Source organism: Dama dama, chromosome 18 (assembly GCF_033118175.1).
Source record: "Dama dama isolate Ldn47 chromosome 18, ASM3311817v1, whole genome shotgun sequence".
Lineage (NCBI taxonomy): Eukaryota > Metazoa > Chordata > Mammalia > Artiodactyla > Cervidae > Dama > Dama dama.
This window is the reverse complement of record NC_083698.1, coordinates 27,021,372-27,093,460: the sequence shown is the minus strand read 5'-3', so window position 1 is coordinate 27,093,460 and position 72,089 is coordinate 27,021,372.

Below are 72,089 nucleotides of genomic sequence, written 5' to 3'. Positions count from 1 at the left end.
AATATGCTAACCCTCTTAGAACAAGACATTAAAAAAAATAAACTTTTATAAGAGTTTAGGTTTCTAGAAAAGGTAGCAGGGTAATACAGGTTCTCAAATGCTCAGCACTGTTTCCTCTGTTAAGATCTTAACATTAGTATGATAAATTTGTCACACCTAATAAACTAATAATGATATGTTATTATTAACTAAGCTCATACTTCATCCTGATTTCTTTAATTTTCACCTAACACTCTCTTTGTGTCCCAGTATCCTATCCAGGAAAACAGAATGTGACATTCAGTTGTCATGTTTCCTTAGGTGGTGGTTCTTGGCTGTGACAGTTTCTCAGACTTGCCTTGTGATGACCTTGACTGTTTTGAGGAGTATTGGAAATGTGTTTTGTAGAATGTGCCTTAACTGGGATAGTGTTTCTCATGATGAGATTAAGAGTGTGGGTTTCGGGGAGGAGAGCCTCAGAGGTAAATTCCTCCCATTCCATCATATCAAAGGTAAATGCTATCAGTCCTTATCACCTGTGTTTGTCAGTGTTCTCCGATGTGAAGTTACTCTTTTTACCTTTGTTAGCCTGCATGTGGACATCACTAATACAGCCTGCACTTATGCGTGTGAAATTATGTTCCATCTCTCAGAAGGGGCAATATACACATAAATTATTTGGAATACTTCTGTATGTGAGATTGCCTTTTTCCCCTATTTATTGATTCAGTCATTTATATCAGCATGGACTCTTGTATATTTACTTTTTAAACTGGGTTATAATTCAATACTAGTCAACTTTTTCTTTCTCGTTTATTGAGGTATAGTTGATATATGTTTCAGATATACATCATAGTTATTCCTAATTTTTAAAAGTTATATTCCATTGATAGTATTATGAAATATTGGCTACAGTCCCTGTGTATACAGTATATCCTTATAGCTTATTTAGTACTATGAGAAGTATAATAATTCATACTTCTTAACCTCATACCTCTATCTTGACCCTCCCCCTTTCCCTCTCCCCACTGGTAACCACTAGTTTCTTTTCTATATCTGTGATTCCTGTTTTTCCCCATCTTCCTTTTTTATTTTTTAAATTATAGAAATATGATAACACATTTACAGGAGACTTGGAAAATACAGAATAAAGTTACGTATAGTTCCACTATATATTACAATTACCTTTTAAGTAGATAAATTAAGATTTTTAATTGGAGTTTCAATCTCAAAGTGTCAAAAATTAATAGAATGAATACAGAAAAGTAGAAGGAAATACTAGACCTGAAAAGTACCATTAACCAGTTCTATATCTGTGATTCTGTTTCTCGTTATATTCACTAGCTTGTTTTACTTTTTAGAATCCACATACAAGTGATATCATATGGTATTTGTCTTTTTTTGTTTGTGTTTTTTCGCTTAGCGTAATACTCTCCAAATGCATACCATCTGAACCACCAGGGAAGTCCTCCATGTTCTTGCAAATGGAAAAACTCCATTCTTTTTATAATTGAGTACTATATGTGTGTATGTGTGTATATAGGTATATACATACATGATGGACACATAGGTTGCCTCCATATCTTGTCCATTGTAAATAATGCTGCTATGAACATTGGGATGCATGTATCTTTTCAAAGTAGCTTTTCTGTGGGGGGGAATAAAAACCCAGGAGTGGAGTGAAATTGGTGGGATGTACTGTAGTTAATTTTCAGTTTTTTGAGAAACTTTCCACAGAGGTTGCACTGTTTTACATTTTCATTGACAGTATATAAGGGTTCCCTTTTCTCCATGTCCTTGCCAACATTTGGTATTTGTGTTCTTTTTGATGATAGCTGCTCTGACAGATGTGAGGTGAAATCAAATTGTAGTTTTAATTTGTATTTCTCTGATAAACAATGTTAAGTATCTTTTCATGTGCCTGCTGGCCATCTATATGTTTTTTCTGGCGGAGGGAGGGGGAAATGTCTACTCAGGTCTTCTGCCCATTTTCAATCAGATTTTTTCTTGATATTGAGTTCTTTGAGCTGTTGAGATATTTTGGATATTAACTTGTTATCAGTTGTATCACTTGCAAATATTTTCTCCCATTTAGTAGATTGTCTTTTCATTTCATTGATGGTTTCCATTGCTCTGTTTTTAAGTTTAACTAGGCCCCATTTGTTTATTTTTGCTTTTGTTTTCTTTGCTTTAGTAGACAGATCCAAAAAACCATTGCTATGGTTTATGTCAAGGGGTGTTTTGCCTGTGGTTTTTTGGCCTTACATTTAGGTCTTTAGTCCATTTTGAGTTTATTTTTGTATATGATGTTAGAGAATGTTCTAATTTCCTTCTTTTAAATGTTTCTGTTCTGTTTTGTCAGCAGCACTTATTGAAAAGGCTCTCTTTCTCCATTGTATATTCTTGCTTCCTTTGAACAGATTAATTAACCACATAAGCATGGCCTCCTTTCTGGGTTCTTTATTCCATTTCACTGATCTATATATCTGTTCTGTGCCATACTATTTTGATTACTGTCACTTTGTAGTATAGTATGAAATATAGAAGCTTGATACTGCCTATTTTCTCATTCTTTCCTAAGGTGGTTTTGGGTATTCAGGGTCTTTTGTGTTTCAATACAAATCTTAGTTTTATTTGTTCTAGATCTGTGAAAAAGTAGACCTCATAGGATGACTTCAGAAAGGTTCCCTCCTTTGCAATTTTTTGGAATAGTTTGGGAAGATAGGTATTAACTATTAACTTCTGTAAATGTTTGTTGTTAGTGGAGATTCATGTGATATCTGCCATTGGTATTTTTTTGGGATTGCATTGGTTCTATAGATTATTGCCTCAGGTAGTATGGGGGTTGTTACGTTCTCTGGACATGGTATATCTTTCACTTGTTCATGTCATTTTAAATCCAGTTCGTCAAGGTCTTACAGTTTTCCCAGTTGTGTACCTGCTTCGATTGAGTCTCAGATATTTTATTCTCTTTTGATGAGATAATGAATGAGATTGTTTCCTTAATTTCTTTCTCATAGTTTGTTGTTATTGTATAGAAACAAGAGATTTCTGTATGACCATTTTGTATCTCAAAATTTTACTGAATTCACTGAGCTCCGATAGTTTTAGTGGCATTTTAAGATTTTCTTGCATCATGTCATCTGCAAACAGCAACAGATTTAGGTCTTCCAATTGGATTACAAAGTTGGATTCTTGTAACTTCTTTTCCTTGTCTGATTGCTCTGAGTAGAATTTCCAGTGTTGTTTAGAGGCTCAGTCATGTCCGACTCTTTGCCACCCCATGGACTACAGCTTGCCAAGCTTCTCTGTCCTTTACCTTCTCCCAGAGTTTGCTCAAACTCATGTCCATGGAGTCAGTGATGCCATCCAACTATATTATCCTCTGTCACCCCCTTCTCCTCCTGCCTTCAATCTTTCCTAGCATCAGGGTCTTTGCCAATGAGTCACTTCTTTGCTTCAGGTGGCCAAAGTACTGGAGCTTCAGCTGGTCCTTCTAATGAATATTCAGGATTGATATCCTTTAGAATTGACTGGTTTGACTTCCTTGCAGTCTGAGGTCTCTCAAGAGTCTTCTCCAACACAACAGTTTGAAAGCAGCAATTCTTTGGCACTCAACCTTGTTTATGGCCCAACTGTCATATCCATACATGATTACTAGAAAAACCATAGCTTTGACTATATAGTTCTTTGTCAGCAAAATCATGTCTCTACTTTTTAATACCTGTCTAGGTTTCTCAAAGCTTTTCTTCCAAGGAGAAAGCATCTTTTAATTTCATGGCTGCATTCACCATCCACAGTGATTTTGGAGCCCAAAGAAATAAAGTCTGTCATAGTTTCTGTTATTTCCCAGTTTATTTGCCGTGAAGTGATGGGACTGGATGCCATGATCTTCATTTTTTGAATGTTGAGTTTTAAGCCAGCTTTTTCACTTCCCTCTTTCACCTTCATCAAGAGGTTCATTAATTCCTCTTTGCTTTCTGCCATAAGGGTGATGTCATCAGCGTATCTGAGGTTATTGATATTTCTTCCAGCAATCTTGATTCCAGCTTGAGTTTCATCCAGCCCATCATTTCACATGATGTATTCTGTGTATAAATTAAATAAGCAGGGTGACAGTATACATCCTTGATGTACTCCTTTCCCAATTTGAAAGTTCGTTGTTCCATGTCCAGTTCTAACTGTTGATTCCTGACCTGCATACAGGTTTCTCAGGAGGCAGGTAAGGTGGTCTCTTATTCCCATCTGTTGAAGAATTTTCCACAGTTTGTTGCGATCTACACAGTCAAAGTCTTCAGTGTAGTCAAAGAAGCAGAGTAGATATTTTTCTGGAATTCTCTTGCTTTTTCTATGATCCAGTGAATGTTGGCAATTTGATCTCTGGTACCTCTGCCTTTTCTTAATCCAGCTTGAACATCTGGAAGTTCTTGGTCCATGCACTGTTGAAGCCTAGCTTGAAGTATTTTGAGCATTACCTTGCTAGCATGTAAAATGCCTACAATTGTGCAATAGTTTGAGCATTCTTTGGCACTGCCTTTCTTTGGGATTGGAATGAAAATTGACCTTTTCCAGTCCTGTGGCCACTGCTGAGTTTTCCACATTTGCTGGCATGTTGAGTGGAGCATTTAAATAGCATCATCTCTTAGGATTTGAAATAGCTCAGCAGGCATCCTATTACCTCTACCAACTTTGTTTGTAGTAATGCTTCCTTAGGCCCACTTGGCTTTCACGTTCCAGGATGTCTGACTCTAGGTCAATGAGTGCACCATTATGGTTATCTGGGTCATTAAGACTTTTTTTATATAGTTCTGTGTATTCTTGCCACCTCTTCTTAGTTTCTTCTGCTTCTGTTAGACCCATACCGTTTCTGTCCTTTATTGTGCCCATTTTTGTTTCCTTGGTATCTCTAATTTTCTCGAGATCTCTAGTCTTTCCCATTCTATTGTTTTCCTGTGTTTCTTTGTGTTATTCACTTAGGATTACTTTCTTATCTCTCCTTGCTATTCTTTGGAACTCTGCATTCAGATGGGTATATCTTTGCTTTTTGCCTTTGCTCTTCACTTCTCTTTTTTTCTCAGCTATTTGTAAGGCCTCCTCAGACAGCAATTTTGCTTTTTTGCATTTCTTTTTCTTGGGGATGGTCTTGATCACCACCTCCTATACAACATTAGGAACCTCTGTCCATAGTTCTTCTGGCACTCCGTCTATCAGATCTAATCCCTTGAATCTATTTTTCACTCTATCAGACTAAATCTGATAGAGAGTGCCTGAAGAACAAATAGATTGAAGAGATCAGAATTTCCAATAATATGTTTAATAAAAAATGGCAAAAGAGTGGACATCCTTGTCTTTCTCTTGGTATTAGAGGAAATACTTTCAGCTTTTCAGTGTTGAGTATGAAACTGTGGGGATTATATATAAGGCCTTTATTATGTTGATATATGTTACCTTTATACCCACTTCCTTGACATGTTTATCATAAGTGGATATTGAATTCTTTGAAAAGCTTTTTCTGCATCTATTGATGACCATATGATTTTATTCTTTAATTTGTTAATGTGATGTTTCACATTGATTTGTGGATATTGAAAAATCTTTGCATCCTTGGGATAAATGCCACTTGATCATGATGTGTGAGCCTTTAAATATATTGTTGAATTTGATTGGCTAATATTTTGTTGAGGATTTTTGCATCTATCTGCATCAATGATACTGACCTATACTTTCTGTTTTTGTGATATCTTTGGTTTTAGTATCAGGGTGATGCTGGCCTCGTAGGATGACTTCAGAAAGGTTCCCTCCTCTGTAACTTTTTGGAATAGTTTTGAGAAGATAGATGTTAACTCTTCTGAAAATGTTTGGTAAAATTCATGTGCTTTCTGCTCCTGGACTTCTGCTTGCTGAGAATTTTTAAATTACTGATTCTATTTTATTACTGGTAATTGATCTGTTCATATTTACTAATTCTGTCTGGTTCAGTCTTCAGTTCAGTTGAGTCACTCAGTCATGTCCAACTCTTTGTGACCCCATGAACTGCTACATGCCAGGCCAGCCTGTCCATCTCAAATTCCCAGAGTTTACTCAAACTCATGTCCATTGAGTTGGTGATGCCATCCAACCATCTCATCATCTGTCATCCCCTTTTCCTCCTGCCTTCAATATTTCTCAGCATCAGAGTCTTTTCAAATGAGTCATTTCTTCCCATCAGGTGGCCAAAGTATTGGAGTTTCAGCCTTAGCAGTAGTCCTCCCAATGAATATTCAGGACTGATTTTCTTAGGATGGACTAGTTGGATCTCCTTGCAGTCCAAGGGACTCTCAAGAGTCTTCTCCAACACCACAGTTCAAAAGCATCAATTCTGCGGCACTCAGCTTTCTTTATAGTCCAACTCTCACATCAGTACCTGACTACTGGAAAAACCAAAACTTTGATTAGACAGATCTTTGTTGGCAAAGTAATGTCTCTACTTTTTAATATGCTCTCCAGGTTGGTCATAACTTTTCTTCTAAGGAGCAAGCGTCTTTTAATTTCATGGCTGGAGTCACCATCTGCAGTGATTTGGGAGCCCAAAAAGTAGTCTGTAACTGTTTCCACTGTTTCCTCATCTATTTGCCATGAAGTGATGGGACCAGATGCCATGATCTTAAGTTTTCTGAATGTTGAGTTTTAAGCCAACTTTTTCACTCTCCTCTTTCACTTTCATCAAGAGTCCATGGCAGATTCATGTCAACGTATGGCAAAACCAATACAATATTGTAAAGTAAAAATAAATAAATAAATAATAAAATAAAGTAAAGATGAGCCACTGGGGGAAAAAAAAAGGCTCTTTAGTTCTTTTTTGCTTTCTGCCATAAGGGTGGTGTCATCTGCATATCGGAGGTTATTGATATTTCTCCCAGCAGTCTTGATTCCAGCTTGTGCTTCATCCAGCCCAACATTTCTCGTGATGTACTCTGCATGTAAATTAAATAAGCAAGGTGACAATGTATAGCCTTGATGTATTCCTTTCCTGATTTGGAACAAGTCTGTTGTTCCATGTCCAGTTCTAACTGTTGCTTCCTGACCTACATGCTGATTTCTCAAGAGGCAGGTCAGGTGGTCTGTTATTCCCATCTCTTTAAGAATTTTCCACACTTTGTTGTGTCTACACAGTCAAAGACTTTGGCATAGTCAATAAAGCAGAAGTAGATGGTTTTTTGGAACTCTTTTGGTTTTTCAATGATCCAATGGATGTTGGCAATTTGACCTCTGGTCCCTCTGCCTTTTCTAAATCCAGCTTCAACATCTGGAATTGATGGTTCACATACTGTTGAATCCTCAGGAAATTGCAAATTTCTAGGAATGTGTTCACATCTTATAGGCTGTCCTTTTATTGTTGTATAACTAGTAATTTCTTATTATCCTTTGAATTCTTATGATGTCAGTTTTAACTTCTCCTTTTTCATTTCTGATTTTACTGATTTAGGACCTGTCTTTTTTGATCATCCTGGTGAAACATGTATGAATTTTGTATCTTTTCAAAGAACCAGCCCTTAGTTTCATTGCCTTTTTTTTTTTTTCCTATTTTTTTCAGTCTGTATTTCACTTATTTCTGCTCTGATCTTTATGATTTCTTTCCAAGTGCTGTTTTTCCTTTTTCTAGTTCATTTAGGTATAAGTTTAAGTTGTTTATTTGAGGTTTTTCTTGTTTCCTGAGTTAGGCTTGTGTCACTATAAACTTTCCTCTTAAAACTGCTTGTATTGCATCCCATAGATTTTGAATTGCTATGTTTTCATATTCATTTTTCTCCAAACATTTTATTTCCTCTTTGACTTCTTCAATTATCTACTGGTTGTATGATAGCATATTGCTTAGCCTCCTGTTTGTGTTCTTTGCAGTTTTGTCTTTATTTCTAGTCTCATATCTTTGTGGTTGAAAAAGATGCTTGATGGGATGTAATTCTTAAGATAACTTAGACTTGTTTTGTAACAAAATATTATCTGTTCTGGAGAATGTTACATATACAGTTGAAAAAAATGTATATTCTGCTGTTTTTAGGTGGAATGTTTTTTATGTATTAAGTTCATTTGGTTTAATGTGTCTTTTAAGGCCAGTGTTTTCTAATTGATTTTCTGCCTGGATGTTCTCTCCGTTGATACATATAGGGTGTTAAAGTCCCCTAATATTACTATGTTTTTGTCCATTTCTCCCTTTATTTATCTTAATATTTGCTTTCTTAATTTAGGTGCTCCTAAGTTGGGTGCATATATATTTATAATTATTGTATCTTCTTGTTAATTGTTCTCTTTATCGTTATGTAATGCTCTTGTTTGTCTATTGTTACAGTCTTTGCTTTAAAGTCTGTTTTATCTAGAATAAGTATTACTACCCGAGTTTTCTTTTCCATACCATTTACATCAAATACATTTTTCCATCCCTTCACTTTCCATCTTTGTGTCTTTCTGTCTGACATGAGTCTCTTATAGGCAGCATATGTATGGGTGTTTTTGTTTTAATCCATTCAGCCACTCTGTGTCTTCTGACTGGAGCATTTGGTCTATTTACATTTAATATAATTATTAATAGATGTATACTTATTAACATTTGGTTGCTTTGGGGTTGTTTTTGTTGTTCGTTATGTTCCTTTATTCTTTTGATCCCTTTCCTTGTGATTTGATAATTATTGTTAATGTTATGGTTGAATTTCTTTCTCTTGTGTGTGTGTGTGCTTCTATTAAAGATTTTTATTTGTGGTTACCATAGGTTTATATGTAGACTTTAAGGTAATGATCATAAAGAATCTCAAAGAACTTGGAAGAAGAATGAATGAAAACAGTGAGAAGTTAATTATTATTATTTTTGGGGGGTGTTGTGTGTGGCTGCTTGAGCTATCTCTAGTTGTAGAGACCAGGGGCTCCTCTCTAGTTGTGGTGTGCAGGCTTCTCATTGCTGTGGCTTCTCTTTTTGCAGAACACAGGCTTCAGGGCACACGACCTTCAGCAGTTGTCATGCATAGGCTTAGTTGTTCCACAGCATGTGGGATCTTCCTGGACAAGGGATCGACTCCGTGTCTTCTGCATTGGCAGGCAGATTCTTTGCCACTGAGCCATCAGGAAAGCCTGAGAAGTTAGTTTTTAACAAACTGTTAAAGTCTCTATTGGTAAATTGATTCATTTGGTTCTTCTGGGTTTTAACTCGTTGCTTCATTTGGAACCTGCTTCTCTGTTGCCTCATTTTGCCTAAATCACTGTATTTCTGTGTATTTGGTAGATTGGTTATATATCCTGATCTTGCAGAAGTGACCTTATGTTGGAAATGTCCTATGGGGTCCTGAAGTGCACTCTTGTCAGGTAACCAGAGCTAAATGCTTTAGAAGAGATGCCCTCTCTGTGGGTTGTGTGAGTCCTTCTGTTGTGGCAGGCTGACTACTGTAAGTGTGCTTTTAGGCTTGGCTAGCTCCCAGCCCAGTTGGTTGCCAGGCCTTCCTCATGTGGAGGCTGCGGATGGGTGGGACTCTGCCCTGGCACAGCTGGCTTTAAGGTTACAGGAGTTCCAGTCCTGGTACTGGCCTGTAGGTGGGGGGGGGTCTGGGTCATGAAGCAACTGCCTCCAGATCAGGGTTAGGTCCAAGGGCTAGTGTTACCCAGAGGCTGATGGTACCGAGTGAGTGGGTAGCACTAGGGCCCAGGGGATCGCAAGGATGATGCTCACCTCCTGGGGGTAAAGCCGGGTCCCAGGACTAGTACCATTCCAATAGTGGGCAGGACATGTCCGATAGCTAGCTAGCTGACGGGCCCCCAGCAGACCTGGGGCTAGGCCTACTCACTGGTAGGTGGGGCTTAGCCCTAAGCCCTCTGATAGGTGGAGCTGGGTCAGGTGGCTGGGTGCTTAGGGCTTCCTATGGCAGCTGGCCTGCTGGTGGGTGGGGCCATGTCTCTGCCCAGCTAACTGCCTAGCCTGGGGCATCCCAGGACAGGTGCCAACCAGCTGGGGTCTCAGGCTGTGTCCTGACACTAGTGAACTAGAAAGAGGATTCTGAAATAGTGCTTACCAGCACCATGCCCTGCTGCCAGCATCTGTGTCCCCAAGGTGGGTTTCATTTGCCTCCTGCCTCTCTGAGATGCTCTCCAGGTTCATCAGCTGAGTCTGATTCAGTTGTTGTTGTTCAGTCACCAAGTCTGTGTACGACTTTGCGACCCTATGGTCGCACATCAGGATTCTCTATCCTCCTCTACCTCCCGAAATTGAGTTTGCTCATTTTCATGTTCATTGAGTTGGTGACGCTATCCAACAAATCTTATCCTCTGTCGCCCACTTCTCTTCTTGCCTTCAGTCTTTCTGAGCACCAGGGTCTTTTCCAGTAAGTAACTTCTTCGCATCAAGTGGCCAAAGTATTGGAGCTTCAGCAACAATCCTTCCAATGAATATTCAGGGTTGATTTATTTTACCTTATGCTTCTCATTATATTAGAAAAAATAGCCTTTGAGAAGACCAAACCTCTTTTTTAAAAACTTAAAAATAATATCTTAAATCATTCTTTGGGTAAAAACAACTTTTTCCTTAGAATCTAACACTCCTTTCATCCCGCCCATACTTACTGACACTTTGCCAAATTAGATTGCAGTTACATGAAAATAAACATCCAGATAAAAAATGAAATATTTAGGTAATTGTGACATTTTCTCCGTATCTCCAGATGTTTGGTTTTCTGTAAGGAAACTGTCACATCACTGACTTTCCCTCTTTACATCTGGATGTTCAGCTATCATAGACATAGTCTTTTGTTCATTTATGTGAAATATTCATTTCTTGTCATGTTTCTTTAAAATAGGGTTGATGTTAAAACAATAGCAATGAAACAAATTATATATCTTCTATGTATCACTCAAGCCACATATAAAATAGTCTGACAATAAACATTTAAAGAGATTTACTCTAAGTATATACTTAGTATGCTTTTGTCCTTTTACAGCTGTGTAAGATATGAACATAATTAACTTATGCATTAATTTATGCTTCATTGGCAATTAAAAGCCATGATGCAACTATTAAAATATTTTAGCATTTATTCCCTTGGTAGCTCCTATGGACAGTATTCTTTGACTTGAGAAGGAATATACAATACCATGAATTCTAGCTTAGATGTCCAAAGATAAAATGTTCCCCAAGGACCAGGGTAAAAAATAGTGAAGGGTTTAGTGGTCTGGATGAAGGGCAATAGGAGCTCTTGGAGGCAGTCTAAAAGTGAGCTAAATTCTCGAAGTCTTTACCAAAAAAAGATTCTTTTAGAAAGATAGTAAGAACCTACAAGAATATGCCTGAGAACTGAATTTTGTTCAAGTACTATTCAGTTTTAATGATTTAATTTTTGTCTAACTTCCCTCTACTGTGGATAGGAGACTGAGGTCAAGTTTGTAACACTGTGGAGCAGCCCACACGTCATGGCTCATAGTTTCGTAGATTGGTTTGTTTTCCGACTGAAAACCACAATCACAGAAAACTAAACAATCTAATCACATGGACCACAGCCTTGTCTAACTCAGTGAAACTATGAGCCATGCTGTGTAGGGCCACCCAAGACAGACAGGTCATGGTGGAGAGTTCTGACAAAATGTGGTCCGCTGGAGAAGGGAATGGCAAACCACTTCAGTATTCCTGCCTTGAGAACCCCATGAACAGTAAAAAAGATAGGACACTGAAAGATGAACTCCCCAGGTCAGTAGATTCCCAGGATGCTACTGGAGATCAGTGGAGAAATAAGTCCAGAAAGAATGAAGAGATGCAGCCAAAGCAAAAATAACACCCAGTTGTGGATGCGACTAGTGATGGAAGCAAGGTCCAATGCTGTAAAGAGCAATATTGCATAGGAACATGGAATGTTAGGTCCATGAATCAAGGCAAATTGGAAGTGATCAAATAGGAGATGGCAAGCATGAACATCAACATTTTAGGAAATCAGTGAAGTAAGATGGACTGGAATGGGTGAATTTAACTCAGATGACCACTATATCTACTACTGTGGGCAGGAATCCCTTAGAAGACATGGAGTAGCCATCATAGTCAACAAAAGAGTCTGAAATGCAGTACTTGGATGCAATCTCAAAAACAACAGAATGATCACTGTTTCCAAGGCAAGCCATTCACTATCACGGTAATCCAAGTCTATCCCTGAAAAATAATGCTGAAGAAGCTGAAGTTGAATGGTTCTATGAAGACCTACAAGATCTTCTAGAAATAACAGCCAAAAAAGATGTCCTTTTCATTATAGGGGACTGGAATGCAAAAGTAGGAAGTCAAGAAACACCTGGAGTAACAGGCAAAATTGGCCTTGGAGTTCAGAATGAAGCAGGGCAAAGGCTAACAGAGTTCTGCCAAGAGAATGCACTGGTCATAGCAAACACCTTCTTCAGCAACACAAGAGAAGGCTCTACACATGGACATCACCAGCTGGCCAACACCAAAATCAGATTGATTATATTCTTTGCAGCTAAAGATGGAGAAGCTCTATACAGACAGCAAAAACAAGACCAGGAGCTGACTGTGTCTCAGATCATGAACTCCTTATTGCCAATTTCAGACTTAAATTGAAGAAAGTAGGCAAAACCACTACACCATTCAGATATGACCTAAATCAAATCTCATATGATTATACAGTGGAAATGAGAAATAGATTTAAGGGACTAGATCTGATAGAGTGCCTGAAGAACTATGGTCTGAGGTTTGTGACACTGTACAGGAAACAGGGATCAAGACAATCCCCAAGAAAAAGAAATGAAAAAAAGCAAAATGGTTGTTTGAGGAGGCCTTACAAATCGTTGTGAAAAGAAGAGAAGCAGAAAGAAAAGGAGGGAAGGAAAGATATTCCCATTTGAATGCAGAGTTCCAAAGAATAGCAAGGAGAATAAGAAAGCCTTCCTCAGTGATCAGTGCAATGAAATAGAGGAAAACAATAGAATGGGAAAGACTAGAGATCTCTTCAATAAAATGAGAGATACCAAGGGAACATTTCATGCAAAGATGGGCTCAATAAATGACAGAAATGGTATGGATCTAACAGAAGCAGAAGATATTAAGAAGAGGTGGCAAGAATACACAGAACTATACAAAAAAGATCTTCACAACCCAGATAATCACGATGGTGTGCTCACTGACCTAGAGCCAGACATCCTGGAATGTGAAGTCAAGTGGACCTTAGGAAGCATCACTATGAACAAAGCTAGTGGAGGTGATGGAATTCCAGTTGAGCTATTTCAAATCCTGAAAGATGATGCTGTGAAAGTACTGCACTCAATATGCCAGCAAATTTGGAAAACTCAGCAGTGGCCACAGGACTGGAAAAGGTCAGTTTTCATTCCTATCCCAAAGAAAGGCAATGCCAAAGAATGCTCAACATACCACACAATTGCACTCATCTCACATGCTAATAAAATAATGCTCAAAATTCTCCAAGCCAGGCTTCAGCAATACATGAACTGTGAACTTCCAGATGTTCAAGTTGGTTTTAGAAAAGGCAGAGGACCCAGAGATCAAATTGCCAATATCCGCTAGATCATCAAAAAAGCAAGAGAGTTCCAGAAAAACATCTATTTCTGCTTTATTGACTATGCCAAATCCTTTGATTGTGTGAATCACAATAAACTGTGGAAAATTCTGAAAGAGATGGGAATACCAGACCACCTGACCTGCCTCCTGAGAAATCTGTTTGCAGCTCAAGAAGCAACAGTTAGAACTGGACATGGAACAACAGACTGGTTCCAAATGGGAAAAGGAGTACGTCACAGCTGTATATTGTCACCCTGCTTATTTAACTTATATGCAGAGTGCGTCATGCAAAATGCCAGGCTGGATGAAGCACAAGCTGGAATCAAGATTGCCAGGAGAAATACCAATACCTCAGATATGCAGATGACACCACTCTTATAGCAGAAAGTGAAGAAGAACTAAAGAGCCTCTTATGAAAGTGAAAGAGGAGAGTGAAAAACTTGGCTTAAAACTCAACATTCAGAAAATTAAGATCATGGCATCTCGTCCCATCATGTCATGGCAAATAGATGGGGAAACAGTGGAAATAGTGACAGACTATTTTGAGGGGCTTGAGAATCACTGCAGATGGTGACCTCAGCCATGAAAGATGCTTGCTCCTTGGAAGAAAAGCTATGACCAACCTAGACAGTATATTAAAAGAAAAGACATTACTTTACCAAGAAAAGTCCATCTAGTCAAAGCTTTGTTTTTTCAGTAGTCATGTATGAATGTGAGAGTTTGATTGTAAAGAATGCTGAGCATCGAAGAATTTATGCATTTTAGCTGTGGTGTTGGAGAAGTCACTTGAGAATCCCTTGGACTGCATGGAGATCCAACCAGTCCATCCTAAAGAAAAATAGTCCTGAATATTTATTGGAATGAGTGCTGCTGAAGCTGAAACTCCAATACTTCAGCCACCTGATGTGAAGAACTGACCTATTTGAAAAGATCCTTATGCTGAGAAAGATTGAAGGCGGGAGGAGACGGGGCCAACAGCAGATGAGATGGTTGGATGGCATCATCGACGCGATGGACATGAGTTTGAATAGACTCCGGGAGTTGGAGATGGACAGGGAGGCCTGGCGTGCTGCAGTCCATGGGGTCACAAAGAGGCGGACACGACTGACTGACCGAACTGACTGAAGAGCTGGAAGGGGAAATGAAGAGTTCTGCCTTGGCCATGTTTCCCTGAAGTGCTTATTAGGTACCCCAGGGAAAACATGGAGTTAGCAGAGTTCAGGGGAGGAATGAAGCTGAGATTTTTTGGGAAGCATCAGCGTTGAGGCCTGGATGAGGTCATAGAGGGAGTGAGTACTGGGACAGTGCGTGTCCCTGGCACATTGCAAAACTGTGAGGTTTAGAAGAGAAGCTTAAGGAAGGAGGTCTGTTTCATTTTGTTTTTCACTCTGGCAAAATGCACCAACATTGTGTGTTGCTTCATTTTTTTGTCCTCTACCCTCCCTTAACCAGTGATTTCATACTAATTAGAACTTCTTGTTGCATACTTTGCTTGTTTGTTGAGTGATTACTTACTTCTGGCCCTATAGTTGTGAAATAGGATTCAGAGAAGTAGATTTTAAAGCAGTATGTTCTCCAGGACACAAAGAATTGACTGGTGAAAGTGAACAGGACAATAGTCTTCCTGTGACCAGCCTGCTTTATTCCCTGAGGCTGAATGAAATCAAGGTAATTACTTTACAATTAATGGGAAATGATATAATCAAAATCTACTTAAGGAGATAATATAAGTAAAGGACCTAACGTGACATCTTTTCATGAAATGAAGATTTCCCATGAGAAGAAAGAATGAAGTAGCAGAGTGAACACAAATGTTAACAGCTGGAACCAATGAAAATATTTTCTCTTTAGGAAAATACCTGGATAAGTTACATGGAGTGGAATATGAGACCATGAGAAGGGAGTTAGGAGGAAGCCCAGGAAATAAGAGATATTCAAGCCCCACTGCACAGACCCAGGGGACAGAAGGTTATGCAAAAAGAGTGTTGTGAAGTGACCCAAGAGTTTTAGTAGCAGTCATGTTTAACGATTATGGTTACGTTACTTTTGCTGTAGCAATTTAAACACCTTTCAATTTAAACTCCAAGCCTTCATCAGAGTGTGCTGTACACACAAGGCCTTCTGTCAGCACTTTTGTATGTTGTCTTAGTGAGTATGTTCATGAATGTTTTCTAAAGTACAAGACAAGGTAAGGTGTTTGATGTTTTAACTTCTAGACAGATGATACCAAATTCAAAACTTATCATGGAGAACAAGATTCAACGAGGTTTTAAGTGGGAGCCAGAAATGGCTACGAGGTGTAAATCTCTCCCTCCACCTTCTTGTGTTTGGAAACCAGCGGCATATTGGTGAGGATTTAATTAGGTCTAAATTGTGAATTGAAGGTTTGAACCAATCCAAAATAATCCTAACAAGCAGAGTATATTATGGTAGTTATTTTGTGTTTTCTAAATTGCGCTGTGTTGACTCAGTTTTGAGGCTCCGGCCAAGAGGCAGGTCAGTTCCCCTTTCTGGGCAGCCTGTTAAGCCACTTCCTTTATCTGCCTGTTACACTCCAGGTTACTAAGCACACTTCCTAACACCAATGGCCAAGTTCCACACAGCCAGAGATGTGGAAGGCCGGCACCAAGGCCGGCAAAGTTATTCATATTAGCCCATCTACAGGGAGCCCTGGAAGCCTAGGCGTTCCGGCCTGCTTGCTGCCTCTGTCAGCGGCCTCTATAGCTCCGGTCTGCTGTTACCTTTTCCCTTTGTTTGGCCCTGTCTTTCTTCCGGAGCTATATAAACAGTTCTGCCTTTTATCTACCCATGTGTCAGTGTGTTGTGTCCCACCATCAAGAGTCTTTAAATCTTAGGAAATTCAAAGGAACATCAGCTTGATATCTGGAGTTTACTTCAACCTTTTAAAAATATATACTCTCTCCTATATGGAAGACATCAATTTGGTGAACCTAAAACTGGCTATGTAAGAATCATGTCGAGGGATTCGTTAGACATCTAGACTGGCGTTCCATCCTCAACCAACTGACCCAGAAATCTCCAGAAGGTCTAAAGTGGGAAACTATTTTTCGTTTTCTGGGTGATTGCAGTGCACATACCTACTTGTATAGGAATTATAGATGTGGAAGATACAGAAAAGATACTTACCTTCAATGAGTTCAATTCTGGATTAAAATCCCAGATCTACTTTCACTATCATGTTACCCGTAACAAGTTATTTTACCTTTTCTGAGATCCAGAGTTCTTGTCTGTAAAATGAGAATAACAACTTGATGAATTACTGTGATGATTAAATGAGAAGTTGTCTAAAATTATCCAGCAGAATGCTCAGAGCTTGAAATATGGTAGCTATTAGTAGCATTATTTAGAGAGCACAAACACTAGAAAAACAATGTGTGACCAGAGCCAAGAAAAGCAGATATTTATAAATTTTGCAAATAAAAGACATGATAAAAAAAATCCTCCAACACTTACAGATTAATAAGGTTCAGATATATTCAACAGCTTTTCCCTATGAAAAGGTAGATGTTAATTCAGTATGTCATCCTGTAAGTTTTCTTCATGAATATGGTGCCTCTCTGATGTAAATATTTATCTCTAAGTGTTCATCGTAGATCCGCCAGTATGACTTATTTCTGTTGCTTCATTGGCAGTTTTGACTGTCCTCGTCTGCTGGAATGCTTTTCTTTGCCTGTCTTAACTAGATGGTTGTGATGTATCCACAGCAACCCTTTTCTCTCACATGCTCTCACAAGTTTCCTCTTCTTTGAAGTATTTCCATCTTTTAAAAAGCACATCACATAATCAAGGTCTGCCAAATCTCAAAGATGAAGTAATTACTAAGCAAGTTTTAGATAAAACTTCTACACTTGGGGCCTATTGGAGTAATTGGTAATGAAGATGTTTCCAAATATGTACATATGGGGATGATCTAGTATCTGTCTGGGCTAGTATGGATGACACTAAGTTTTCTATACTCTCTCATTTGGCTATACATGGTCAAAGGATGGATTCTGTTTTCCTTTAGATTTTTTTTAATAGTGACACCCAACCTGTCTTGATACCCTATTAAGCACAATTCCCTCTTAGCCTTGCAAACATACCAGTGCTATAATAGGTTGCTTAAAGCTACCTACATTGCTCTTAAGCCACAGTTACTGCTGGTGCTCCCTTACTTGCCCTTCCCTATTGCAAAAAGAAATGGAAAGAGAAGGTACACATTTAAGATCTTTTTTAAGACTCTTGCTCTTGCTTCATTACTCAATGGCTAGATGTCCATGGGCAAGTTATGAGCTTCTCTGAGTCCATTTATTCATTTATGGGATGAGAGATGGTGATACTTGCTACATAGGAATGTTTTGAGAGTTACATCAAATAATAGATATACATAACTAATTTGGGAACTTCCAGGCATAATACACGTTCTTTACTTTTTTAGTTGAAGTGAGTGCAGTTAGTATGGGGCTTCCCAGGTGGCATTAAAGAACCCACCTGCCATTGCAGGAGACATAAGAAACTCCTATTTTTTTCCCTGGGTGGGGAGGATCCCCTGGAGGAGGAGGACATGGCCACCCACTCCAGTCTTCTTGCCTGGAGAAGATCCATGGACAGAAGGGCCTGGCAGGCTACAGTCCATAGGGCTGCAAAGAGTTGGACAAGCCTGAGGCAGCTTAGCACTCACACATGCATGCAGGTAGTATAAGACTCAGGGGACTTGGCTAGAATAGCCTTCCTGATAGCTTCCATCACTTCCGTTCAGACATATACTCACCCACGTTCTCATCTTCTGCCCCACCCGCACACCAGTAGCATCCTTGCAGGTCACTGTCATTTGTTCACTCTACAGAAATAGGAATTATCCTAGGATTATACTCTCATGTCCAGCGAGTCTGCAGGGAACTGTGATGAAGGGCTGGGTTCTTTGCACACCCAGCAGTCAGAGGTACTGTGAAGTTGGAAAGAACTATTTTCTGTCACTGTACTTGGATTCTTTTCAGCCCAGTGGGGGCAGTCCAACCTTAAACTGAGAGACCTCCATTCTAATTTCAGCCCCACCATGGGCAAAGCAATGTTAGTCATGTATTTAAATTCCCCTGTCCTCAGTTCCAGCAGATTGCAAGTAATCTCATCCAACTCCTAGCCTGCCTCACAGAGACTCTACGAGAAAATTTTCTCATGGATATAGACTGCTGTGAAATTGAGAGACAGGCATATTTTTGTCTAATGAGCTCAGCTACTGCAGTTTAAGGCTCAAGACTGAACCTCAGAGCATAATGACAGTATTTAAAAAACAGTTGTCTGTTTCCTCACAAGGACACTATCCTGCGATCCTTTTATTATGCTAGTGAAAATGGAAATTAAATAAATAAAACTTAAAAATAGAAATTAAGTATCCAGCATTTGTAAATGTTTTATTTTTCTACCTTTTTCTCAAGAAGGGTCTGTTAATATTTTGAAAGTCTCATCTTCTAAAGAAGCTTATCAGTTCATAGAATTTTTTCTTAAATCAGGTTTAGCGGCTCAAACCTAAGTAAAATGCTGACATGCTTACATTGCTGACACAACTACATTTCTTTTCAGGCAAGTTATCTCATGTGTTTGCCTCATTACTAAGGTATAAAAACTTGGAGGGAGTAAGTAGAACAGCGTCATTATTTCACTCTCAATTGAAATGGCAAATGCATTTCTATTCAGTGAAAGAAGCAAAGACAGTCAGTTTAAATGTCCATTCAAACACAAACCTTTATGGAACCCTCCTTTAGTGCCAGAAATGCAAAAATGATTAAGATATGGTTTCTGTCCTCTATCAGAAATATATATATATATAATATAAATATAAATCCTTAACAATCAAAATAATGTCAGCAAATTATTTTGTGTCCCTGGAATCTGAATTGATGTCCTTAATGAAGAAGTATCTTTTAAGAAATTAATTGGGTTCCTGTCTTTAGTGTTATTTGAATAAAAATCAGAAGGAGAAAAGGAAGACTGAGCAAATGGCCCATTTTTGTGACTCTCTGACACATCTCTGATTATAGAAACTAACCAAAGAGTCTTTAGTTTTTGCACTAGAAGCATAAGCAAAAACTCTTAACAATTTTGTTAATGTGGTACAGGTTCCTATTTTGTGGGCATTAATTCCCATCCAGTGTATAAATGTCACACATAGACAAAGTGAATCAATACATTTCTGAAAAACTGTTTCCCCCAAAACAATAAAGGAATAAGGTCACCAGATATGTAGGATCAAATATGCCAAAAGGAAAATGCATTTATCAAGATGATGAACAAAGGCTTGTTTTTCAAGAAGATAGTACCGTCTTCTGCTTCATTGTGAAGGATTTCTAAAGTAGATATGATTCCAATTAGGCATTTAAATGATGAATGGAGAATAGTAAACAAGTACTCTGGGTAAAGTATGGCACCTTGGTATAATCTTTATTTTGGATTCTTCTCCATCTTGTTTGAGATAGCAATAAAGAATTAAAGTATAAAGAAACTCACAAGGACAAAGAGCAAAGGAAATGATAACATTTTGTGAAATGGAAAACTCAAAAACACAGAGCTGAAAGCTGCAGACAGAGGAGTCCAGTAGAGGGAAGAAGATTAAGATTCATTCTGTAAAACTGCAGGAAGGCCTTGCAATTAGAGGCTTTATATAGCTCAGAAATTAGGGACAAAAGATAGGCCTGAGAGCAGAAAGACAGATGGATATGGTGAGATTTGTTGAGCATATTAGATGCTCTTGAGGATAAAAGTGTACATTATTAACTATTAAACCATGATAAGTGACATACGTTAGGACTGTCCTGGGCAAAAACACCTTAACTCTACATTGAGGTAACTATTCAAGTCTGGCTGTCTCTTTTAAAATAGACTTATACTTCTTTTCAGATTGATTTGTAGGTGTTTGTACATACAGTGTTTTTGATACCAACCCTTTTTAGGTAAGTATTGTGTATCTTCTCCTGTTTTTTGACTTACCATCTAATTCTTAGGGTATTTCTTAAAGATTAGATTTTTTTTTTTTTAAGGAATAGAAATTCTCAATTTCAATATTATTAATATATTAATTTTCCCTTTTATATTAGCACTTTTTGTGCCCTCTAAATCATCCTCTAAATAAGATCATGGAGATACTAATTTTTATTCTTTCTGAAGCTATAAAGATTAACTTCCATATTAAAGCCTTTAGTCTGCCTGGAATTGATCTTGGCATGATGTGAGTAAGGGGTCAAACTATATATAATTTTTTAATATTCATATCTCAACATTATTTTTCAAAACACTTGTGTTTTCCAATTATTCTCATGAGTAAATTGCCCATGTGTGAACAGTGGCTTATACACTTGTTTCTAGTCTTTTTAAACTAAGCTTTATTTTAATCATTTTATTTTTTCCTAAGTCTTTAGTCTGTATGCAGCAATAACAATTTATTTTTAAAAAGTTTTTTCAAATTATTCAATTAACTTCTTCTCACTCAATTCTTCTATTAAAATACTTAAAGTTACATAAGAATCCCTGTTGGAATTTTGATAGGGGATGAATGTATAGACCAACTTAAGAGAGCTACCATTTTTGCAATGTGTTTTTCAACCCATCAATCTATGAGTTTTCTGTTTATCTAGATTAACTTTAGCTTCTTTTAATGTTTTATAAATTTTGCCATATAGATCTTCCCTATTTTCTTAAAACATTTTTTGATACTATTGTAAGTGTTCTATTTTCAGATTTTCACTTTATAAGTGTTTGTTGCTGGTGGATAGTTGTATATTTGTTTGTGCTTATTTTTGAATCCAACAATTTTGTAAAATTTTTCATTTTAATCGCCTAACTATAGGTTCGTTTGGATTTTCTTGTTAATAATAATGTAACCCACATATATTGGAAGTTTTATTTCATTTCCAGTTCTTACATTTTTCATTGCTTTTTTCATTTACTGCTTCCTCTGTGCGGCAACTCCAGCACAGTACTGCATAGGAGACAGTGGGCATTCTTATCTTGGTCCCTGTCTTGATGGGCAGGCCTTCATTGTTTTAACATCAAGTGTTGAGTGTTGCTCTAAATTGTATTGTAAATATCCTTTATCAGATAAAGGAAATCTTTCTTTCCCTCTAGTTTCTCAGTGTAGTGAACATGAAAACAAATGTCATCAGAACCTTTTCAACACTGAGAAAGACAACAGTATGATTTTTTTCCCCTGCAACTTGTTTTTGTGGCAAAACACATTCAATTATTTTCTAATGCCAATCTAAAGGATTTAGTAGGAGGATTTAGAAGGATTTAGTAGGACTGTGAATGTTTACTAGAACTTCTCCATGAAGCCATATCTGTTCCTGGAGATTTCTTTGTGGGAAGATGCTAAACCACTAATACTTTATCTTTTATGGTAGCGGCTATATTCAGATTTGCTATTTCTCATTTTTTCTAGAAATTTGAAAAATATAAATATTTTTACTAATAACCTCTTTATCTAATATTTACCCCATCCTGATATTGACTGTTTGTAGTTTTCTTTTTTCCGTGACTTATTCTTACTTCAGATTTGCCAGTTTCATTTGCCTTCTCACAGGACCAAATTCTGACTTTGTTGCTTCTCAATATTCCTTATGTTCTTTTTTCCCCTACATGTTTCATTAATTTCTGCTGTTACTGTGTTTTCCTGCCTTGTAGTTTCTGCTGCCATTCGGGCTTATTCGACTAACATCTTTCGATGAATGCTTAGTTCTTCAGTGTCAATCTTGCTTATTTTTTAAAAAACATGCATTTAAGACTATGCCTTTTTCTCTTAAGTATTTTTTTTTAATCTGCTTTAACAATTTTCTTATGTTGTATGATATTTGCATTGGTATTCAGGTCATGATACTCTGTCTTCTACTTTCCTTTACAGTATTTTTCTGTGTCCAAAGGATTACTCAGAAGTGTAATTTTAAATATCCAGTTTAATTTTCATATCTTTCAAATATACTTAGCTTAATTCTATTATGGTGAGAGAATGTGTTCTGTATAACTGAAATACTTAAAAAAATTGAGACTTAGCTATACATTATTTTTGTTCAGTACAACAATGTTTACTTTCTTGTGCCCACAATGTAGACCACTTTTCTGCTCTTAATTGCTTCTTGCAGTTGAGGACTTTTATCTGGGATCATTCCTTTCTAACCTATAGCATATCATTTAGAATTTTTATTAGTAAAGATGGCTGGTGAGTGCTCTGATGTTTTTAATCTGAAATGTCTGAATTTTGCCATATTCTTGAAAGAAACTTTATTTGGGTATAGAATTCAAGGCTGAATGTTATTTTCTTTCAACCTATTGAAGAGTGGTGGTGTTCAGTCCCTAAGTTGTGACCAACTCTTTGTGACCCCATGGACTATAGCATACCAGGCTTCCCTGTCCTCCACTATCTCCCAGAGTTTGCTCAAGTTCATGTCCATTGAGTCAGAGATGCTATATAACCATTGATGATATAATAATTTAATTAACTATGGCTTTCACTATGCTTATAAGAGAGCAGATACAGTGTTACTTTGAGGATAATGTGTTCTGTTCTAATCATCTTTAATATTTTCTCTTTCCCTTGGTGTTCTCAGTTTCATGTGTATGTTTATATCTGTAGTTCTCCTCTGTGTCTGTTACCCATTCTTATCCCTTTCCTCCTGTTCTTTTGATTCATCATGTGTCATTCTTCTTTTGTACCTATCAGTTCATAAGTCTCCTTTCTTTTGTGTTTAAGCTACTGCTAAATATCTCCATTACTCTTTTTACTTTGGATATTGTATGTTTATTCTGGAAAATCTGTGATTGTTCTTGAATTCTCCAAAGTCACTTTTTATAATTTTTTCTTCCCTGCAGATATTTTCAAGTCAACTATGTTCACATTTAGTGATATAAACACTTTCCTTTAAATGTGGTAAATGTAGTTGTAAAATATGTGCTTGTAACTGTAATATATGACATCATGTGGATCTGATTTTTTTGCTTTTTTTTGACTGATGGACGTGTAAGAAGGCTAGGGTATATTAACAAGTGGTAGAATAACTGGTCTTATATCAAAGTTCTACATAAGTAGATGATTTAGGAGAACTTGACTATGCTCTGGTAAACAACCTTGAAACCTCAGTCAGTTAACACAACAAAGTGTATTTCTCATTTATGTAGCCTTGTATTGTTTAAGTGACTTTTCTGGGTAGTTGCCTTCCACCTCATCTGGGAACCAATGAGTTTTGTTTTTTTTTTTTTAACATACCAAAGAGAAGTTTTCAGATATAATTAGTCAAGGATCTTGATACATGAAGATTTTTCTAGATTATTTGGATGTCTCAATATGATCACAGATTCTTACAAGTGAAAGAGTGAAGCAGGAGAATCAGGTCAGAAGGAGACTTGGAGATTCTGTGCCTCTAGTTTTAAAATGAAAGGGGCCACCAGCCAAATAATCAAGGAAGCTTCTAGAAGCTGAAATAGGCAAGTAAAAGAATTGTCCTCTAGAGCCCTCAGAAGGAATATAGCCCTGCTGAAACTTGATTTTAGCCTTGGAAAATCATTTTGGACTTGTGAGCTAGAAAAATTATAAATTTGTGTTGTTTTGTGCCACTAATTTGTAGTAATTGTTAAAATAGCATGAGAAAACAGCATTAGTGTATTGACATACTATTAAAGTGTGTCTCTGGTAAATAGAGTTAGATTTTGTTAAGCTATGGTTTTAATCCAGTCTAATAATTTTTGTCTTTTAATTGGATTATTTAGTCAGTTTTTATTTATTATTACCCTTGATATCAGTTCAGTTCAGTTCAGTCGCTCAGTCGTGTCTGACTCTTTGCGACCCCATGAATCGCAGCAAGCCAGGTCTCCCTGTCCACCACCAACTCCTGGAGTTTATCCAAACTCATGTCCATCGAGTCGGTGATGCCATCCAGCCATCTCATCCTCTGTCATCCCCTTCTCCTCCTGCCCCCAATTCCTCCCAGCATCAGGGCTTTTTCCAATGAGTCAGCTCTTTGCATGAGGTGGCCAAAGTATTGGAGTTTCAGCTTCAACATCAGTACTTCCAATGAACACCCAGGACTGATCTCCTTTAGGATGGACTGGTTGGATCTCCTTGCAGTCCAAGGGACTCTCAAGAGTCTTCTCCAACACCACAGTTCAGAAGCATCAATTCTTCGGTGCTCAGCTTTCTTTATAGTCCAACTCTCACATCCATACATGACCACTGGAAAAACCATAGCCTTGACCAGATGGACCTTTGTTGGCAAAGTAATGTCTCTGCTTTTTAATATGCTATCTATATTGGTCATCACTTTCCTTCCAAGGAGTAAGCGTCTTTTAATTTCATGGCTGCAGCCTTGATATAATTGGTTTTAAATAAACCACTTTTATATTTGTGCTTTATCATTCAATCTATTATTTGTCCCTGTTATTTCTCCTTACCTGCCTTCTTCTTATTAATTAAGCATGATTTGTTATTTAATTATATTTCCTTGAGTACCTTTTTAGTCATAAATATTGTCTTATCCTTTTACTGGTTATCCTAGATGTTATAATATACATCTACAATTTACTGCATTGAACCTTTTTTTTTTAACTTAAGTTTGTTTGTTTTTAGTTGAAGGAATTGGCCATAGTATGCATATGTACCCTCCTTCACAAAACGTCCTCCCGCCTCCCACCCTTCTGGGCTATTACAGAGCACTGGATTTGAGCTTCCTGTGTCATATAGCAAATTAGTTAGTGCTTTTAGGGCACATTCGCAGATCCTAGAAGTTACCTAGAAGTAGGGATACTCCGTGTATCCTTACGTCACCTTTTTTTTTTTCTTTTGCAATTTTTGTCCACATATTTTCTTTCTAAAAATCTTATAAATTCCACAAGGTACTATTATTATTACTACTATTATCATTGGTGTTTTAAATAGTCAGTTATTCCTATTTACCTATATTTTACCCTTTCTGGTTCTCTTCATTCTTTCTTATGATTCTCTACTTCTATGTAGGAGCATTTTCCTTCAGTGAAAAGACTTTCTTTCAGTGTTTCTCCTTGGTATATATGTGCTGGCAAAGAATTCTCTAGCCTTTCGTTAGTCTGAAAATTCCTCTATTTTTCCTCTGAAAGACAAAACAAAAGCAGTAGCTTATTTACTTCAGAAAAATAAAAAGTTAAGTGGAATCATTGTCCAGCACGTGACTCACCTGTGAACATCATCTGTAAAGTTACAATAATATCAAAACTGAATATTGAGTTTTTACTAGTTTGTTGCCTATTTGGTGAATACTGATAACGGAAGTGTATTTATTTTTTGTGTTAGAAAGATATTCCATTGTAGACAATCAATAAGTAGTACTTAAAACTGGAAAATTAAAGCATGGTATATGGGCATAAATTTCAAAATCATAAGATATCTCAAAAAAGCAGGTAACACATTTGAATGTTGCTGTCTGTGCAGAGAAGGATTTCCTTAGAAGTTGGGAGGCAGAACTGCTATTTTTCAATATAAACCCATTGGACTATTTAAATTTCTAAATTACATTCATGTGCTATTCGATTAAAATAAAAGGTAGATGTTCTTAAGACTCACTTTTAGGTAAGATATAAAACTTCTGAAAAAAGTATATTGAACAGATTTGGAGCAGTACAAAAACTTTCAGAGTAAAATGAGACAGTGTTATCAAAAAAGGGAGCTGTGGAAGTATCATTGCAGGCATTTTGGTAACAAGCTTTGAAGAAAGTAAAATCTTGTTCACAGTACGTGTTTTAATGGGAGATTATCCTCTGTGCTTATTGTCAGGGCTAACATGGTAAAGTGTACGTGTATAATCTCTGTTTCAAAAGCGCCACTAAAGAAGGAATGTCATAAAAGTGAATAATTTGGAGACAAGAAGACTCGAAGGGACACTCACTGTAATATATGAACCAAATGATGGAAAATGAGTGGATGTAGGATAAAGCATCAGGAGCTGCTCTAATGAACAAAAGGAGTCAGCTTGGATTTTTTAAGAAAAAGTAGTAGTGGATTGATAAGGGGCACATAAGCTGAGAAGGTACACTTCTATGTAGTATACACTTCTACGTGTGAAGAAGTAGTAGGTTCCATGGATGAGGAGGGAAAAAGGTTTGTCTTTTTCAGGTTTTTGGTATCAGTGCTATATCTGATTAAATATCCAAATGTCATATTTGATGTCAAATGACATTTTTAATTTAAAAAATGTCAAAATAAAACTAAGCCTCTTCATGTGGGCACCCTTCTGGGCACAAATTGTGTCATAGTCCCAACTGATCAAACTTTTGGATCCGTTGTTAATTTATATTTATCCATAAGCCCTGCTGAAAATGAAAGGACATCACACATGAAAATTCTTAAGGGATAGTTAAGAGCAATACATAAGATATTAAAATAAGTTTGCACGTGCACAAGACAGAGACAGTTTGTTAGCCAGGTTATTAACTATATATGCCCTGTAGACGTTGTTGGAACATTAAAAGATCTGTTCCTGTATGAAATTGGGGATAAAATACTTGGTCACATATTTTGGGAAACAGTTTCTCTAAGCCTTGGTTTCTCATCTGTAGAAACAATGACAAATGATTTTAGGGTTTTAAGAAGTTTTCAAAGCACTTTTATCTGTAACAAATGTATCATACTAGTGTAAGAGGTTAATAATAGGAATAGGCTATGGAATTTATGGAAAGCCTCTATACTGCTCAATTTTTCTGAAAACTGTAAACTATTTTACAAGATGCAGTCTTTTTTAGGAAGCACATATATGGCATTGAAAAGAAATGCTTATCAAAAGAATGATTAAATAAGAACAAATGTAAAATACCTAATAGAATGCCAGGCACATAGAATAAGCTCAACAAATGTTATTTCCTTTTCTTTTGTCCTTAAGGTTCCAGGAAATTGATCTGCCATCTGCACATTAATCTCTGTGCTTATTCATCCTTCCTTCCTTATTCTTGTCTATTTTTCACCATTTGATTCACATTAATTCAGCCCAACACACATCTTTTTTGGGTTTCCTCATTTTGGACAACCTTCAAATAGTGATTTCTCTAACATGGCAGCTAGATCCACTTTCAAGTCTCTATTTGTCAGAGTCTTTTAATAAAACACCCTGAGAAACACAGTTTTTCATCAAGTCCCTTTAATATTTACCCTTATGTTTCACTAAGGTACTGAAAAACAATGGGTTATTAAAAAACACTCCTAATATCCTAGTCAACCCAGATTCTTACTCATTTACCTGAATGTTCGCCATAATGCTAAAAGTTACACAAATAAAAAAAATTTCTGTTCAAAATAGAAAGGCAACATTTTACAGTGTCATGAATGATGATAATATGTATGTCCTAAGTGATGTCCTAAGTAGTGATACGCATGTCCTAAGCAATCGTTTGTGCAGGAACAATTGTTGTACCAGGCCTTGACCAGAGGGCCCTAAGTAGTTCACAGAGTGGGACTTGCTTTATCCCGGGGCCCCGTATCAGTCTTATAATCCTCTGCTTGTCAGATGCCTTACAGCAGCTCTGCCCTCTCCAGTTTGAGGAAGTTTTCTTGAATACTTAAGAAGGTTCCTAATACTTTCTTCATCCAGGTCTGTTTGCAACATTCCTTCCCTTACATAGGATTTACCAGACTGCTTTCTCTTGAACCACTGCATTCACCTCCCTTCCATGTATTGGTTTGATGCTTTAGAATCCTCCACTGGGGCTGGAGTTTACTTATCAGCGATTCCACTCTTGGGAGTGGCTAGGACCTCTCACCAGCTCTTTCTCCTCCAACTCCTGTGGAAGTCGAAGCTCTTCAGGATTTTTCTTTGTTACCTAAGTTGTTTATTTTTTTTTTTAAATTCTCATAGTTAATGTAAGATTGATATTAGCCTTTTAGAAATTTGGGGCCACAAAAAGAATGTGTTGAACAGACATTAACTCACTTTCCACCCAACTCTAATAATTACCTCTCTCTTATAGTTGTTTTCCCCCTACATTGCTTTAAGATTCAAACTGCATGAGCTTAGTTAGAGGTTAAGAGGCTTTTTAATCTTAGACAAATGGATATATGTAGTCTTGAATTATAAAGAGTAAAATAAATCATTCTTCCCTAAATTTTCTCACTTTATGAGCTATGGGGAAAATGTTTTGAAAAAGCTTTAAAGAAAAATGTTAAAACTGGAATGCATCTTATGCTCATTAGGGAAGCAGAGTTAAGTCAAATCTAAGTAGAAGCTGTTGACTGCTTTTAAAAGTAATTAGATTTAGGATGATATAGCACAAGCTCTTAACCTGCCTCAGGGAAAAAAAAAGATCTCCGTGAGGAAATTACATGAGAACTGTCATATACGACTACCATGGTGTCCTTTCCTCATGAACACTCCCCATACAGCACTCAAGACACTCCTCTACAATTTTAACATTAGGCAGCTATTCAATTATTTACTTAAAATTTTCAAAGACTTGATATATTTTAACATATAGTAAGAGTACCTGACATTGTATTCTAAAAACTTTATGTGTTTAAACAGTATGTGTGTAATATAAGTGTTTATGCATGGATGATATTTTAATATATACACGAATTAACATATGTACATACATGTACATTAATATCATGACTCATAAAACATGACTGTCAACCTTAATATTTCCCATGTAAGAAAACAGTAATTAAGGAAAGATAAGTGAAATTTCCAGTGTAGCCCTCCTAATAAAATATGGAGCATAAGATTAAACACAGCTCTTTGAGGTAACTACTATCTGAGGATGTTTGCAGGTATACTTTCCACTCATCACCCTCACTCCCTTCACCCCAAGTCTCAAAAATTGAGAAATTCCAAAATTTTCTCTTGATACCTTCTTCATTCCCATCTCTTTGCAACATTCCTTTTCTTACATAGCATTTACCAAACTACTTTGTCTTGAACCATTGCATTTATACCTCCCTTCCATGTATTTGATGGTTTAGAATCCTCCACTGGGGTTGGAGCTTACTTATCAGTGATTCCACTCTTGGGATTTTTGCATAATTTATTTTTGCATAAATTATTGGCCACTGGTATTTTCTCCTCTCACATCTGGATGTATATCTCCTGTTGGTTCTGTTTCTCTGGAGAATCCTGATTCACATGCTTGTTAAGCTACAATAGATGACTGATACAGATTCACAGTTTAGGGATATGAAGTATGAGTGTTTCTCTAGGGTATCTGTTTCCTTCATGCTCATGAGTGTAATTCATAGGGAGAGTGAATTGCACCATTGCCCTCCATTATTTTGAATCTTGCTTTAAAACATAGCTGATCTGTTCTTCGTCATATGTATGTATGTGTGTGTATATATATCATGTAATATATATATATGTAAAATATATATCAGCTTCCAGAGTATTGGGAAGAGGTCATAGGGAGTTATATTGACAGTCCCTTCTGAATAATGATAATTTTATGTTTTTCAAAATATTTTGTATGCATTATCTTCACTTATTCTCTTTATATTATAGTGAAACGGGTATAACTATTCCCCTTGAGATACAGAAAGATTGTGTGACCTGCTCAAGGTAATCCAGGCAGGTCGAAAGGCTGATTGTGTGTTACAAGAGAACACCCAAAACATTTTTATTTCAATTTAGGAGACTTGAGTTTCTAATGTTGTCATTATAATTTAGTGTTAGTTCTTAAACAAGTGACTTTCACATGGATCCTCAGTTTACTTACTTTAGGAAGCAAAAAAAGTCTGTGCACAACCTGTGTTATTATGAGAATCAAATGAGAAAACAACTCTCTATAGAAAGACTTACAGATTTTAAAACCTTGCACACAATGAATTAGATGGGCTGCTCAATTTTTAGTCTAGCAATTTAATGGTTAATTTAGAAATGAAAGCTTCTTGAAATCAAACGCACATTATTTCTCATGAACTTCCCTTTACTTCAAACATTTGGTCAGAACTGTATCAAAATGTCAAAATGAGAATAATGGTCTAAGCATCCTGTTATTTCGACCCACCAGAGCCACACAATAGGAAAACCGAGAAGAAAACACTAGAGACAAACTATGCAGCACCATTAAAAATGATCAGTGACTTCAGAAATCCTCTGTCCAGGAAGGAGCTGTTTTGAATATGAACCACAATTTCTCAACAAAGGAGGAAGAGATGAGTCCTAGTGTTTTTTCATGCTTTGTCTTTGTCAGATACCCCGCAAATGCATCACATGCATTGCTTCAAATTTCATCTTTGCAGAAACCTCTTGAAGTGATATGTAATCCTCATTTTATCATAAAGACACTGAAGCCCAAAAATGTTAAGCAAAGGATTCCTTAGAGTGCATATCAGGCAAGCAGAATTTAAACTCTGGTTAGTGCCCTAACTGTAACTCAAAAAACAAAACAAATTACCAGGCTCCCTGATATTTTTCAACATATTCCTTTGTTTGCAAAAGAGTTATTTTTGATAACCATGGTTTTGTTCTCCTTTGCCTAACAAACACCCCTGCTATATTTTAAGGCAATCAACTCCTGGATGATAGAAGGAATGGAAATTTTAGTACAGTTGGTAAGACAACCTCATGATGATTTGTAGCTTCGGCTCTACGATTCCAAAAATAGAGCTCAGTGAAGCAACATAGTCTTTGGCTGACACAGCAGAGAGTAAAAGTCATTCCAGCCCATGGCATCTAGCTGGATCTCCCATTTGTTTAGAGTGGCTTGTGAATCTCCACGTTCCCTTAACAAGAGAGAGACACTCTTGCCCCTTTAGCATAGACATTGCTTTGAGTTAAAATGCCTGTAGACTTCTAAAGCCAAGTAAGGTATTTGGGAAAGCATTTTCCTCTCTGGAAAAATAAAATCTCTCCCAAGGCAAATATCTAGTAGAAGTGACATTTTCAACATCTGCACCTCAGTAGGATGATCTCTGTTGACTGCATTTTCTGTCTGAAAGAGTTTGATATAATGCAGGCAATGGAATTGTTTAGCTGTTTTCTTGAAAAGTGCTTATCTTTTGAGTTTGGATTCTAAAGAAATAATTGAATAGGCAAGTGAATGCACCAGACTTCAACAGCGTCAGATTGATTTGCAGAGGAAATAAACTGAAGTCATTAGCTGTTGAGACAGCACAGCTGAAGAGGGCAGGAAGGGTAGCATCTTGTGTCTCTATTTACCTCCCTTTCATGCCTTCTCCTTAAACATGGGCTCAAGTGTTGAATAGAGATAGCAAAAGATATTAATGTTTCATATTCAGTTACTTTTTTTTTGGTGTTTTATAGCTGAAAATAGCAATGAATCATGGTGGTTTCAAGGAAGTAAGTATCTGTCCAGTGGGAGGAAGATTTGGTTTGAGTTCTACTCATTGAGTGGGTAGTGTTTTCCTTAACATCTGCAAAGGAACTTCCAGTCTCAATTTATTACACACAAATCTGATTAAAAGACTTCCACAAAATTTCTAGCCTCAGGAACTTTCAGTCTTTGGTAAAGGACAAGAGGTAGGGTAATGCAACTTCTATATAAAGATCTATTTTTAGGTTTTCAAATGCTTCAAAAGATGATCTGTCTCTGGGGAATAGGGATGTGCTACGTTGATGCCAATGTCATTACACAGTCTAACCAAATGGGATTTCAAGAGCAGCTTTCCAAAGTATCATTATAAGGACATTTAGATCTAACCAGATGCATCAAGATGTCAGATTCTCATGGCCTTTGCATGAATTCAAATAAAGTAAGCCCTTCTCTGAGGTTTTGAAATGTTCAGTTTCTTTTTTTACTAAAATACTGACTCCTGGAGTGGAAAGTGATTGAAGTAACGTTATATCTTATTTACACTATTGTGCAAAAGGAATAAGTAAAATGGAAAATCTCATTTGAAAGTATTTTGTGGTTTGCTAAATAAAAGCAACATATTGGTAAAAAGAGCAAGGAAAAGAATACTGTGTCTTAGGAATTAAGAAATTTATCTATCAAAACTATTCAGCTACAAATACCTTTTGTATGTTTTGTTATGTGTCAGACTCTGTGCTAGGCTCCAGGCAAGCCCAAGAAGTAAATGCCCTTTCTGTTGTTAAGGAACTTCTAGTCTAATGGTGTTTCCCCTGAGAACTAGAAGAAATACTATACAATAGGATCTCAGCCATTTCTCCTTACCCACAGTCAAAATCTATACTTCAGTGATGTCATAAGTCTGGTAATATCAGGTACACACATTAAGATGACTTTTTTAGTGATCTCCTGTGAAAATGGCCTTATCTAAATTATGATTTAGTAGAAGCGATCAAATACATAATTATACATTAAAATTTTAGCCAATGCATATAATAAATGTCAAGTGATGAGACAGATTGAGTTGGGAATTTCAGTCAGAGAATAAAATAGGGAAAGGGCCACACTTGCTAGAGGGCCAGGCTGGATAGGGCAGACCTGTGTTTATCTGATTAAGTAAGGGTGAGATCCTGAAATCTCTGGAATTTGCAGAATGGCTTTGAGTTTTGAAGGAGAAGAAACTTCGTAAATTTGGAGTAGGAGTCAAAGCCTATATATATACCCCCCCCCCATTATAATCTGAGTGAAAACCAGTAAATAGATCTTAGTATAGGCAGAAAACTGTTACTATTAAAGGTGTATTAGGAGTAGCTATCTCTTTGCCACTAACAACCTGTTTGTTAGGGCATATAAACAGTAATTTTAGTTATGTTTGCAGAAAACACTGATAATCAGTCACGATACTCTTTCTTCTGAATCTTAGGGTCCTGGGCAGTGTGTACCTGACATCATCTAGGAAGTCAGGGAAGGTCTCACTGTTGTGACATTCAAATTTCAGTCTGAAAACAACTTGCTAGCTGAGAAATGGGAGTGGCGAGAGTATATCCCAGGTATTTCAAATAACTCTGTTTTGTTTCTGAGGTTCTCAGGTGCAAGGATGTTCCCAATATGAAAGGGTCAGGAACTCTGCCTTGAATTTCAGTTTTCATTAATTGGAGTGTAGAGTTTCTTAGCACATATTTATCTACTGACATTTTGCTAATATGATTTGTAAAAGGAAAGAGCTAAATTTCCTAGATATGTAGTAGCAATTAAATGTTAGTTGTGACACCTTCCCAAATTAATTGCTTCATAAAAATTCATTTTAAGAAATATATGTTCTAATGAGGATTCTCGGGGCTCTTTCCACAATTGAAGTTGGTAGTAGTGTCTATTTTTACTGGAGTTTTAAAAATTCACAATTTAAATAGTGTGTGACCACTATTGTATCCTCAATTAAACTTGCTGAGAACTTTTAAAGACGTATTTTCACTTGAAAATCTTAAGTTTAAAGCTAGGATGTTAGAGACAGAAAACATGTCAAGAAACCATTTAATGTATTTTGTACTTAATCACTCATGTTTCCTTCATTAAAATTACCACTAAAGCCCACATTTGTTTTAAGCCATTGGATTGAAAGTCACCAGTTTAATGAACACTAAAAAATAATTTCACAGTGTATAAATGTTATGGTATTAAACACTGCAACTACATTTCCTTAAATGTAAATATGTAAGTATAATGTTTACTGTAAATTAGTAGGCTTGATTTTTTAAAAAGGTCAACAGATAACAAGTAAGATGACAAGTTTGATTAAACATTTAACTGACTTTTTAGGTGTATTTGCCAAGATTTTAATTTTAACTTAACCTCTTGTCTACCTATTTAACATGTGGCAGTTCATTTTCTTTCTCCAAAAATGAGATGGTAGCACTCATCTCAGGGTGTTGTTGTAGAGGTTCTATTATTAGCAAAATACCTAGTCCAAAGGTCACAATAAAAGTCACGTGATTAAATAGTGTTTTTTTCATTATTGCTTCCAACTTTGGGAAGCAAATTATCACCTTAATAAGAACCTCACATAGACTCCTCTCGTACCCCACTCTGCAATCTTTTTTTTTTTTTGCATTGATTTTTTTACTGGAGGGTAGCTGCTTTTCGGTATTGTGTTTCTGCTGTATAGCAAAGCGAGTCTGGTGTGTGTGTGTGTGTGTGTGTGTGTGTGTGTGTGTGTGTGTGTGTACTGGAGGGTAGCTGCTTTTCGGTGTTGTGTTTCTGCTGTATAGCAAAGTGAGTCTGGTGTGTGTGTGCGCGTGCGTGTACGTATGTTTACTGTTTTTTAGTTTCTTTCCCATTTAGGTCACCACAGAGCACAGAGTGGAGTTCTGTGCCCTGCGCTGTACGGAAGGCTCTCATTAATTATCTGTTTTATACATAGTAGTGTATATATGTCAATCCCGATCTCCCAACTTATCTCAACACATCCTCCCCCTATGGTATCAAAAAGCTTGTTCTCTACATCTGTGTCTCTATTTCTGCTTTTCAAATAAGTGCATCTGTACCATTATTCTAGATTCCATATATCAGTGATATATGACATTAGTTTTTCTGACTTAATTCACCCTGTATGAGAGTCTCTGTGTCTATGCACATCTCTGCAAATGGTGCTATGGCTGAGAAATAATCCATTATATATATGTACCACATTTCTTTATCCTTTCCTCTGTTGACAGACATTTAGGTTGCTTCCATGTCCTGGCTATTATAAGTAGCCTTGCAATGAACATTGGGGTGTATGTATCTTTTTGAATTATGGTTTTCCCCAGGAGTGGGATTGCTGGGTCATATGGTAGTTCTATTATTAGTTTTTCATACAGTTCAACTAACCCACTCAACACTGCATGAACAAATATCATATATTAAGAAAATTTCCCTACAGCCTTTCTATTTTTTCCAAGCCATCTTTGCATTTTCTCACCTCTTTGACAAAACTAGTTCTCCAGTTTTTCTTTCCTCTTCTTTTTTCTTATCTTTCTTCTAATAACCAGCAGATCTCTTCTAATTCTCCTGACTCATAGGGAAAAGAAGAGTGCCCTTTTTGTTCCCTATAGCAATGTTTAGCTCTCCACCATTTCTTTACAGCATCCCCCTGTATGAAATTGACAAGATTTCCTCATCCGAGCTTCATTTATTTTATATTGTGAAAGTCAGAGACCTTCCCTATACTCATTCATGTTTCGGTCTTAATGTTTCCATTTACTGTCATTCTGTTCTCTGATTTCAATAGCTATATGGTAGCCAGTTAATACATGCATGCTGAGTCACTAAATCATGTCTAACTCTTTGTGACCTCATGGACTATATAGCCCGCCAGGCTCCTCTGTCTGTGGGATTTTCCAGACAAGAATACTAGAGTGGGTTGCCATGCCCTCCTCCAGGGGATCTTCCCGACCCAGGGGCTGAACCTGCATCTTTTGCATTAGCATGCAGGTTCTTCAGCACTGAGCCACTTGAAAAGCCCTAGTTAATACATATGTGCCTTACAAATAACCAAATCTTCTTGTAGTTTGTTTATTTCTGAACAATATTAGAAAATTTTCAGAACCATCCAGTAGCAGAGATGGACTGTCTTTTCGCAGCCATTTCATGTTCTTGAGCATGCAGGTAGATGATATTTTCCAACTTCCCTTACTGCATGGCCACATCGCTGAGTTTTGATCAATGCAAAGTGAATGACATATCCCATGTAGAGGCCTAGATCTAGAAACCTCCTATGTATTATCCTGCATGCTTTTACCCATTCACCCAATTGAATGCTGATAAACACACTGAAATTAGAAGCTAAGAAGGAAGAACTATAAAACAAAGTTGCCTGGAATCCTGAATCACTACTGGGAGGAAAGGTACTTACTATATGCATTAGTCCAGGATTTGGATTTTCATGTGAGTGAGCAAGAAACTTCTGTTATGCTTGTGCTATTGTACATTTGGGGGATTGTTGATTACAGTAGCTGACACTACCTTAATTAGTACACATGTAAGTTGTTTATATGCTGAATACGTATTATTCAAAATTAAGTAAAAATGGACTGATGTTTAGGGGCATTTTGTTCATTTTTAAAATGATTCCTGCTTTGTGGACTTTTGTAGCATTGTTTTGGAAATCAGTGACTAGCTCGTTGGGAGGACAAGGTAGATAAAAAAAATTCAAGAGGAAAGAACAGTATATGCAGCTAATGGAGAATTGACTGTTCAAAAAAAAAAAAAATCACAAATTGTACAGCGGAAGAAGCTTACAGGGTATAAAGTTGAAAGGTCAGTTTATGGCAAGATCATGAAGAGTCTGTTAGGCAAAAAATCAGTAATGTGGCCATCAGGCAGAGTCAAGGAAAACGTCTCAGTTGTGTCCCCAAGTAATTTGTGCTCACCTCGATTACCACATTGCTCATGTTACACATCATGATTTTATTTGTCAAAAGTTATCTTCTGAGGCTTAGTTCTAAGATGTCAGTGGTTCTAAATGGACCACAGAATGAATTCAGAATCTTCATTTAAGTTGCTCTGGTTTCTGTTTCACCCTGCTTCAGGCTATTATCCTAGTACTAGGTTTCTTAACTTCCTTGGCACAGCTGACACTTTGAGCTGGATGAGCGATTGTTTCCGGGCAGTCCTGGGCACTGTAGGATGTTCAGCAGCATCTCTGGCCTCTATCCACTGAACGACTGTAGCACTCTTGTTACACTTGTTACACTCTTGCCCCACTTGTTACAGTAAGTGATCACCAGACATGGTCAGATGTCCCCTGGGAGACAGAATCGCCCTCAATTCAGAACATCTATCCTAGATGTCCCCATTATCATATTTGGGGTAATTCTTACCATGTTTGTTTTGCAGGGCATCTTTTTTATGGATCTTTTGTTCTTAGGAGGCCCCATTTCCTTCTTTATTATTTAATCTCTTCAACTTCCCTGATGGCTCAGACAGTAAAGCTTCTGCCTGCAATGCAGGAGACCTGGATTTGATCCCTGGGTCAGGAAGATCCCCTGGAGAAGGAAATGGCAACCCACTCCAGTACTCTTGCCTAGAAAATCCCATGGACTGAGGAGCCTGGTGGGCTACAGTCCATGGGGTTGCAAAGAGTTGGACACTTCACTTTCATTTTTCTTAGTTGATAATATCCTCCAGCAGCTTTCTGAGATAGAACACATGGGTGGCTAGTAAAATTACTGCAAATTTGCATGTCTTTAACTTGGATTATGCTACTACATTTAATAGTTTGACTAGATATACAGTTATTAGTTGAAAATTTTCTGAGAATTTTGAAGGCATTCCTCCACTGTGTTCTCGTTTCCAGCATTTCTATTGAGAAATCTAATGTCATTTTGATTCCTGAGTATAGATTCTTTTTACTTCTCTTGGGAAGGTTCTAGACTTTTCTCTCTGTCCCCATGGGTTCTGAAATTTCACAGTGATATGCTTTTGTATAGGTCTTATGTAACCTTTGTGCTGAACACTTGACCCCTCTCAATGTGGAAATTAATATGCTTCAACTTGGGAAAAAGTTTAAACATTTTTTCTGATAATTTTCTGTTCATCTCATTTCGTTTTTCTTTCTGAAATTCTGAATGTTCAATATTTTAGATCCTGGAATTATATTCTAGTCATTTCTATTCTTTTTTTTTTCCCCTGCTTTCTGAGAGATTTCTTCAACTTTATCTCTAACCTCTCTGTTGGACTTTCATTTTTTACTGTCCTAATTTTACTTTCCAAGACTTTAGTTTTTTCTGTGCATGACATTTTAAAAAATTACCTCATGCTCTCATTTTATGAGTACAATAACCCTAATCTATTTGAAAATCTAAAGTGCAAGTTTAAAAAGTCTTCTCTTCTTTGCTGAGATCCTTTTGCTACTTCTGTTTACTTGTCTTTATTTTTATATTAGTGCTTTCTTCAAATGTCTGGTTTTATATGAATTTCCTTTCATGTTTAATCAGTTCAGTTCAGTCACCCAGTCATCTCTGACTCTTTGTGACCCCATGAACCGCAGCGAGCCAGGACTCCCTGTCCATCACCAACTCCCAGAGTCCACCCAAACCCATGTCTATCGAGTTGGTGATGCCATCCAACCATCTCATCCTCTGTCATTACCTTCTTCTCCTGCCCTAATCGTTCCCAGCATCAGGGTCTTTTCAGATGTGTCAGTTCTTCCCATCAGGTGGCCAAAGTTTTGGAGTTTCAGCTTCAACGTCAGTCCTTCCAATGAACACCCAGGACTGATCTCCTTTAGAATAGACTGGTTGGATCTCCTTGCAGTCCCAGGGACTCTCAAGAGTCTTCTCCAACACCACAGTTCAAAAGCATCAATTCTTCAGCGCTCAGCTTTCTTCACAGTCCAACTCTCACATCCATACATGACCACTGGAAAAACCTAGCCTTGACTAGATGGACCTTTGTTGGCAAAGTAATGTCTCTGCTTTTTAATATGCTGTCTAGGTTGGTCATAACTTTCCTTCCAAGGAGCAAGCGTCTTTTAATTTCATGGCTGCAGTCACCATCTGCAGTGATTTTGGAGCCCAGAAAAATAAAATCAGCCACTGTTTCCACTGTTTCCCCATCTATTTCCCATGAAGTGATGGGACTGGATGTCATGATCTTAGTTATCTGAATGTTAAGCTTTAAGCCAACTTTTTCACTCTCCTCTTTCACTTTCATCAAGAGGCTCTTGTTCTTCTTCACTTTCTGCCAGAAGGGTGGTGTCAGGTTTAATAAATAGGTATTAAAAATTGATTGAAGCTATGTATGGGTGGGTATGTGTGTCATGTTCCTTGGTAGAATTCACTGTGTGGTACTTAGTTAGGTTTTATTGGAAAATACACATTTGTCAGTATTGGCTGTTCTATTCTTATATGTTTCTTCAGAGGATATTCATTCATCCTCCTACCTGGGATCTATCAGCCTGTGAATGAGCATGTTTAGGGCCAGTAGGGAAAAGGTGGCTGGGTTACAATGATAATTAGTGAATACCCTAATTTCCATGTAGTGTCATCTCTTTAGCAATGTTCTGTGTTCCTGAGTCACCACATTAGAGCAGGGGCAATGATCTGACTGGAAATGTTTGGGAAGTGATCTGAGGAATCTGATTTTTCCCGTGAATGCATGCTACATTGCTTCAGTTGCGTCCGACTCTTTGGGATCCTATGGACTGTAGCCCACCAGGCTCCTCTGTCCGTGGGATTCTTCAGGCGAGAATATTGGAGTGGGTCGCCATGCCCTCCTGCAGGAGATCTTCTAAACCCAGGGACTGAAACCTCATCTCTTATCTCCTGCTTTGGCAGGTAGGTTCTTTACCACTAGCACCACCTAAGAAGCCTGTGATTTCTCCCATGGATCACCAATTCTCTTGATTTCCAGCCCTCCAAATACCCCCCATTGCCAAGGCACCTGGCTGATGCTTTCAATTCCTGTTTCTTGCTGTGGTTTTATAAAAAGATATCTTATTTCTGTTGCTTTCCTAACTGACAGTGCCATTTCCAGCTTTGACACTAACCTCTTTACCATGCACAGCAAGCTGGATAGTTGACCCCATAAGATAACCAAGAACTAATCATCCATGAAATGTGGGGATATAACTTTAGGTGGCAAAAAAGGGCATTGCAGATGTGATTAAGTTAAAGATCTTGAAATGGGGGATTATTCTGAATTATACAAGTGGCCCCTATCTGTAAATCACAGTGTTCTTATGAGAGAGAAGCTGAGAGACTTGACTGCAGAAGAGGAAGCAGGTGATGTGACAATGGAAATGGAGAGAGATTTGAAGATACTTTGCTATGAGCTTTGAAGATGGAGAGATGGGCTATGAGCCAAAGAGCGCAAGGGATGTAGCTCTGGATCTGGAAGAGTACAGGGAGAAGAGATTCTACCATGGAGCCTCTCAAGGGGGTGTGGCCCTACCAGCCCCTTGGTTTAGGTTAGTCAAACCATTTTGGATTTCTGATCTTCAGAATTGTAAGAGAAGGAGAAGGGGGTGACAGAGGATGAGATGGTTGGATGGCATCACCGACTCAATGGACATGAGTTTGGGTAAACTCCAGGAGTTGGTGATGGACAGGGAGGCCTGGCGTGCTGCGGTTCATGGGGTCGCAGAGAGTCGGGCACGACTGAGCGACTGAACTGTGTGTGTTGTTTTAGATCACCAAGTTTCTTATAATTGTTCAAAGCAGTCGTAGGAAACAAACATACAAGCTATCCACCTGCTTCCTAGTTTTCAAAACTGTGTTGCAGTCACTTCCTTCTCATTGTCTTTATCCTTGTACACTGTGTCCTTTGTCTTTCTTATCCTTTTTGTGGAAGTTTGGGTAAGAGGCATGCTTAATACCTTTTTAATCCTCTATGCATTTTTATCTAAGTTTGCTTTGTTTTCTTTAGAGGTGTCCAATTAATACCTTGCATTTAATTGGAAATGACTGGATAATAAATGTATATTTTTGTTTGCCTTTTGTGGGTTTTGAGTTTTTGGTGAACTTTGGCTGTTTATGTACCAAGTTTGTTGGCATTCAGCATTTGTAATGAGGGAAGTAGACATAATTAAATAGAAAAACTACCAGAACTAAGACAAGGATACTATAACATTCAATAACATTAATGTTGTTTTGGAACTGTTTTAGGCAAGAAACATAAAATAACTAGTGTAAATATTAGAAAAAAATTATCTCAATACAACTGATGTTTTGCTCATATATGTAGAATATTTAAGATTCCATTCTTGTAGATAATAATAACAAAATACTATAATTATAAAGAAAATATCTCTGCGAAGTCAGACAGACCATAGACTGACAATGTTGAATGATCAGATATATAGACTATATAATGAATTAAGTATACTCAATGAAGTTGATGGAATCAAAGTGGATATTTAAAAAGTAATAAGATATAAGAGAAAAAGTATCAAAATGAAGTAGCTGATCCTAAAAAGTCTATGAGAAAGGAATATAGGATTGAAACTAGAAACATATATAATATTATTGCTTAGGTATAAGTGAAGAAAAAAATAGTGAACTGATATCTGATACCTATAATCATACAGTCAGATAAAACTGAAAATTTAAGAGAGAAGTTAATGACAGGTTTGATTAAAAAGCTCTATCTCTAATAGTATTCTAAATGGAAAGAATAAGGAGAAAAAAAGAGAAGCCATAGGAGAAGAGAAAAATGCTGAGGTTTTATAGAATTTATGAAAGACAAAAGCACTCATATTTAGACTGTCCAGTGAATCCCTTGGAGAAGACAATGGCACCCCACTTCAGTACTCCTGCCTGGAAAATTCCATGGATGGAGGAGCCTGGTAGGCTGCAGTCCATGGGGTCTCGAAGAGTCGGACACGACTGAACAACTTCATTTTCACTTTTCATTTTCATGCATCGGAGAAGGAAATGGCAACCCACTCCAGTGTTCTTGCCTGGAGAATCCCAGGGACAGAGGAGCCTCGTGGACTGCCGTCTATGGGGTCGCACAGATTTGGACATGACTGACACGACTTAGCAGCAGCAGCAGTGAATCCCTAAGTATGAAAAGACAAGTCAGAGAAAGACAAATCAGGGAAATGTAAACCTCAGTTAAGATAAGATACTATTATACCTACCAAATTGTTTAAAAAAAATGTAAAAGCCTGAACATACCAAGTGTTGGTAAGACAGGAGTAATGAGAGCGCTCATAAGCTGCTGGCCGACTCTAAGTCGAAATGACTATTCCAGAAAGCAGTTGGGCACTATCAATAAAAACTAAAACTATATGGGCACTTAAACGTAAATCCTACTTTTGGAATTTAACCTACAGAAATGAGAGCACCGATATGCAATGTTCATAAACAATGTTACTTCACCTTTGCTTATAGAAACAAAAGTTGTAGGCAGAAGAGAGGGAAGAAGGAAATGTTGTGATGACAAAAACATCATTTATAATATTGTCCCATTTAGGTTGATTTTATATGAATGCATGAAGAGATTCATGAAAAGACAATCATAGGGTATTAATGGTGGTTATCTCAGGGGATTAGATTTCATATATGTTTTACTTTATTCTTTTATGTATTATTGAAAGTTTGTCAACATGTGTTGTAAAGCACATAATAAAAATAAACTATTTTTCCTTGTGGAAAAAATAAGGGAAAAACCAAAAAAGGTGAATATTTTATCAGGCCTAATGTTATTACATTTTTTGCTGTGTCGATGTGAAGCAAATTTAATCTTATTCAACCCTTTGAGCAATCTTTGATTAATATACAGTCATCAATTACCTTTCAAGGTCAAAAAAGAACAGAGCCAAAAAGCAGTTGAACATACCTAGTGAGGACTTTACTTATTTGGCAAAGAGAAAGCTACTTCACAACGAAGGTTACACATTCCTTGGCATCCACAAAGCCATACATTCATCAATTCAAATGTAAGTTCTATTATAGTGTTATTCTCATCAGGGCAAATTCTTCATTTGTCTTGTTCTCAGTCTTTTGCTTGGTATCCAGCACAGTGGCTGCCTTACCCCAGAAATACAATCAATATTTACTAAAGGAGTGAATATATTCACACACCCATATAAGGCATAATTTTGTGCTTTTGTTGTTCTTTTGTTATTTAATATTCATTCTAAATTCCTCCCACAAGTATTTTTTAGTAATTATTAATATAATGTCCAGAGGGTCCAAAAATATTAGTAATGAGAACAAATACTAATTTAACATTTGCGTCAGTTCTATTCTAAAGGCTTTATGTATATTCACTCATTTAGTCCTGGAAGCCAGCGTTACCCCCATTTTACTGATGGTGATGCTGAAGCACATCATTTGCCTAAGGATCTGTAACTACCGAGTTGCAGGTTCAGGGTGTGAGTCCAGGTCTAACTCCAGAGTCAAGCTTTTCCTACAGGCGTGTCCCTTACCTCTGACAATATAGAAATGCCAGCACTTGTAGGTCGGCTCATTCATAACTGGTGCACCTTGATTTATTTTCTCTGCTGAGATTTGTTTCATTTCTCCTTAGGTAGCAACGGAGCTGTGCAGTGCATGGGAGTGGTTGATTTGGCAGGGTATAGAACTGATGTGAACAACATGCTATGCAAACCAGATGAGTAAAGATATTTAACAAGAGAAACACCAAATGTTGCCATGAATCTAGGGGAAATGGGGGCAAAGGCCCGAATAGATGACCAGAGGCAGATGTGAGAATGATTGCGAGGACAAGGCTTGACCATGGTCAGGAGGAGCAGGCAAATGTGTAGGCCCATGTACACATAAATGCAAACCAGAATAGCAAGCAGAATACAGGCAATAGGTGTATGTTGCCAGCAGCAGCAAAGAGACTGAGGCAGAACAAAGGTTTTCTGAGGTACAACCTACTGTACCCATTTAGCCCAAGGTAAGAATTGGCTTTGGAGGGCAAGCAGTTCTGAGATAAGATGCTATTGTCAACAGCACTTGGATGGACTGCAGAATTGGGAAATCAAGCTAAGCATGTTTTTCTGTAGATTTAATTTTTGTTCAGTTTTATTTTTAAAATATTTACTGAGTAATATGTGTTCACTGAGGGCTTCCCTTGTGGCTCAGCTGGTAAAGAGTCCGCCTGCAATGTGGGAGACCTGGGTTGGATCCCTGGGTTGGGAAGATCCCCTGGAGAAGGGAACAGGTACCCACTCCAGTATTCTAGCCTTGAGAATTCCATGGACTGTATTGTCCATGGGGTTACAAAGAGTCAGACATGACTGAGTGACTTTCACTTGTATGTGTTCACCAATAAGCAAAAAAGAGAGAGGAGATATCACAATACCACCACTCAAGGATATTACAGTTAAAGAGCAGCATGAAATCCTGTGCTGTGAAGACTTTTCAAACACACAAAAGCAGAAAGCTGAGTGTGATGCCGTGTCGTAAACCCATCCCTCACCTTCAGCATGCCAGTGTTCTTGTTCTCCTGACCCCTCCCACGTTTTACATATGTGCACACACGTGCACACACACACGGAAACAGAAAAGAATGTCACAGCACTCAGAAACGTCATAGATATCCTTCTCTTAATACTATAATCATCATTAAATTGCCTTCTTAATAAAAAAAAATGAATGATTATTTTTTTCTGGCTTCATAGCACTGTAGTCTTGATATATCATTCATAGTGTATGGTGTTAGTTGTTCAGTTGTGTCTGACTCTTTGTGACCCCATGGACTGTAGCCTTTCAGGCACCTCTGTCCGTGTAATTTTCCAGGCAATTTTCCAGGGCATCTTCCTGACCTGAGGATTGAACCGCAGTCTCTTGCCTTGCAGGCAGATTCTTTACCGTCTGGGCCACCAGGGAAGCCAACCACATTTATTTATGCTTGGTTCACTCCCAGTTTTAAAAATAAAAATGCTGTCCTCATATATACATAAATATGTATACACAGGAGGCTTCCCTGATGACTCAGTGGTAAAGAATCTGCCTGCCAAGCAGGAGATGGGTTCAGTCCTTGGGCCAGGAAGATCCCATGGACGAGGAAATGGCAACCCACTCCAGTATTCTTGCCTGGGAAATCTCATGGACAGAGGAGCCTGGTGGGCTACAGTCTATGGGGTGGCAAAGAGTCAGACACAACCTAGTAACTAAAGCAACAACAACCATGAAGACACACACACACACACATATATATATGATATACATGCACATGATATAGCATGTACCTTTTCTGCTTATATATATATATATATACACACATACATACAAGATATATATATATATATGTTTATGTGTATGGAACATTTGTACATTATTCCAATTTGGTCCTTAGAATAAACTGTTAGATGTGAAATTTCTGGGTCAAAGAGTAAGTCTATTTTAAATGTTTTTATATTTATTATCAAATAACACTCCAGAAATTTTCCACTTTTTCATAGCCTTACTAAGAGTGTATGCATATGCCTATATTTCATTTGCCTCGGTAATACTGAGTGGTAGAAATTCTTTGTAGTTTTTTCAAGTTGATCACTTTGAGATATCATTATGAAGATGTATAATTAATTGAATATTACAAATATTATGTATTTTAGTGTTTATAGGCCGAGTCACCAAAAGTAAAAGACTGATTTCATAAACTACACACTTCTTTTTTTCACATATTGATTTTAACCTTATATGTGTATTTTTGTAGATGTACTTGACAGAGGGAAAAAAAATCTGCATTCCCAGAATATTTAATAGCTTGTTTAATTTTCTGAGAAGGCATAGATTGCTTTAAAGGAGATTGCTAGTAAATTAGATTAACTATCTTTAGCATTCAGTTCCAAAATCATTGAGGTTTATATTCATTAAATATGAATTTGTCCCCAAATTCATTTTCTTGTTCTTTATTGTTGCCACTGCATGATTGGTTATTTTCCATTTTGGAAGATTTAGTATTTGAGTAGGTCAGATGATGGTTTGATAGCTTACAAAATTTTAACAATCAGACACTGGAGCACTAAGTAAATTACATCTATGTATAATAACCTCTTCCAAAAAATATAACTATATGATAGTAAAGTGAAGTATGTATGTAAAATATCCTTTGGTCTAATGGCTATTTTTATTTTTCAAAAGATAATTTATCTATAACTATTAATATTTTGAAAAGCTTTGCTATTAACATCAACTGGTTGAGGAGGATTCAGCAAGCTCAAATGTTTTTTTCTGAATAATAAAAATGCCCAGAATAGAATCTAGCAACGAAAGTCAACAGAGAGGGAGTGATGGAAAGAGGGAAGCTAGGCAAATTGTTTTATATTTTGCATAACTGAAGAGCCAGATGGCCTAACTGGATTTTTATTTTCAGAACCACCCACTGCAGGATTTTAAGTAAGTTCTCAAGTCAAACACAGTACTGCGAAATAGTTTAACGATGTCTAGAGCAGAGCCCACCACCTTATCCAGGCATTACCAGATTCCTGTCTTTGTGATGTGGCCAGATCTGTCTTTTACTGGTCTAGAAACAATTTTACACTAATTTTCTACCTCTTCTGGGTAGAGATGCAAAAAAGGAATAGGTATGGTACTGCTTAGGAAATGTTCAAGATTCTACTTTAGGTTTTTCTAATCTAATATCAACTTGACAGTAATATTTAATGTCTTACCCCATTTGTCACTTTTACTCCATTTTGAAGTATCTTGTAATGACCACCTTGCTCATCAAAGAGAAGCAATAAAATTGATCCAGCATATCAAATATACACTAGTGATGTATTTCACTATTTAATTTTAGGGAATATTTGCTCTAATGCTGTTTTTAATCATCAAAAACCTGAATTAAAGCATATAAATTTAGTAAAACATTGTTTTAAAGTTTATTTTCTTGCTTTTGTCTTTTTAAATTCTTGATACTCCAAAATAATTCAATTATCCATTTCTAGCTTTAAAAAATTGTGCTATTTCTCTTTTTCATTTTTTGCATCCAATTTATATCTCTCTTTACCATGTTTACATTCTGGCAAATAATCAAAAGTTAAATGGCCAAATTCCTCAAGAAAAGCTGTACTTTGTTATTTCCTGACCAAAAAGAAACTTGTTGGACCATGAGTCTAGCCAGAAAAAACAAATGTCTGTTGAAAATGATCTGGTCCAATTTTATAGGTCCAGTCTGGAGATGGATTCTGAGCTGCAGGTTAATATCCAAACTTTCTATGTTAGAATGAAACCAAATCTATTAGGGCTTGATCATCATCAGTTAAGGCCAAAGAGCTAACCGGTGAAATATATACCTAGTTTCATTCCAGCTGGCTAACACTGAATGTTTTTTTATAAGGATGAGTCACTTTTCTAAAGAATTCTACAGTAAACCAGTTCTATGTCAGAACGTTGTGAAGGATTGACTTTGGCATCTGCTCTTTTGGGCTTCTATTTCTTCTCATATCTCCTTTAAGGAATCTAGCTTGGATTTATCCAACTCGCTTTCTCTGTTTCAATTTCCTTTTGTAACCCATTGGCTGCTTGAATCTCTGGCTCAGTTGGGAGTGTCAGACAGCACTACCCTGCTCTGGTCTCCCCGTTTGGGTACCTTCCAGTATAACCAAACTCCCCTGGAAAACAACTACAAAAGCATCAAACATGTCAGGCTTGGAATAATTTTGCTGAGTCAGTTTAGAATCGGATTCAGTGAGACACAGCTGCCCTTAACAAAGCATCCTCTGTCCTGTTACACTTAGGGATGAGAATACTGCACAGACACAGGGGCCCAGACTAACCGTGTGTATCATTTTACGAACAGGAAGAAGAAACCCTGGAGCCTGAGATGCTGTTATGCCTAAATGATAAAGGGATTTAGATTTTGGCTTTTGAGTATCAGCCCCTGCACTGCATTGCATGATCCTGTTGAACAGCAGGTAAGTGTGATGGTTTCATCTCTAGATAATTCAGCCCTGAATTACTTTAAGCAAGTTTTTTAGTTCTAAATATTCAGAAAAACATTTCAGACATTAATTTGGCTATATCTACCTTTTAAGAGGAGCAATAGTGAAAAATCAAGCAGGATAACCATAGGTTGCAAACTTACTGGTTAAGAAATTAGGCTGTATAGTAACAGAATTGAATTTTTGCCACATTTCCCACCACGTACTAGCTATGTGACTTGGGCCAAATTACTTAACGTCTCTTAATTTCAGTTTGTCTGTTGACACAGTGAGTATAACAATAAAGCTTAATTGTGAGTATTAAAGTGATCCATATGAAGCTTCCACGTGCCCGCCTTATGTGTGATGTCAGTTCAGTTCAGTCACTCAGTCGTGTCCGACTTTTTGCGACCCCATGAAACGCAGCATGCCAGGCCTCCCTGTCCATCACCAACTCCCAGAGTTTACTCAAACTCATGGCCCTTGAGTCGGTGATGTCATCCAGCCATCTCATCCTCTCTTGTCCCCTTCTCCTCCTGCCTCCAATCCCTCCCAGCATCAGGGTCTTTTCCAGTGAGTCAACTCTTTGCATGAAGTGGCCAAAGTACTGGAGTTTCAGCTTCAACATCAGTCCTTCCAATGAACACCCAGGACTGATATCCTTTAGGATGGACTGGTTGGATCTCCTTGCAGTCCAAGGGACTCTCAAGAGTCTTCTCCAACACCATAGTTCAAAAGCATCAATTTTTCAGTGCTCAGCTTTCTTCACAGTCCAACTCTCATATCCATACACGGCCACTGGAAAAACCATAGCCTTGACCAGACAGACCTTTGTTGCAAAGTAATGTCTCTGCTTTTTAATAGCTATCTAGGTTGGTCATAACTTTCCTTCCAAGGAGTAAGTGTCTTTTAATTTCATGGCTGCAATCACCATCTGCAGTGACTTTGGAGCCCCCAAAAATAGTCTGACACTGTTTCCGCTGTCTCCCCATCTATTTCCCATGAAGTGATGGGACCAGATGCCATGATCTTAGTTTTCTGAATGCTGAGCTTTAAGCCAACTTTTTCACTTTCCTCTTTCACTTTCATCAAGAGGCTTTTTAGTTCCTCTTCACTTTCTGCCATAAGGGTGGTGTCATCTGCATATTTGAGGTTATTGATATTTCTAGGGATCACTATATTAGTAGAGTTTGAATGAATCACAAGGACCTTATCTTGCTCCTCCATCTTGTCCTCCATGTGCCATCCCTGGTTTCATTAGATACACATGAATTGTCAAGAGTGAGTTCTGAATTGTAGTTTTGTATGTCTGTTAATTTTCATTCTAATTCAGTGTGGTTGATATTCTTTAAACTTCTGTGTAACACCGCGGAGTGCTATCAAATGCTTCAAGTTCTCACTTTTTTTTTTCCCCTTGAAGCTTGCCTGTGTTTGGTGAGCATGCTCTTTGATTCTTTTTCTTTTTTTCAGAATGTGTTTTCTCCTTCTGTGGGATCAATCTCATACTTTTTCATGCTTTGCTTTCTCCTTTTCCTGTCGTCATTCTCTATTCTTTATTCTCCTGATGCAAGTTTCCTTCCTCCTCCTCAGAATCATATAGTTTAATCCTTCCTTTTCAATATAATTCTGTGCACTATATATATTTAATTTTTTTCATTTTCTGCAATAAATGTCAAACATTTCTTAATTCTCTTCATTTTACCCTTGATTCTGGCTATTGGCTAGAAAAAAATTTCTTCTTCTCAAAAGGAAAAAGCATTATCTCACTAACTATAGACTAATAACTTTATCTCAGCAATATTCTAGGGTGCATTTTAAACAAATAGTTTCTGAGCATCTGAGGAAAAAAAGGATCATGAAAAATGAACATATATTCATTTAGAATAAGTCACGATGGGTATAGTTTATTTCTTTCCTTGATAGAATTACTAAACAAATGGTCAGTAAATGTATTAAGCATGACATATCTAGGCTTCAAGAAGAGATTTAGAAAGATTTTTTTTAACGTGTTCTTTAAAAAAAAACTTTATTTTTTTAGAATAGTTTAGGTTTAAAATAAAATTGAGAGGAAAATACAGGATTTCTCATTTACTCCTTCCTACCTATAGACATAAATATCCTCCCTTCTCATCAATATCACTCACCAGAATGCTACTTTTTTCACCAACAATGATCCCACATTGACAAATCATGATCACTCTGCATAGTTCACTCTTGGTGTCCTTATTTCAATATATTCTATGGGTTTGGGCAGATGTCCAATAACATATATACATAATCATGCAAAGTATTTTCACTGCCCTAAAAATTCTCTGTGTTCTGATTATTCATCTCCACAGTATCCCTCCACCCTCTCCCATTTCCTCACTTCCAAACACTAGTCTTTTTAAAATTGCCACAATTTTGACTTTTCCAGAATCATATATGTTTGGAAACATACAATATGTAGCTCTTTAAGATTGGCGTCTTTCACTTAGAAATATGTGTTCATGTTTCTTTCATGTCGTTTCATAGCTTGATAGGTCATTCCTTTTTAGTACTAAATCATATTGCATTATTTAGATGTACCAAGGTTTATTCATCCATTCAGTTACTGAAGGATTTGGTTGCTTCCAAGTTTAAACAATTATCAGTAAAGCATCTATGAACACCTGTGTGCAGGTTTTTGTATGGACAGAAGTTTTCAGTTCCTGTGAGTAAATGGTACCAGAGTGTGATTGTGGAATCATATGGTAAGAATATGCCTACTTTTGTAAGAAACTTGCAAGTGTCCTCTGAAATGGCTGTGCCCTCTTGCATTCCGACCAGCATTATATGAGAGTTCCTAAAACTCCTTATCAGCATCTGGTATTGTCAGTATGTGGATTTTGGCCATTCTAGTAGGAATCATAGTGTCATCTCATTGTTTTAGTTTCCATTTCTCTGGTGACTCATGCAGCACTTTTTTATATGCTTATTTACCATTAGTGTATCTTTTTTGTTGAGGAATTTGTTAAGGTCATTGGTTCATTTTTTTAAGTAGATTGTTTGTTTTCGTATTGTTGAATTTTAAGATTTCTTTATATATCTTGGATAAGTCTTTTAAACAGGTATATCTTTTGCATATATCTTCTCCTAATCTGTGGCTTGTTTTCTCATTCTCTTGATATTCTTTCACAGAGCAGAAGTTTTAATGAAATTCAAATTATCAATTATTTCTTTCATAGGTTGTATCTTTGATATTTTATCTATAAAGGCATCACCATAGCCAAGGTCATGTAGTTTTTCTACTGTGTTTTCTAGGAGTTCACTATTTTGCATTTTACAGTTAGATCTATGATCTATTTTGAGTTAATTTTTGTGAAGGTTTTAATGTCTGTGTCTAGATTTCTTTTTTTGCAAGTGAATTTCCAGTTATTCTGGTACCGTTTGTTAAAGAGATTTCCTTTGCCCCATTGTGTTGCCTTTGTTATTTTGTCAGGGACCAGTTGATTATATTTATATGGGTCTATTTTGGGGCTCTCTGTTCTGTTTCATTGATTTGTCTGTTTTTTCATCAATACCACACTGTTTTGGATACTGTAGTTTTTTTTTTTTAAGTAAGTCTTGAAATTAGGTGGTATCCGATTTTGTTTTTCTCCTTCAGTGTTGTTGGCTAATCTGACTTCTCCATCTAAACTTTAGAATCGGTTTGTAGATATTACAAAGCAGTTCAGATTATTTATAGATGATTGGAATATCCAACCAGAGGATTAAGTAAAGTTGACATCTTTAAAATAACTGGAAACAAGTTCATGAAATCCTTTCTGAACCTTCGATGAATTTTGCAAGGTTGCAAAATATGCCATCAATACACAAAAGTCAACTGTTTCTATACATCAAAAATGGGGAAAAAAAAAAAAAAGAAATAGAGTCAGAGGCCAATCAATAAACCTATACATCTATGCACAACTGATTTTTGACAAGTGCTAAGATCATTAGTAGTTAAAGAATTTTTTTAATATGTATTCCAGGGACAACAGTATATCCACATACAAAGAAATGAAGTTAGATCCTTAACCTCACACCATATAAAAAATTAAGTTGACTTAGCTAAATATAAGTGATTCAAGTGTAAAACTCTTACAAGAAAACATAGGGATAAATCTTCATGGCCTTGCATCTGGTAATGAATTTTTAGATATAACAACAAAAACAACAAAAGTGAAAATATATACGTATATATCAATACACAATGGAATATTATTTAGTTGTAAAAAAAAATGAAGTACTGATACATTGTATAATGTGGATATACCTAGAAAACATTTTGCTAAACTGAACAATTAAGACACAAAGGTCACATATTGTTAAATTCCACTTACATGAAATGTCTAGAATAGATAAATCTGTATAAACAGTGAGCAGATTGGTAGTTGGCAAAGTCTGGAATCAGCAAAAAGGGTCAAATGGGGAGTAATTGCTTAATGTGTTTTATTTTGGTGTGATGGAGATATTTTGAAAGTAGAAAACAGTGATGACTGTACAACATTGTAGATGCACTAAATGGCCATTGAATTGTTTATTTTAAAACACTTAATTTTATGTAACCTAAATTTCATCTCAATAAAAAATTTTAAAATAACAAAATGGAGTTATAGTCATTCCTCAGTATCTTTGAGAGATTTGTTCCAGGAAACCCCTTGGATACGAAAATCCAAGGATGTTTAAGTCCATTATATAAAAGAAAGTAGTACTTGAATGGAACTATGTGGCTCAGCATTAAAGAATCCACCTGCAATGAAATGCTGTTTTCTTTTCTTGTATTTGGTGTTGGGATAATTCTGTCCTCATAAAATGAGGTAGGAAGAATTTGCTGTGCTTCTACTTTCTAGAAGAGATTTTGTATATTTGGTATCATTTTGTGTTAAATGTTTGGTAGAATTCATTAGTGAAACTATCTGGATCTTTGATTTATTTTTTCAGATGAATAATTATTAATTAATCTTTAATAGATATATGCCTATTATCTCTCCTTGTGTGTTTCAGTAGTGTTTTTCAAGGAACTGGTCTCTTTTGCCTAAATTTTCAAGTTGAACATAGATTGATTGATAGTACTACTTATTATTTTCATTTCCATTGGGTCAGTAATAATGGCCACATCTTTAACACATTATTATTCAATTGTATCATCATTGTTTTTTCTTGGCTATTCTAGCTAAAGTTTTTCTAATGTTATTGGTATTTTAAAAAAACAGTTTTGTATTCGTTGCTTTTCTGCATCATTTTCCTGTTTCCAGTTCTATTGATTTCTGCTCTAATTTTTAATATTCATTTTCTTCTGCTTTATTTTTAATCTGTTTTTCTTCTCTAGTTTCTTAAGAAAGAGCTTTTTAAAAAAATTTTTTACTGTGCTTTATGGGTATATCTCTGTTGATAGACATTTAGGTTGCTTCCATGTCCTGGCTATTGTGAATAATGCTGCAATGAACATTAGGGTCCCTGTATTTTTTTTATTTTCTCCAGATATGTGTCCAGGAGTGGGATTCCTGGATCATGATCATATGGTAGCTGTATTTTCAGTTTTTCAATTTTCGTTCCCACCAACAATGTGGAAGGGTTCCCTTTTCTCCATGCCCTCTTCAGCATTTATTGTTTGTAGATTTTTTTGATGATGGCCACTCTCACAGGTGTGAGGTGATACCTCGTTGTAGTTTTGATTTATATTTCTCTAATAATAATGCTTCCCTGATGGCTCAGAGGGTAAAGTGTCTGCCTACAATGCGAGAGACCTGGGTTCAATCCCTGAGACAGGAAGATTCCCCTGGAGAAGGAAATGGCAACCCACTCCAGTACACTTGCCTGGAAAATCCCATGGACAGAGAAGCCTGGTAGGCTACAGTCCATGGGGTCGCAAAGAGCTGGACACGACTGAGCAACTTCACTTTCACTTCACTTTCAATAATTAGCAATGTTGAGCGTCATTTCGTGGCCTGGCTGGCCATCTGTATATCTTTTTTGGAGAAATGTCTACTTAGATCTTCTATCCGTTTTTTGATTGAGTTGTTTGTCTTTCTGATATTGAGCTGCATGAGTTATTTGTATATTTTGGAGATTAAGCCCTAATTGGTTGCTTCGTTTGCAAATATTTCCTCTCATTCTGAGGGTTTTCTTTTGTTTTTATTTATGATTTCCTTTGCTATTCAAACATTTTTAAGTTTAATTAGGTCTGATTTGCTTATTTCTGTTTTTATTTTGATTTTTAAATTTTAGATCTTTATTTTCTTATTCTAAAATTATTAACTTAATTTTCAATTTGTTTAATCTAAATTCATTAATTTATTAATCTAAAATAATCTAAGTCTATTCTTAATCTAAAATTTAGATCTAAATGTTAGATCTTCATTGCTTTGCAGTTATACTGTTTGTTTATTTCTGTTGCTTTGGGGCTCTTCTCTAGTTGTGGTGAGGCAGGGCTACTCTAGTTGTGGCAGGCGGGCTTCTCACTGCTGTGACGTCCCTTGTTTTAGAGCAGGCGCTCTGGGCGTGTGAGCTTCAGTAGCTGAGGCTCCCGAGCTCAGCGGCTGCAGCTCCGGGCTCTAGAGCAGAAACTCAGTGAGTGGTGCACAGGCTTAGATACTCTGTGGCATGTGGGGCTTTCCTGGACAGGGCATCAAACCCATGCCCCCTGCATTGGCAGGCAGATTCTTTACCACTCAGCCACCCGGGAAGCCCTACAGTTAAATTTTTAATGTGATAAATTTCCTTCTAAGTGCTACATTCGCTGCATCCTACCATTTTTGATAAGTTCTATTTTGCTTTCATTTAATTAAAAGTATTTTAAAAAGTTCTCCTAAGCCGCCTTCTTTAACTCATGTGTTATTTAAACTCCAACACATTTGGGGTTCTTCCAGCTATCTATTGTCAGTGGCCATTTTATTATTTTCTGAGAACAAACTTTGTATTATGTCTAGTTTTTCAAATTCATTAAGATATGTTTTATGGTCCAAAATGTGGTCTGTTTTAGTGTATACTCCATGTTCACTTGAAACAAATGTATATTATGCTCTTGTTTAATGGTGTATTCCATAAATGTCAATTATATAGAGTTGATTGATAGTGTTGTTCAGATCACCTATATCCTTACTGATTTTCTGCCTGCTTGATATATCAATTACTGACAGAAGGGCTTTGAAGTAACTTTAATCATGGACTTGTCTATTTCTGTTTTCAAATCTCTCAGTTATAGCCCCATGTATTTTGGCACTTACACTCTTAGATGAATACAAAGTTAGGGTTATTGTACCTACTTGGAAAATTGACACCTTTATTACCATCTTGTCTGAAATTAATATGGATACTTCAGCTAGCTTTTGATTAGTGTTAAAAAGTACAGTGTTTCTTCATCCATTTTTTTTATTATTAACCTATCAGTATTTACACTTGAACTGGAAATATTGTAGATAATATAACTGAGCTGTGTTTTTGTATTAATCCACTCTGAGAATCTGTCTTTGATGTATTTAGATAATTCACATTCAAAGTGATTATTTCCTATTTGTTGTATTTGTTACTTGTTTCTCCCCCACTTCTTGCTATTTTTACACCTTTCCTTGTTTCAAGTTAAAATTTAATGTCATTTCATCTTTTGTCTTAGTGTATCAGTTATACTTAAAATAATTAAAAAGTTGCTCTATTGTATACAATACACATTTTTAACTAATCTGTTTTCAAATACTGTACCAATTCTCATGCTATGCATTACCTTATAACAAAGTTGTTCCAATTCCTTCTCTCCACCATTATGATATTGTGTCATTCTTTTAATTTATCTGTGTTCTATAATCACCCAATGCTTACTTTTGCTTTTACCAATAGTTATCTTTTAGGTCAATTATAAATAAGATAACATTTATGTTACCTTTCTATAATCTTCCTCTGTCCTCCCTTTCTTTATGTAGCTCCAGTTTTCTAACCATGTCCTTTTTTTTCTGCCGGTATTACTTCTTTTTTTTTTTTTTAATTTATTTGTATTCATTCATTTTTGGCTGCACCAGGGTTCATTGCCTTGGGTGAGCAGAGGCCGCTCCTCCCTACAGTGTGCGGGCTTCTCTTGGCGCCCTCGCTCGCTGTGGAGCACAGGCCCAGTGCGTGCTGAATCCAGTCGTTGCGGCTCACAGGCTCAGTAGTGGCGGTTCGTGGGCCCTAGAGCACGCAGGCTCAAATAATTGTAGCATGGGCTTCGTTGATCTCCAGCATGTGTGATATTCCTGGAGCAGGGATCGAACACATGTCCCCTGCATTAGCAGGCAGATTCTTATCCACGGCACCATCAGGGAAGTCCTCTGCATTGCTTCTTTTAATATTTCTTGCAAGGTTGTCCTGTTTGTGATGAATTTTATTTTTGGAGGGGTGTACTTGTGAAGGGTAATTTTACTGATGAAGAATTCCTCATCAACGTTTTTCTTTTTTTTCAACATTTAAAATATTTCACTTTACTTTCATCTTGTTTACATAGTCTCTTAGGATAAGTAACTGATATTCTTGTCCATGATCCTCTTATAGGTCACAATGTGGCTTTTGTTTTCTGTGTTCCCTTTCTATTTGTTTTCTTGGAATTTGAATCTGATATGCATTTCTGTGGTTATTTGGTATTTACCCTACTTGCTGCTCTTTGAGCTCTTAGATACATAGTTGGACATCTGTGATTAATTTTGGAAAGTTATTGACAGTTGTAACTTTAAATGTTTCTTCTCCATTTACAATTTCTTCTCATTCTAATTTTGTTTACTCAAATTACATGAATGTTAAATCTTTGATATTGTCCTAGAGTTCTTGTATTGTCTGTTATATTTCTATTTTTTCTTCATATTCCAATTTAGGAAATTTTTATTGACTTACCTTCAATTTCACTGATTCTTTTTTCAGACATGTCATATCTACTGAGAAGCCCATTGAAGGCATTGTTCATTTTTGTTACAGTTTAAAAAAAAAAAATCTTAAGTTTTCATTTTGATCATTTATTAGTGTTTTTTTACTAAAATTATCCATCTATTCTTTCATGGTGTCTACTTTCTACATTAAAGCTCTTAATATATTAATCACAGTTAGTTAAAATTCCTTGTCTAAATAATTCCAAAGTCTGTGTCATATCTGAGTCTGGCTTTGATGACTAGTTTATTTCATTGCCCTCTAACATAGCTATTAATTTTGGATTGGAAGCACTACATTGAATAATAGAAACTGTTAAATCTGCCTTGGTGTCAAGCTGTTTAAATTCTTTCATACCTGTAGATTCCAGAAACTTCATATACCTTCATTGTCTTTGTATTTTCTCCTCTTGATGTTAGGATTCCCTAAATAGAAAGAGTCTGTGTCTTGCAGCTCTTTCAGCTGAAATTCATTGTGATTACACTGCTGCTGCTAAGTCTCGTCAGTCGTGTCCGACTGTGCGACCCCACAGACGGCAGCCCACCAGGCTCCCCCGTCCCTGGGATTCTCCAGGCAAGAACACTGGAGTGGGTTGCCATTTCCTTCTCCAATGCGTGAAAGTGAAAAATGAAAGTGAAGTCACTCAGTCGTGTCCGACTCTTAGCGACCCCATGGACTGCAGCCCACCAGGCTCCTCCATCCATGGGATTTTCCAGGCAAGAGTACTGGAGTGGGGTGCCATTGCCTTCTCCGTGTGATTACACTAGATCCGTGTTGTTTGGTGGTACACTATGAGTGAAGGGGAGCATTTAATTCTTTCATGATTGAATCGCAGTCTTTCAGTAGTCGTGTGTCTCATGGATGCAGCCTTCATGAATGTTTCTCCAGTAGTATAGCTTTTCCTCCCTGCCTCCTATTCCTTTTCCAGCTGCAAAATTTCCAGTTCATTTTCTTGAAGTCCTGACCTCTGTTGATTATACTCTGTTTTGTGTTGTGTTCCCAGTAGGTGAGACAAGAAGACTGGAGGGGCTGGAGTGGGGAACAAAAATTCCTTTCTCCAGCTGGAATCAGCTCTGACAACGTGTTTTTACTTTTATACTAGACTAGGCATTTTTAATGTAGAAGTTTCTGGGTGAATTTTACAAAAATTACCTTTTTCCTAGCCACCTTTCTATACGAGACCCATGAGGGTCTTTTCTGTATCATCACAATGACAGTCTGGTGGGGTCCTGTGGTCAAATCCTACAAAAATATGTAACCCTTCTAACACTCAGCCCTAGGAACTTCTCACTCTCAAGCTAGTCCACACTCAGCTTCCCATGATATATCAAAATTATCATGTAAGAGCTCCTACCAGTTTTTACTACAGTGGTTTCTGCTCCAGGTCTTTATCTTTCTAGATATATTTTTCCTTATTGATTTCAAGGTGGCAATTTGCCCTGTAAACCCTGTGTTCTGTTGAATCCAAGAAAAGTCATTGATTATTAGTTTGTCCAGTGTTTTCTATTTATAAGTATGGGAACTTTTTTTTATGTCACATGTAAAACAAGAAGGCCTTAAAACTCATATTTTAAAAATTTATTATATTTCACAAGTGGTGAAAACATTTGAAAATATGCTAACTATTGAAATACAAATGACAACACAAAGAAATGCTGTCTGTTTTATAAAAAAGCAAGTTGTAAAATATGAATAATGTCATTTTAGTATTGAAAAAGATATGTGTGTGTGTGTGTGTGCGTGCGTGCATGTTTGCTCAGCCATTCAGTAGTGTCTGACTGTTTGCAACCCCATGGACTGTAGCCCACTCTCCTCTGTCTATGGGATTTCCCAGGCAAGATACTGGAGTGGATTGCCATTTCCTCCTCCAGGCAACCTTCCCAACCCAGGGACTGATCCCATGTCTCTTTCATCTCCTGCATTGGTAGGCAGATTTCTTTACCACTGTTCTGCCTGGGAAGCCAATGTGTATGAACAAATATCTTTGTGCAAGAAAGTGCTGCATTCTGTGTCTCTAAAAGAACAAGACATTGAACCTGAGCAGAGTGCTTGGATCAGGTTTGCCCTTCATACCATGTAAGATGAGTAGTCAAGGGCTCATATTAGCTTCCAGAAATAGTAACTATCAACTTGATGCTTGGCCAGAATCAGTCAAAAGAAAGAGATTTTCCCAACCATAGCATACCACAACTTTTTACTGTGGTATTTGTTGCAAATGATTATAAAAATAGTTTATAGGTGCAAAAGTTCAAATAAAATGCAATTCAGAGATGAATTAGATCAGTCACAGCACAGTTTGTAAACAGTAGGAACCTAATCATCTTTGCTTGAAATCTGAAGAAATATGGGGGGCTTCTGGGAGTTTCCACAAAACAATAGCAGGTCTTTTGTTTATTTTATATTGATTTGAGTGAATTATATGTTAATGGCTATAAAAAAGAGGAAATTTTCTGAATCTGAAAGGAGTCATACTACATAGCCACAAGCATGGATTTTAGCCTTATTACGTTTATGTCTTATTCTTGAGAATAGGACTTACTGATTAATGGAGAATAATGAGTATCTCCAGGACTTGAAAATTTTAACTGCAGCAACCTTGAAATATCAGGGAAAACCCTTGGAGTCATACTGAATTCAAGAACTAAAATAACACTTGAAGGATTTTTTAAATGTATTTTTAGATATTTTTTAATGTATTTTTAGATATTTGTTTAATGAAAGATCTTTCATACTGAAAGCAGTCCAGAGATCAGGACAAAGAGACAGTATTGGTTAAGAAACAAGAATGTTTGCTAAGTCTCAGAGTGGGCTTATTTTATTATTCTGATCTTCATGTTGCATAGCTTAACTTAGTGAACTAGGTAACTAGTCCAAATGGGAGACTTTGACAAAATATTACACAAATCTAGTAAATTCAGTGAAAGCTCTATTACCAAGTAACTAGAATGTTCCCTTTTGTGGGAAAAGTAGAGACAAGGTTGTCACCACTGGTTCCCTCTTGTAATTACCTGTATTTATTTGTGCAACATTTGGCATAGATGACCTCTCCCTTCATTTTTAGAAGTTTTCTTCTTGTGGCTTCACATTCCCCTAGTTTCCTCCAATATCATCAGTTGCTCAGTTTCAATTTTCTTCCCAGGCTCTTTCTCTGTCCCCATACCATTTTCTGTTCTGGGTCTATACACTCTTATCTTACCATGTCCCATACTTTACAGTTCTGCATTTGTGCATGCCATCAAAACCTCTACATTTATCTCTGAATTAAACACACACACACACACACACACACACACACACACACACACCAGACTTGTATTTTCTATATGAGCATTGAGTGATTTGTTAAAAAAAAAGTAATTTTTTGTTAATTCTTCTTTCAAGAACTCAATTTCTCAACCCTAACTCTGTTTTTCCTCAGCATTCTAGATCTTAGTCTATGGCATCACTTGTGCTAACTTAAGTCTAAAATCTGAGAGTCATCTTTTACTCCTCTTCTCTTCATCTAATTCTTCAGTTTGTCCTTTTGACTCCACCTCTATGTTATGTGAAAAAATCTTTAGTTCTTTCTGTTTACACTATATACTCCTGATATTATACCAGTTATCATCCTTTCTATCTGGATTATAGCACTACATTTTAATTGGTCTCCCTGCTTATGTTCTGTCTTTGCAGTAATATAGTACCCATAGAACAACCAGAATGATATTTTAAAACACAAATTGGATCTTGTCAATCCCTTGCTTAAAACTCTCCAGTGGCTTACTATTGTACATATTTATCATTACACTTCTTCCTCTGGCTTACAGAGCCTTTTAAATGTGGATCTTCGGCTACCTCTTTAAATTTTTATCCTTCCACTCTTCTCCTATAGGCACACAGCCTTTCTCTCTGCCTCTTGAGCTCACAGCCTTGTCTCTGTAGGGTGATGACCTTTATGTGACATATTCTTCCACATGATGACTCATGGCAGCCTCCCTTTTATCCTTAAAATCTCAGTGTAAATGTTCTCTCTTCAATGAGACCGTCCCTTTTCACCCAAACCAAGGTAATCATTCTGTCTCATATTATCACGTCACCTGTTACAGTTAGCTGCTTATCTTTTTCTTTATATGATACATAGTCTTAAGAGGGCAGAGACTATGTCTCTTGTTCACTGCTGAGTGTTTAGCATACAGAATAGTCTCTGGTTATAGAAGTTGTTCAGTAAATCCTTGCTTGAGAATTCCCTGGAGGTCCAATGGTTAGGACTCAGCATTTTCACTACTGTGGCCTGAGTTCAATCCCTGGTGAAGGAACTGCAAGCCACTTGGCATGACCAAAAGTTAAAAAAAAATAAGGCAGATAGGAGCAATATGAATTCATTGAACAATCTGTAAGGGCTGTCAAGATAAGGGGAGGGTATTTGAGAAAGATGGAGAGGTTAGGGTAGACATTTGAAATTTTTGCTTACTTCTCAGTTCAGCCTAAACCTAGCACTGCGTACTGGTAGCATTTCTCTATTATGTACAACGTTCTCTTCTCACTCTAAACTCTTTCATCCACACCTTCCAATTTAATTCCCACCTCTATCCAAACAACTTACAGTTTTGTATTCCTAGCCAGCATCTCTCCTCTGTTTTCCACATCTCTATATGCAAATGCTTACTTGGTATTTCTTCTTAAATATCTCAAACTCAGTTCAGACCCAACATGTCCCAGATATCCTCATGATCTTTTATTCTCAGATATGATTGTCTTTCTGTATTCCTGTGATTGATACTGCTCTCTATCCCATTATGCAAGGCACAATCCAGAAATCTTTTTTGAAACTTTACCCTTTGCCTAAAATCCAATCTAGAAATCTTGCTTTTCATCCTAAATATATCCTAATTTCCCATTCCATCCTCACCTCTACCTCATCAAAAGAAATAGCCCAGATTAATAGAGCACTTACTATGTACAGTACTCTTCTAAGAGCTTTTTCTTTATTAATGCAATTAACCATCTCAAACACTCTGTGAAGTAGATTCTGTCATTATTTATGTTTTACAGATAAGGATTCTTGACACAAGGAATATAGGTAAGTTGCTTGAAAGGCATAAAGTCAGCTTCAAACCTGAGCAGTTTGAAGGTAGAATCCGTATGTTTAAACATGGCACTCTCTGAGTCCAAGAATCCAGTTACCTTCAGCCTTAACATGCAATAATCTTTTATAGGGCTTACCATCATTGGCTCCAGCTCCGATAGCATTGTATTTCCAATCCACAGCCTGATTAGTGTTTTTAAGATACATAGCTCTTCATTTCCCCCGTTGTTTAAAACATCCTAGTATTTTACATTGTTTTGGATATAAAAATGAATGTTCTCATTGTTACCTTCAGTGTTCCTCCCTTGTTGAAGCTTTCCTTGCTCTTCCCGACTAGATCAAATTCCTTGTCATGTGTATTATTCTTAACTCATGACCCCAGCCTCCTCTGAGTTCACCTGCACCTGCAGTGATCTTTCTGTGCACACTGATCTTCTCCCACCTCCAGTACTTGCATCTTTGTTTCTCTGCTCGAGGGCTTGCTTGGATGCCATTGGCAAAACCCTGAAGTTGCCTAGAATTTAATGTTCCTAGAGGCAAACCTCATCCAGTGAAGAACACTAGTTGGTTGATAAGTACCCCATCTACTCCATATATTAGTGGGACATTTCTTTTTTTATTTATTTCTTTTTAATTGGAGGATAATTGCTTTACAATACCCCTGGAGAAGGAAATGGCAACCCCCTCCAGTATTCTTGCCTGGAGAATCCCATGGACGGAGGAGCCTGGTAGCCTACAGTCCATGGGGTCGCAAAGAGTCAGACACGACTGAGCGATTTCACTTCGCTTTCACTTGCTTTACGATATAGTGTTGGTTTCTGCCCTACATCAACATGAATCAGACATAGGTATACACATGTCCCCTCCCTCTGAAGCTTCCCTCCCACTGCCCACATCCCTCTACCTGCCACAGAGCCTTGGTCTGAGCTCCCTGCAAGTGGGACACTTCTGACTTGTGTTCCACAGAGTCTTTTAACCCTTTAAAGAATCTTTAACATAAATAAGTTTCAGTTCTGCACAGAGGTGGCTCATTCATGAAAGCCTTCTTCATTAATTCATTTTCCTCCCCTACATCGTTTTCTCTACTACCTCACTTGTGCGCCTGGGATTAATTCCCAAATAAACCACCTGCACTGAGTTCTTATCTCAGGGTCAGCTTTTGGAAAAACCTAAAGTAAGGCATCCCCTTAGTTTACCCTTTAACATTGTCCCGTACCTCTCCACAGCATAGTTAGAGTTTGTGCAAATATATAAAAAGAGGTCTGAAATAGTGTTCAGTGAATGGCCATGTTTTGGGAGGATGGGATTTTTACTTTCAATGTGGCTTTTTTCTTTTATAAGCACTATAATTTTAATAAAAATCAGTGGCATGAAAAATAAAATCAGAGCCATAAAATTAATAAGATGACATATTTTGCTTTTAATATGACTGTAGAATACAAACTTGTAATTTAAATAACCCTATTTTCCATGACATACTTTTCACTTTATTTTTCATATACTGATAGAAGGAAATAGCTTCATTTTTTTAGTAGTGGGAATATTTAATTACCCAAGCTTAGAGAAGGGTCCCCTTATTGTGAGGTTTTGCTAAAATAGAAATTGAAAAATGTAGGTGGCTAAAGAGATGGTATTTTGTCTTACTTGAATTTTTCTTAAAATAGATTTAATGTCATCTGGTCTCTATTAAGTAGTCTAAATTTAAAAGCAACTTAATTATCTTGGTGACTATATTTCACAGTTAAACCATTAGCTTTGCTGCTATAAACAAACATTTTAAAGGGATTGGGAATACATGTAAATCCATGGCTGATTCATATCAATGTATGACAAAACCCACTGGAAAAAAATAATAATAATAATAATAAAAATTTAAAAAAAAAAAAAAAAAAAAAAAAAAAGAGAGATTAATGGCTTTTCCTCCTCCTTCTTAACTGAAGGTAGAGTGAAAATAGAAATGGAAAGAGTTTAATCTAGTCAGTATGACCCCAACAGAAATTCAGAATGCCATTAAGGCTAAATTATTTACCTGGAAATAGGTTTTGTTTGCCACTGATAAGGCCATCACACATAAATCCCTGCTTTTTAAAATCAAATGTCTGAAGAGAATCGGTCCATGAGAGCTTCAGAGAATAGGTATTTACAGATCACAGATTTTTAAAATGACTTTTTAATCAATAGAAAGCACAAGCCTTCTTTGATTAAGAAAAATGTTTAACTGAGGGCATGGAAAGCTTTTCTAAAATTTTGATTCTAAAAGATTAATTCATAATAAGTAACTAGAAGTATTATATTATGGAAATACAGGTCCTAGAAGAGCCTTTGAAGTCAGAAGATATGGGGATAATAATAAATCAAGTGTATTTTTCTTTTATTCAATTTTTAAAGATTAAAAATATTAATATTTTATGTTAGAAGAGGTTGGGGCAATGAAGACACTCACGAATTGCCAGGGGCTGTATACAGTTGGAAAATCTTAATCTGTATCTCCTTCTACTTAAAGGTGTTTTCCGATGGTGGGGAAATGGAAAAATGCTCAAAAACCTAGACATAAGAATGTCCTCATAGTATGGCTTATACAACCAGCACTTTTATAAAGAAAATCATTCACGTGTACAATTATAGAGGCATTAAATAATGATACATCTACGTAATGAAAGATTTGCTACCCTTTAGAAATAATAATCATTTATAGGAAGAATGTTCATGATCTATTGAAAAGTGAAAATGTTCCTTTGCAAAGTAAAATATAAAGTCATGTTTAACAAGGACACGTATGTGCATATTTGAATGAGTATACAAAAGTGAATAAAATGCAGTAGTTATCCCTGGGGGATATATTCCAAGATCCCCAGTGGCTGCCTGAAACTGGAGATAGGACAGGACCCTAGCTCTGTTCTAATGAGGGGTAGCATATACCACATGAACACAGGGGACAAAGGGATGATTCATGTTCCAGGCAGGAAGGAGTAGGGTGGTGTGAGATTTCATCACATTATTCAGAATGGTGCACCATTTAGAACTTATGAATTTTTTATTTCTGGAATTTTCCATTTACTATTTCAGACTTGGTTGGTCATGTGTAACTAAAACCAAAGAAAGCAAAACAGCAGATAAGGGGAGACAAATGTATACAATATTATAAATCATGATTAACTTAGTATATGATTGCAGCCTTGGTGTTTATCTATATTTTGTACTTTTCCTGCAATGACTATAGCTTCTAAAATAACAGGTAAATATTACAAAAATAAGTCAGAACTCCACTATTTATATCTGAGACATTGGGCAAGACACTTAATTCCCTCTTTTTGAGGGAATTATAGTGAAAATTAACTGAGAAAGCACTTGTGATACCTTGGCAGAGATGGAGCATTTAATAAATGTTTGATAAATTTGACTTTCAGGGAATCTGACTTCTACTAATGCCTGTGTCACAATTTAGGAATGTGACCTTAAGCAAATTATTTAACTTCTTCAAATTTTACTTAACTTAATGGATAGTATTAAGGAGCTATACTGATATTAAGTCTTCTCTTCCAATCATTTTACTTTGTGGAGAATCTAACAGATTGGATGTAACAATATTATTTTCAATATATTAAAAGTATATATGTTTGAGTTTAAAGATGTGTTTATACATCAGGAGGGAAAAGGAAATAAAAGGAGTGAGCTTTTGTCAATCTGTAGAAATGTTTATATTAGACTCAACAATACATACTACTTAAAACTCACATGAATATAATTCAGAATGTAAAGTATGAGAAAGTTGAGAGGAGCAAGGGAGATGAAGTAAGAAGTTTGTCAGGCTATCCTAGAAAAGAACTGGGTCAAAGCAACTCAACTATTGCAGCTACTTAAAAGATTACTATACTGCTGGCCACTTCTGTGGGTCCAAAGCAGTAACATTAAAGACAGATACTTTCAAGAGAACAGCATCGAAACATGTATATTATCTAGGGTGAAACAGATCAGCAGCCCAGGTTGGATGCATGAGACAAGTGCTCAGTGCCTGGTGCACTGGGAAGACCCAGAGGGATCGGGTGGAGAGGGGGGTGGGGGGGTCGGAATGGGGAATACGTGTAAGTCCATGGCTGATTCATGTCAATGTATGACAAAAACCACTACAATATTGTAAAGTAATTAGCCTCCAACTAATAAAAATAAATGGAAAAAAAAGATACTTGAAAATTTAACCTTTATGATCTTTAAAAATAGAAGTAAAGTCCAGAATTCCATGGTACTACCCCAAGAGAGAGCCCCAAGGTGGCCACCCAAATTAATATTTCCAAGGGATGAACCAAGCAGGCTGACAGTTAAAAATCTCCCAGTCTTGAGTAACTTGGATATGCCTTCTGTTCCTGGTTCCTGAATTGATTTTAAAAGGAAATAATGGGAAATATACTGGATCACTGGCTTCAAACATCCCCAGCTCTTTGGTAGGAGCTAGATGAATACTGCAAACTATTCAACATAAAGCTATTTAAGTGAGACTAGATTGCCGGTGAAGAAGAATGAGTATGACAGGAATATTAATTCTAGGAGTTTCTATGGAAAAGGTCATGACTACTGGTGCTCGAACTATGAACTATGTTTTCATGAACTATGAAAAGGAAGTGATATAATGAATAAAATGTTCCTAAATCGGCACTCCAGAAATTTGGTTTCTAGCCCTAGTTTGTCTATTAACTGTGCAATTTTATGTGAGTAATGTCACCTAAATGAACTTTGGTTTCTTTCTCTAGATAAACAGACTTCACAATATATTTGTTTCCTATGGCTTCTATGACAAATACCACTGGCTTATAATTATAGAGCTTCATTTTCTCAATAGTTCTGAAGGCCACAGGTCTGAGAGAAATTTTACTGAGTCAAAATTAAGTTAGCAGAGCCACACTCCCTCTGAAGGCTCTGGGGGAGAATCTGTTTCCTGCCTCTTCAGGGTTGTGGTGGCTTCTTGCTGTGTCCAGCAGTGCGGGTGAGAAGACCTGAAACGGGGGCGAGTGCCTGATGAAAAGACACACAATTTGGCAACTGGGGAGTCAGGAGGCTCTCCTGCTCTCCATGGCAGGAAGACAGAATGGCTCCTTTCAGCCCGCACTTTGATTGGCAAAAGTCACATGAGATCATTAGGGAATAGCTATGCTGGGGAGTTTGATTAGCGCGGGCTCTGCTGTTGACCAGGAATATCTTATTTTGTTTCCATGGAGACAGACGCAGGGGTAGGCAGTGAAGCGGAGCAGTAAAGCATGTCCCGCCCCAGAAATGTCCATTCGGCATGCTTACTAGGACAATCAGGAGGGCGCAGTTTGCCGCGCCCTCCAGTCATGGGGGCAGGTTCTGGTCTCTGCTCCACCAGGCTGCAACAGCTTCTAGCATTCTTTGGATTATGGCTACAGGACTCCATCTCTGCCTCCATCTTCACAATGACTTCGTGTGTGTGTGTGTGTGTGTGTGTGTGTGTGTGTATGGTATGTGTGTGTGTGGTGTGTGTGTGTGTGTGTGTGTGTCTGGTGTGTATATGTGGTGTGTGTGTGTATCTGGTGTGTATGTGTGGTGTGTGTGTGTGTGATATGCGTGTGTGTGTGTGGTGTGTGTGTGTGCGCATATGCATCTTGTGTGTGGTATGAAATCTTTCTTTGTGATATGAAGTCTTACTCTGTGTCCCTGTTATAAAGATGTGTATGAGCTTACAGGTACTTGGAATTAGGATGTGGGTATTTTTTCAGGAGACCATTTTTTTGGCCTGCTGTCCCCCACTTGGTTGACAGGGTCTGGTTTTATAAGGCAATAACTCTTTAGGAAGAAGTACTTTGCTCTTTAAAAATTCCATGGAGTCCTAGTAACAGAATGAGAAATTAAACAGAGTCTCTTAGCTCCATTCTACTTCTCTTTTTATCCCAAACTATCTATTTCTGAAAAAAAGGTACAAGTGAGGGGGGGGGGGGGTAATAGTGGTAAAAATGTAATTTACTTCTTTAGCTATATCACAGAATATTTTAAAATAGCATTCTAAAACCCAGTCTTGCAGAGCTATATAGAAAGCTCATCAAGCATCTAAGTCAAAATATTTAAATTTTTTTAATTAGATTTTTTTTTTTTGGCCATATTTGCTAGCAGATCTGAAACTCATGAAAGTATAAGAATTAAGAAAGGATCATAATATGTTTTGACAGCAATAGAGAGCCGTCTGATAGCTCCCGAAATAAAACACACTAGAATAAACTAAAACGTTTAGGTCTTTGTTTCAATTTCAATAAAAGGCAAATCCAACAGATCAATGAAAGTATTATCTTTTTAAAAATGATATATTTATAGGCTATTTTCTCAGAAAATATGACTAGTATTTGAAACAATGATTAGTAAATGAAAACTTTGGTTGCACAGTATAATTTCAAGTTTGGTCTCTCTTCAAGGTTAAATGGAGGGATCTAGAACTCCTGAAAGTGATTTCCTGTGATGTTTCCAAACCTGACTGATGGACAGGCTTGGATTCAATGCAGATTCAATAGAGCTTTCAGCAATATAATTCAGGTGGAATAAGAATTCCATGAATCATCCAACTGGGCTCTCAATTTCGGGGCAAAGAAAGTGAGGTCTGAGACTTATCAGCATTCAGTCTCAGATTTTGGAATGTTTTAAAGTGACTACTATGAAATATGAAGTGTATTAACTAAATAGCATACCACCACCACCATCACAAATTTCAAATAATGAACCATTCTTCTGATGATAATTCTGGAGTATAATGAGTGGAGAAAAAACATCTAACATTCCATTCCCTTTCACCCCTAACTACAGGCTCTTTTCAAAGCCTTAAACAATAAATATTCATTTGTTCATTCAGTATTTGTAGAATGACAGCTCTACAGTTTGTTAAACACTGGGAATAGTTTGACTTCATCTTTGTCCTTAGAAGTTTTCTTTTTCCTTAGAAACTAATCAAGGTGGACAAAAAGAAAAAAAAAATTCTGAGGATTGTAAACAGTTAAGCACAGAGAGACAGGGTTGATTAGATCTGCTGGGAAAAAGTAGTTTATGTCCCAAATAAGATATGATAGGATGTGAATAAGTACAAAGTTTATAGATGTGGGCTGTCAAGGCAAGAGTATACAACTTCCTTGAATACTGGTGTTAAGGAAGAGATGAAAAGGGAGGGGAGTTCAGTGTTGAGAGATTTTGAAAATTTCACATCAGATGACTGTAAAATATGATGTTGCCTACTAAACATAATGAAAAAGAAAATTGATGTTTAGAGAAATATGGGAATGATTTAAACAGTGCACACAGACCACGGAAATGTGACAAAATCCATGATATGTAAAAGAAAAAAAGGAATACTATGCAATGAGGAACCAATTTGAGAATTGTAATGATATAGTGGAAAATTATAGAATTATTAGAATAGAAAGCATAACAGGACAATAAGGATGGATGAAATAAGTATAATATATTTCCCAGTGCTAGTGGTTGGAAAGGTTAGAAACCTAAAGGTCTGCAGTCATTATCAAAATGATTTGGAACCCATTCTGTAAGAGACGGGGTTGAATGGGAAAGAAGTATAAGAAATGGAGCAATATCCTGGGAAAACACATTGAGGTTGAGTAGCCAGGAATTATAATCAAGACAGTAACAAGCGCAGTTGGTCAGAAGGATGAGGACAAGTGAGAATGCAACGGATTGTATTCGTAAAGGGGAATTGCAGACCTTGGAGTTTTCAGTACAGCTTTTCCATTAGTTTGAGAGACTAAAGATGATGTGTTTGTGGCTAAGATAAGCAGATGTTCTTGATGTTTAAATCATCAGAGGTAACAGAAGCCAGAGTTGAGAGGAAAATGAAGAGCCTGGCACTAAAGTTATTGAAAATGGTGAAGAGCTTTCATGGAGGTCTATAGCTGTTTGTGAACATTAGACTAGGGCAGGGAATTCATTCATTTATTGAACAAATATATATTGCCTGCTCTGTGCCTGGCACACTTCAGTAGTGAACAAAAATATACAAAGTCCCTGCTCTCATATAATATACATTCTAGTTGGAGAGACAGAAAATAAATAAATGAGCAAACAAAATAATACCAGGTGATGATAAGTTATGAACAAAATAAAGCAGAATTATTATACTGTGATATATAAGTTTAGGGAAGAACTCAAATAGAGGATGTTTGACATTAGAGGTGAGACCTGATGGAAGAAAGCCAGACTGATATCTGTAGGAAGAGTAGTTCTGGCAAATATCAACAAAAAAATTATGCACGCAACCTAAAAATTGAGAGTTAGATTTTATTCCATGGGAATGTTAGGTCTTGGGAGGCAGTATCTCAGGTGACCCTGAGAGAGCTGACTCTGAGGAGGCAGGATGGGAGCCAGGCTATATACAAGTTTGCAGTGAGGGGCAGGTAATCTGAATATCAAAAGATTACTGTTAATTAAGAAAAAACTAAATCTCTCCTGTGAAGAAAAAGTGCAAGCATTTGGGCTTGCTAAAATCATTTCTTTTATATGCATCTGGCTATCTGGAGCCAATCCTGCTTTCTTTATTGTTCACATACTAATTCCTTCTTTACCATAAGAGATGGCAATCATGGCAGATGGCCACATCTGACACCCCCCCAACTCCTCAACTCTTACAAGGGAGGAAGTAGCTGATGGCTTGCAAATGGCTGGCTTTCTTTCACCGAGGCTGAGAAATTTACATTTGGAAAAGGTTTGTTTACTGGTAGAGCATAGAGCACAAGATGTTTCATTTCACACAAATAAAAAAGAAAAAAAAAATTAAAAAAAATCCCTCGGAAGAAACCTCATAGGAGTTTAAGGACTAACAAGAAAGAGGCAAGTATGACAGGATGCTTCGGGGTGTAGGCAGAGGCAGAAGTAAGGGAGAAAGTCAAAAGAAAAAAAAAAAAGTGTATTGGGCTTTATAAGTCAGAATAGTGAGTTTGGATTTTATTCTGGGTTAAATGGGAAGTTGTTCAGTCACTCAGTCCTGTCCGACTCTTGGTGACCCCGTCAATTGCAGCATGCCAGGCTTCCTTGTCCTTCACTATCTCCTGGAGTTTGCTCAAACTCATGTCCATTGCATCAGTGATCCTTTGTCGTCCCCTTCTCCTCCTGTTTTCAGTGTCCAGTCTTTCCCAGCATTAGGGTCTTCACATCAGGTGGCTGAAGAATTGGAGTTTCAGCTTCAGCATCAATCCTTCCAGTGAATATTCAGGATTGATTTCCGTTAGGATTGACTGGTTTGATCTCCTTGCAGCATGGGATTCACAAGAGTCTTCAATACCACAGTTCCAAAGCATCAGTTCTTCAGCACTCAGCCATCCTTATGATCCAACTCTCACATCCATACAGGACTACTGAAAAAACCATAGCTTTGACTGTATGACTCTTGGCAAAGTGATGTCTCTGCTTTTTCATACGCTGTCTAGGTTTGTCATAGCTTTTCTTCCAAGGAGAAAGAAGTTATTTCATGGTTGAAATAACTGACTGCAGTTATTTTGTAGCCCAAGAAAATAAAGTCTGTCACTGTTTCCATTGTTCCCACATCTATATGCTATGAAGTGATGGGACTGGATGCCATGATCTTAATTTTTTGAATGTTAAGCTTTAAGCCAGCATTTTCACTCTCCTCTTTCACTTTCACTTAGAGGCTCTTCAGTTCCTCCTTGCTTTCTGCCATTAGGGTGTGGTGTCATCTGCATATCTGAGGTTACTGTTATTTTTCCTGGCAATCTCGATTCCAGCTTGAACTTTATCCCAACCCAGCATGTCATATGATATACTCTGCATATAAGTTGAATAAGCAGTGTGACAATATACAGCCTGAATGTACTTCTTTCCCAATTTGGAACCAGTCCATTGTTCCATGTCCGGTTCTAACTGTTGCTTCTTGACCTCATACAGGTTTCTCAGGAGGCAGGAAAGGTGGTCTGGTAGTCCCATCTCTTTCAGAATTTTCCACAGTTTGTTGTGATCCACACAGTCAAAGGCTTCATTGCATAGTCAATGAAGCAAAAATATGTATTTTTCTGGAATTCTCTTGCTTTTTCTATGATCCAAAGGATGTTGGCAATTTGATCTATGGTTCCTCTGCTTTTTCTAAAACCAGCTTGAACATCTGGAAGCTCTTGGTTCATATACTGTTGAAGCCTAGCTTGAAGGATTTTGAGTATTACCTTGCTACATGTGAGATGAGTGCAATTGTGTGATGGAGCATTCTTTGGGATTGCCTTTCTTTGGGACTGGAATGAAAACTGATCTTTCTCAGTCCTGTGGCCACTGCTGGGTTTTCCAAATCTGCTGGCATGTTGAGTGCAGCACTTTCACAGCATCATCTTTTAGGATTTGAAACAGCTCAGCTGAAATTCCATCACCTCCACTAGCTTTGTTCTTAGTGGAGCTTCCAAAGGCCCACTTGACTTCACACTCCAGGATGTCTGGCTCTAGGTCAGTGACCACACCATACTGGTTGTCCG